Source organism: Rana temporaria, chromosome 10 (genome assembly GCF_905171775.1).
Source record: "Rana temporaria chromosome 10, aRanTem1.1, whole genome shotgun sequence".
Lineage (NCBI taxonomy): Eukaryota > Metazoa > Chordata > Amphibia > Anura > Ranidae > Rana > Rana temporaria.
The window spans coordinates 37,013,586-37,085,674 of NC_053498.1; the positions used below are offsets into that span (position 1 = coordinate 37,013,586).

The following is a 72,089-nucleotide window of genomic DNA, read 5'->3' on the forward strand; positions in this document are numbered from 1 at the left end:
GGTTATCAGGGAGACCCACCCTTATGTTTTCCTGCACGTCATTAATATATACTCACCCCCTTTTCTCTATATCATCCACCTTTTTTACTATTACCATTGTCTAGCCATCCTCTACATTTATGTGCACAATACGTGTGCCTTAATATTATCTGCCGTTAGTCTTTTTGTGCCTTTTTTCCACCAGGTATCATTATAAATATATATCACCTGTCCTGGAGCTATATGTAGTTGTCACTCCTGTGCACATAGGATTATATGAAGTTTGAGCAGCTGCGAGGTAATAAAAATATTAAAGCTTACTTTGAACTTTCCTGCAATACGTGCACTAGATATGTGCATGTTACCTCCCCTTTTTTAACCCCTTTTTTACCTCATTGCTAAACCACTTTTATATATACGTGTAGATATTGTCAGCACTTAGACCTGTGTGTCCCCTCTCCTATTACTATTTAGTACTATGAGGAATATCACCGGTTCTGTGCAGTTAGGACTATATACAGTCGGAGCAGGTGGGAGCTATTTACACTAGATGCTCAATCCACCTCCCCCGTAATAAGTTCGGTCGACTGCCCTTTGTATCCTCTATACTATGTATGTGCTCCCATGCACATCGTTTTATTGCCTTTTAGTTTGTTTTAATCTAATTTTAAATGTATTAATGCCCCGCCAGCTTGTATAGGCGTTTGCCCGTGGATTTCTATGTTTACTTTTATTTTCTGTCCCCCGGCTAGCAGTCCCGCATGTTCCGCAGCCTATTAGCAATGCCTAGTTATGTGTAGATTTGCAGGAGGCTCAGGCAAAATGGCGCATTGCATCGCGATATAGGTACTGTTTGTGACACTGCATGCTCCGAGAAAATGGCCGCCGGGCATCCAATTTTGCAGACTATTTAAACCCATGATAGGTACCTAGTGTTATCCCCTGATGAAGTCATGTAATGTGACGATACGCGTCGGGATTGGAGCACTGGACACTGCACTTTCTGAGTGCAGACGAGCCCGTAGCTTGTGGATGTATGTCACCGTTTTAGCTGCTAAATGTGAGTTTTTTATATATTGTTTTTACCAATAAACTTGTTCCTACAGGATTATGCAATGTGTCTCCCTTCTCTTCTCCATTTCCATTGCCACTTCTCTGAGCCATTCCTTGCCGCAAGTTTGAACACAGGAGATTAGGAGAGAAGACAAGCAGGACTTTTGCGAGCTCTTATTTATGTATATGGTATATATATATGTATGCAATTTTTTACTTGATTATCAGCGCAACACAATATTTTCTTATTTATTCACTTTGGTTTTGTGCACCTCACGTGTCTGCAGCTTATCTTTAGTATTTTATATGGTTTTAGTAATAGCGCTGTAGTACCTTTTTACATATTATTACTTTTGCGAGCTCGGCGCTCGTGGAGATAGGTTCATCGGGCCAGATCCTCAAAAGAGATACTCCGACTTAAGTGCTGTTCAGTCTGTGTGTAACTTTGGAAACGATCCTCAAAAGGCTTTTTCCAAAGTTACACAGAAGATCCGGCATGTGTAATTGATTTACACTGCCTAATTTTAGGATGCAGTACCGCATCCGCCGCTGGGGGCATTTCGAGTCGAAATGCCGTTGCTAGTATGCAAATTAGCACTTAAGGCGATCCACAAAGCTTTCTAGCTTCTTTTTTGCGCCGTAAGTGTTATTTTGCAAGTGTAAAATTAGGGCTCGTTTTACAAAGTGTAAAGTTAGTCACACCTTGTAAAGGCCCATTGCAGCGACGGCATTTGGTATGCTTTCCCGAGGGAGAACTCCACGTCAATTTGTAAAAAACAAAACCGGCATGGGTTCCCCCCCAGGAGCATACCAGGCCCTTAGGTCTGGTATGGGTTGTAAGGGGACCCCCCCTACGCCGAAAAATTGACGTAGGGGGTCCCCCTACAATCCATACCAGACCCGTATCCAAAGCACGCTACCCGGCCGGCCAGGAAGGGAGTGGGGACGAGCGAGCGCCCCCCCCCCTCCTGAGCCGTGCCAGGCCGCGTGCCCTCAACATGGGGGGGTTGGGTGCTCTGGGGCAGGGGGGCGCACTGCGGGCCCCCCCACCCCAGAGCACCCTGTCCCCATGTTGATGAGGACAGGACCTCTTCCCGACAACCCTTGCCATTGGTTGTCGGGGTCTGCGGGCGGAGGCTTATCGGAATCTGGGAGTCCCCTTTAATAAGGGGGCCCCCAGATACCGGCCCCCCACCCTAAGTGAATGGATATGGGGTACATCGTACCCCTATCCATTCACCTGGAGGCAAAAAGTAAAAGTTAATAAACACACAACACAAGGCTTTTTAAAATATTTTATTATTCTGCTCCGGACGCCCCCCCTGTCTTCGTTATTAGCTCAATTACCAGGGGGGGCTTCTTCTTCCGCTCTCCGGGGGTCTTCTTCCACTCTCCGGGGGTCTTCCGCTCTCCGGGGGGGCTTCTCCGGACTCCGGGGGGGCTTCTCCGGACTCCGGGGGGCTTCTTCCATCTTCTCCCCTCTTCCGCTCTTGACTCGGCGAACCCCGGTTCTTCTGCAGCTCTCCGGTGCCTTCTTCTTCAGCGCTGGCTGCCTGCTATGTTTGTGTGTTAGCTCGATTTCAAACAGGCAGCCGGCGCGGTCTTCTGTGACGTCAGGGTCTTCTGGTCTTCTGTTCTTCCGATGTTGTCTCGTCGCCTGTTGTCGCTGTAATGATGGAAGCGCGCCTTGCATCCCATTTATATAGGCATCACCGTCCCATCATGCTCCGGTAGGTACCCACGTGGTGGGTGCCTACCCACGTGCACCCACCACGTGGGTACCTACCGGAGCATGATGGGACGGTGATGCCTATATAAATGTGATGCAAGGCGCGCTTCCATCATTACAGCGACAAGAGGCGACGAGACAACATCGGAAGAACAGAAGACCAGAAGACCCTGACGTCACAGAAGACCGCGCCGGCTGCCTGTTTGAAATCGAGCTAACACACAAACATAGCAGGCAGCCAGCGCTGAAGAAGAAGGCACCGGAGAGCTGCAGAAGAACCGGGGTTCGCCGAGTCAAGAGCGGAAGAGGGGAGAAGATGGAAGAAGCCCCCCGGAGTCCGGAGAAGCCCCCTCGGAGTCCGGAGAAGCCCCCCCGGAGAGCGGAAGACCCCCGGAGAGTGGAAGAAGACCCCCGGAGAGCGGAAGAAGAAGCCCCCCCTGGTAATTGAGCTAATAACGAAGACAGGGGGGGCATCCGGAGCAGAATAATAAAATATTTTAAAAAGCCTTGTGTTGTGTGTTTATTAACTTTTACTTTTTGCCTCCAGGTGAATGGATAGGGGTACGATGTACCCCATATCCATTCACTTAGGGTGGGGGGCCGGTATCTGGGGGCCCCCTTATTAAAGGGGACTCCCAGATTCCGATAAGCCTCCGCCCGCAGACCCCGACAACCAATGGCAAGGGTTGTCGGGAAGAGGTCCTGTCCTCATCAACATGGGGACAGGGTGCTCTGGGGTGGGGGGGCCCGCAGTGCGCCCCCCTGCCCCAGAGCACCCAACCCCCCCATGTTGAGGGCACGCGGCCTGGCACGGCTCAGGAGGGGGGGGGGGCGCTCGCTCGTCCCCACTCCCTTCCTGGCCGGCCGGGTAGCGTGCTTTGGATACGGGTCTGGTATGGATTGTAGGGGGACCCCCTACGTCAATTTTTCGGCGTGGGGGGGTCTCCTTACAACCCATGCCAGACCTAAGGACCTGGTATGCTCCTGGGGGGGGAACCCATGCCGGTTTTTTCTTTGAAAATTGGCATGGAGTTCTCCCTCAGGAATGCATGCCGCTGTCATTTTTTTTTTCCCCGACGCAACTTTAAGCCGTCGCGATCCTCAAAACTCGGCGTAACGTAACTTCGCGCATGCGCAGTACGGCCGACGCGCATGCGCAGTACGGCCGGCGCGGGAGCGCGCCTCATTTAAATGGGACTCGCCCCATTTGAATAGGAACGCCTTGCGCCGGCGGAATTTTAGTTACACAGCCTGAAATTTCTAGATAAGTGCTTTGTGGATCAGGCACTTAGGTAGAAACTTTAAGCCAGTGTAACTTAAATTGGATTTTTTAAGTTACGTCAGGTTTTTGTGGATCTGGCCCATCATTCTTTTACTTTGAGTGAGTGCATTTGGTGCCTTATCCTGCTAGAGTCATCAGTAGGTTTACAGAGTTACTATATGTCCCCTTGTTGTTCCTCCACATGTGCATACCTGCTGTTGGGTCCTTCAAGTGAACTCCCAGATAGATTGTGTCATCTGACGCAAGTGTGGATTATCAGGCTATCAGAGGTATAGCCGTGAGGTGAGCTGCCAGGAGCCACAAGAGGTGTGTGTTGCACTCTGAAGTTTTTTGCATCTTTTAACACTTGGCTTTGGGATCACCACTTTGACCTATTCATTAGTGTATAGACTTCCATCAGGATTTAGATTCACTATATATGTGCATGTGCTGTTTTATTTATTTTGTTGTATATATATTTTCTATATTTTGCATATATAGACATTTATGTACCCTAACATTGGTTACGTTTTGTGGTTTATGATTCATATTATTTATGACACATACTCACTTTTATTTGAACCATTTAGTGGTCTTCTGAGGCTATTCTTTGTTTACGCATTCAGTGCATTCTGATCACATTATTTCCCTTCTTCTTTCTTCACATTCCCCGCCCCTTTGCTACACAGCACAGACACCATCACTTTTTTCATTTTTTCACACCTGCACTACTACCCCGCACAGCACACCTTCACTACTACCCTGCACGGCACAACACACGTCCACTACTAACCCGCACACAGGGCTGGACTGGGACAGAAATTTGGCCCTGGACTTCATCCAGACTGGCCCACTTTGACAGGTCTCTCCCATGGCGGCCAGACAACTCCCCCCCGCCACCCAAGCCCCCTCTCCCCCTTCACTAGCTGTTCTACTTTATTAGAGTAGAACGGCTGGTACTGGTACTCTTATAGGCAGTACCAGTGGGGAAGCTAAACATTATTTCACCCGGGGCAAAGAATCAGTTTGGTGCCCCCCCTTATGGGACAAGATTAGGTAGAAATGAGAAACTCCCAGGCCATAGCTGTTGAGTCAGCTGTCTGTCCCCTCCCCCATGCTCCTCTGTCATCCCCCCTGCCCCTCTGGTCCTCCCCCTGCTTCTTTGTTCCCCCCAGGTGAGTGCTGCGGGGAGGGAGAGGAGGTGAGCGCTGCGGGAAGGGAGAGACAGAGGAGCAGAGGGGGGCGGCGTTCCGCTGTCACTGAAGCCGGCCCACTGAGCCATCGGCCCACCGGGAAACTCCCTGTAGTCCCAATGGCCAGTCCATGCCTGCCCGCATAGCACACCTCCTCTACTACCCCGCACAGTACACCTTCACTACTACCCCGCACGGCACAGCACACCTCCATTACTAACCTGCACAGCACACCTCCGCTGCTAACCCACACAGCACACCTTCACTACTACCCTGCACAGCACACCTCCACTACAAGTTCAGGGGGGGTCATTGAAAGGCGCCACAAAAATCTCCACCCCCACCACCTACACCGTATAGTCAGGGGCAGAGCCAATGGGGGTATCAAAATTAGGTTTTGCCTAGGGTGGCAAAAATCCTTGCACCGGCCCTGGTCAGTGTAGTGTAGTGGTCAGTATAGTGTATTGGTTAGTGTAGTGTAGTGGTCAGTATAGTGTAGTGGTCAGTACAGTAGTCAGTATAGTGGTTAGTGTAGTGTAGTGGTCAGTGTAGTGTAGTGTAGTGTAGTGTAGTATAGTGGTCTATATAGGAATCAGGTAGGTCAGTATAGTGTATTGGTAAGTGTAGTATAGTGGTCTGTATAGTATAGTGGTTAGTGTAGTGGTCAGTATAGCAATTAGGTAGGTCACTACAGTAGTCAGTATAGTGGTTAGTGTAGTGGTCAGTGTAGTGTAGTATAGGAATCAGGTAGGTCAGTGTAGTGGTTAGTGTAGTGTAGTGGTCAGTATAGTGGTCAGTGTAGTGTAAGAATCAGGTAGATCAGTGTAGTGGTTAGTGTAGTGTAGTGGTCAGTACAGTAGTCAGTATAGTGGTCAGTGTAGTGTAGTGTAGTATAAGAATCAGGTAGATCAGTGTAGTGGTTAGTGTAGTGGTCAGTATAGGAATCAGGTAGGTCAGTGTAGTGGTCAGTATAGGAATCAGGTAGGTCAGTGTAGTGATCAGTATAGGAATCAGGTAGGTCATTGTAGTGTAGTGGTCAGTATAGGAATCAGGTATGTCAGTATAGTGGTCAGTATAAGAATCAGGTAGGTCAGTGTAGTGTAGTGGTCAGTACAGTAGTCAGTATAGTGGTTAGTGTAGTGGTCAGTGTAGTATAGGAATCAGGTAGGTCAGTGTAGTGGTTAGTGTAGTGTAGTGGTCAGTACAGTAGTCAGTGTAGTGGTCAGTGTAGTGTAGTATAGGAATCAGGTAGGTCAGTGTAGTGGTTAGTGTAGTGGTCAGTATAGGAATCAGGTAAGTCAGTGTAGTGGTCAGTATAGGAATCAGGTAGGTCAGTGTAGTGGTCAGTGTAGTGGTCAGTACAGTAGTCATTATAGTGGTTAGTGTAGTGGTCAGTGTTGTGTAGTGTAGTATAGGAATCAGGTAGGTCAGTGTAGTGGTTAGTGTAGTGGTCAGTATAGGAATCAGGTAGGTGAGTGTAGTGTAGTGGTCAGTATAGGAATCAGGTAGGTCAGTATAGTGGTCAGTATAGAAATGAGGTAGGTCAGTGTAGTGGTCAGTATAGGAATCAGGTAGGTCAGTATAGTGGTTAGTATAGGAATCAGGTAGGTCAGTGTAGTGTTTAGTGCAGTAGTCAGTATAGTGGTTAGTATAGTGGTCAGTGTAGTGTAGTATAGTGGTCAGTGTAGGAATCAGGTAGGTCAGTATAGTGGTCAGTATAGGAATTTAGGTAGGTCAGTGTAGTGTAGTGGTCAGTGTAGTATAGTGGTTAGTGTAGTGGTCAGTGTAGGAATCAGGTAGTTTAGTGTAGAGGTCAGTGTAGGAATCAGGCTGGTCAGTACTATTGTAGGATGGGACAAGACTCTGGGAGTGCTAAAAGTCTGCAGGTCAGGGGGGGGGTGCAAATTTCTTGCCTTGCCCCGGGCGCTGACAACCCACGCTATGCCACTGCACAGAGTCTCTCTCTTGGCGCCGCTAATCGGCTGGTGATGATACTGAGAGAGAGAAACTCGGGAGTGACATTTTTGGGGGGGCAATTTCCCTGTTGCCCCCCCTGGATCTGCCCATGCATGCAATCAAACAGCACAAAGCTGAGAAAGTAAGCTCCAGGAAGGAGTTTGACTAAGTAAGAGTGAGTAAGCCAGGAGGCTGAAGTTTTCTGTTATACAAAATTGGTGGCACCCCCCTGCAAGGGAAGATTTTCTGTGAAGTTTGTTTAGTTTAAATTAAATTGGGCTGCCATGCCCTTAAAAATACAGTCTGGACTGACCGGTGTTCCTAAAAACGCGTATACCACTAGAGCTTAATCACCCCGGGTTCGTTACACCCCCTACTCTTCTGCCCACCTCTGTTCTCCCTGCTCTTCGCCCCACCACTGTAACTCCCTGCTCATCTGTCCCACTGCTCTACCCCCCTGCTTTTCTATCCCACCATTAAACCCCTTCTCATCTGTCCCACCTCCTGAACCTCTCCTGCTCATCTGTTCCACCGCTGTACCCTCTTCTCATCTATGATATGCGTGATATGCAGAGTGGTGAAAGGAAGCAGAGATGAGACACATCTACCTGTCCTGGCACACTCATCCTGCTGATCCACCTCTCGCATCCAGCCCACGTGCTTGTATGTGATGTACGTGATGTCACATAAAGACCAGAAGCCTTCAATTCAATTGACTGCTGTATAACAGATGGAACTACTATCCCATTAACCCCTTATACTCCCACTCTTACTATTAACTATAGTAACCGAAACCACACCAGTGTTGGAGTTATAAAAGGTCGTAGCAGACCGATTTATTAAACAATTATATATAAATAACTCTGTATAAATAAAATAATAACATAAATAACATGAATACCATAAAATAACATAAACTCAATATGAACCATAATCTACCTAGTGTTGGTCTCAGCAGGGACTCAATACCCCTAGAGGGGAAAAACCATAATGCACTGACGGTACTTAACAGTGTATGATAGGCCTCCTGCCGCAAAACTGGCCCGGAGACAGCCACAGACCGCAGTGCCCCATTATCACTTCCCAGCTAACCTCCGTTAGCTGGAAACCATTATCGGTTAGCAACCATAGCAACGATGGGTCCCCAAAACTCCTCCTTCTGCCATATCTTCCCTTTCCTGCCAAGATCAACACCCGCCACTGCCACAACATCAAAAGGATCCCGATAACCTGTGAAAATGAAGCAGAAAAAACACACACAAAACAAGAACACAAGCAAAAAACATACCCCAAAAATTATGGGAGGGTGGGCGGTAAAATTTCCCCCGGGATGTGCTTGCTGGGATAGGGAGGGGCCAGCTTTTATATGCCTCTCAACCCCTCCCACCTGAATTCATTACAGAAACTCCTCTAACTTTCTACTTCCCCTGTTAACCCCGTCATGTCCGCCCTGCGCATATGCCATTGCATTCTATTGCTCCGGGCTTTTCTGACTATCTTACTGCTAACTTCCTCAGAGCAGCACTGAATAATTGCATTCTGAGACAGAAGGAGAAGTATAGGTAGCGTTTGCAGGTGGTGTATAATTTTTGAGGAAGGGGTTTAATTTAGAAAGCAAATTTAAACTTTCCTTAACATTTCCATTATTCTGACTATTTTCTGACTCATCATGGCTTCTAAATGAAATTCCTTGTTTACTAAGGAACGTTGCAACAGCCATAAAACATTTAAGAAAATCTCTAATTTCTTGACTTTGAACCTCACTACCTGTTTGGATCTTCTCCAGCACATTACCACAAAGTATACTATCTTTATAAGCAGACCATGCCAGCATTCTAGACTTATGAGCAGTGGCGGTGCGTCCATAATGCCGCGTACACACGATAATTTTTCGGCATCATTAAAACGACGTTGCACACACACCATCGTTTTTAAAAAATGCTCTAGCAAAGCGCGGTGACGTACAACACGTACGACGGCACTATAAAGGGGAAGTTCCATTCGCCTTTGGGCTGCTTTAGCTGATTCCGTGTTAGTAAAAGACAATTTACGCTTTTCTGTCTGTTACAGCGTGATGAATGTGCTTACTCCATTATGAATGGTAGTTTTACCAGAATGAGCGCTCCCGTCTCATAACTTGCTTCTGAGCATGCGCAGGTTTTTAACGTCGTTTTAGCCCACACACGATCATTTTTTACAACCTGAAAAACGACATCGTTTAAAACAATGTTAAAAAATGCAGCATGTTCGGAAAAAAAAATTGACGTTTTTCAGAACCTGAAAATTGATGTGAACCCTACACATGATCATTTTAAATTACATTTTTTAAAAACAACGTTTTTTTCATGCTGAAAAATGATCATGTGTACGTGGCATTAGGTTCTATAACCATAGATAGATTCATGCATTACATGAATCTATCTATGGTCGCCACTGACACCCCTTATTCAGGTGTCTGGTCCCTTTTCGGGCACCTGAATTACAACGACGGGGGTGTTTTTTGGAAGCACCTGATTAGAGCCAGGGCCAGACTTACCATTGGGCTTGACTGGGCTCAAGCCCATGGGCCCCTATTGGATGCACCACGGGAGGAGGAAGCAGGAAGAGGAGCTAAGAAGTCCATCTAGCGATACCCCCCTGAGCATCAAATATGATTGCCAACCATGATCAATCGGCAGAATCCCCCCTCCCGCTCAACAACTTTGGTTGTTCGGCCGCTCCGCTCAACAACCATGACCGATCGGCGGCACCCTACCCCCCCCCCTTCAAACAACTTTAGTCGGGTGGCAGAAACCCCCCCCCAGCTCAACAACTCAGGTTGGCGGATCCACTACCGCCCCCGCTCAAAAACCATGAATGATCGGCGGCACACCCCGCTCAACAACTTCGGTCGGGCCCTTCTCGGCTCCAGGGGGCCCCTTTGACACTCAAGCCCCGGGGCCCCCACCACCCTAAGTCCGGCCCTGATTAGAGCCATGGGTATCAAAATAAGGATCCATCGAAGTTAAACAATTACATAAATTTAACAGATTTCTGATGTTAAGCTTCACACCGGATTCCAAAAACTATGGCGACTGGGTCATTACTTTAACCACTTCAGCCCAAGAGGATTTGGTTGCCCAATGACTGGGCCATTTTTTGCAATTCGGCACTGCGTCATTTTAACTGACATTTGCGCGGTCGTGCAACGTGGCTCCCAAACAAAATTGACTTTTTTTTCCTACAAATAGGGTTTTCTTTTGGTGGTATTTGATCACCTCTGCTTGGGTTTTTTTGCGCTATAAACAATTTTATTTATTTTTTTTATTAATATTTTTTACTTTTTGCTATAATAAATACCGACCAAAAATCTATAAAAAAAATTAATTTCTTTCTCAGTTTAAGCCGATATGTATTCTTCTACATATTTTTGGTAAAAAACAATCACAATAAGCGTATATTGATTGGTTTGCGCAAAAGTTATAGCGTCTACAAAATAGGGTATAGATTTATGGCATGTTTATTAATATTTTTTTTACAAGTAATGGCGGCGATCTGCGATTTTTATCTTGACTGCGACATTATGGCAGACACATCGGACACTTTTGACCATTGTCATTTATACAGCGATCATTGCTATAAAAATGCACTGATTACTGTGTAAATGACACTGGCAGGGAAGGGGTTAAGTGTGTCCTAGGGAGTGATTCTAACTGTGTGGGGGCTGGGCTACCAGTGACAAGACATTGATCACTGCTTTCGATGGCAGGGGTGACCGCACGATGGCAAATTCAAAGCAAAGTACCTGTACGTTACTTTGCACAGCCGTGCCATTCTGCCGACGTATATCTGCAGGAGGCGGTCGGCAAGCGGCTAACACTTGAAGGAATAAATTAAAAAAATATATATATTCTCACCACTTCATTTAACTATGTGCAATCCAACACCAATTGATATTAGTGGATATCACTGAAAACCAGCACAGCTTTTTATGAGCACTGGTTATTTATGCCACTATCTATTTACACCACTAGATGTCAGTACAGGATAACACAGTTTGTCTTCATTAAAGTGGTTGTAAACCCTGTTAAACTTTAAAAAAAAAAACCTGCAAGACAAAGCCATAATGAGCTAGTATGAATAGCATACTAGCTCATTATGCATGTACTTACCTTAGAACGAAGCACCAGAAGCTGTCCTCGTGTCCCCCTCCGCCGCATCCATCTCTCCCAGAGGTTACTTCCGGGTATCGTCCCATGTTTAGGACGGCTATTGTTAGTGACGTAGACAGCGTTGCCTGTCATTGGCGAATATCTCTTAAACCGTGCAGGTGACGTAAACAGCGTTGCCTGTCATTGGCGAATATCTCTTAAACCTACAGGTAAGCCTTAATGTAGGCTTACCTGTAGGTGTAAATGACAAAAGTGGGTTGACAACCACTTTAATGCATACAACTAGATGTCACTATGGATAAGTAAAGTCCATTATTACCTATTTGTGGTGCTATTTGGCATTGGTAAATATTGGTATAATTAATAGATTCACATAGGATTGATATATTTTAACAATGGTTATTACAGTGAAACCTTGGTTTAAGAGCGTTTTGCAAGACAAGCATTATATTTGCCTTGATATACAAGCGATGTCTTGATATAGGAGTAGTGTCATGTCACAACTGAGTATAAAAAAAGAAGAGAGGAGCCTCTAAGGCCGCGTACACACGATCGGTCATAACCGATGAAAACGGACTGATGGTCTGATGTGCCTACACACCATCGGTTAAAAAAACGATCATGTCAGAACGCAGTGACGTAAAACACACGACGTGCTGAAAAAAATGAAGTTCAATGCTTCCAAGCGTCGACTTAATTCTGAGCATGCGCGGCCTTTTGACCGATGCTTTTGCATACTAACGATCGGTTTTGACCTATCGGTTAGGCGTCCATCGATTCAATTTTAAAGAAAGTTCTCTTTTTTTTTGACCGTAGGATAACTGACCGATGGGGGATGGGGCCCACACACGATTGGTTTGGACCGATGAAAAGGTCCTTCAGTCCGTTTTCATCGGTTTTGACCGATCGTGTGTACGCGGCCTAAGTGTAGCAATATGGTTACATTTAATGAAGGTACAACATTTAGCAACTTATTGCTACACTTAGTGGTGCCTCTCTTCTCTTTTATAACCTGTAAAAAAAATGCTTTGATATACAAGTGCTTTGGATTACAAGCATGTTTCTGGAACGAATTATGCTCGCAAACCAAGGTTTTACTGTATATTAATTACGCTAATCTCAATAAATTAGGAGATTTTGTTTGTATAATCTATCTTTTTGCTTTACAGGTAGTTTTATTTTAAATGCACATTGATGAAAATATACATATATTATATTATTACAGTTGTTGTTGTTATTATTATTAGTATCATTTACTGATATCATAAATCTATATTTTATACAAGCGCGGCATAAATCATGCTTGCTAAGGTTGATATAAATTTATTTTGAATAATAGCTTCATTCATATACCTGTGGTATACTGTATATGGAAGACTTGTGATATGTATGTTTCCTTGTGTGCTTTTATGGATATTTTATATCTGTGGGTAATCCTGTTTTGTTTTACATTCAAATTGGACTTACTGTATGTTGTAGTTTTATAGCACTGCATATTTATTTGTCCTCATTTTTTTTCCTGAAAGGTGTATAATATTGACTGCTAACTTGTCATAAACTTGTTACTTCATATATTATTATTAAAAAATACCTCTGCCTCTTTATTTGTCTGTTTTATTGATTGAGATTACAAGTGTACTCTTGCAGCAGGGAGGATAATTATTTCCGGGCCACAAAGCCATAGCACTACCTTTGCAGCTTAAGGGAGGGGTGATAAAAAATGCACCCATTTTTACTGCTGTAAAATGAAGAACTGTTTTCAGAAGTTCTGCCATTCTCCTCTCTACAACCCTGGTCATCCTCTCCTGCCTTTCCGATTTTTATCTGGCAGGACACTACACAGCTTACCTCTTCCAGCTGCCTGCACACCTAAGACCTCCTGTTTGCTGTAAACTGACAGCTTGTATTCTGACAGCCAGTGAGCAGCTCTGATTGGAACAAAGTTCCTGCTGACTGTATATTGTGAATTTTAGGCATATGATGCAAGTGTAAGACATCTATGATGTGTGATAAAATATTAGCAGTATTTAACTTATCTGAATTGGTTATATTTTTAGTAGTCTTTAGAGAGACAGGGGCTAAATCATAAGCAATGGGGGGGGGGGCATGCATGGAGCTAGGCCTAGCACATGGAGCTCTGACCCTGGCTTCCACTGGGTCAGATCTCCTCCATCGCCACCTGCACATTCTCCAAAATGCCCCAATGGGTAAAGGCAATGGTGCCTCCGTCCCCGACCCGCTCTGAACCAGCAGACACCACGCAGGTTTGCTCCAGGGGCCGCTCAGCCTCCTTTGCTGATCTCGAGCCTCTCTTACACATCCCCCACAGCCTCTCACAGGCATCCCTGTGCTCTGAGGATGGATGGGACATGGATTCGCAGATGCGATCCATGCACACATACCTATGATCCCTGCCCACAAAAAATTACTTTGAACACTATGTCTCCGGCATGGAGAAGACCTATGGGAAGGAAATTAATGAACTTAGAGGATGTATAAAACACCACTAACGGCATCTGCAATACACTACAGTCCCATGAAGAGAATCTTAAATCCCACACTGTCATGCTGCAGCAGCTCATGTACCACCAAGATGACATTGAGAACCGTAATAGAGGGAACAATATCAGGATCAGTGGTATCCCTGAAAAAGTAGAACACAAGGACCCAGCAGGAGCAGTCACTGCCATCTTTAACCAACTTCTCCAGCAGCCTAAGGATGCCCACATTGAGTTGGATCGAGTACACAGGACCTCGGGCCAGAGAAATCCTGACTCCTCCTTTACCCGCGACATGCTGTGCAGGGTACACTTTTATAAAGTCAAAGAAGAGATCATGAGAGCCATCAGTACACAGGATTCCATTCGGCTGAATTACACCCTTGTCATGCTGCTACCGGACCTCTCGTGCCAAACACTAGCCATGAGACGTGCTCTTAAACCAATCACATCTCTCCTCCAAGAGAAGCATATTAAATATCAATGGAGGTTCCCTTTCCAGCTACGGGTTCATCATGAAGGCAAGACAGCCCTCTTCCGCACCCTAGGGGATCTACCACGTTTCCTAAGTTGCCTGAGGTCTCCTTGCCAGATTAGCCCCTCTCGCCCACCAGCCCGGATCTCCCATTCCACCCGCAATGGCAGAAGTCCGGCAAGAACAAGCGCCCCAGAGGTCCCTCCCAGAGACCGCCAGATGACTGACTCTGCTATGGCTCCTACTAATTGCACACCTTTACCCTGATGCCGGGATTGTTCCCTTTTCTCCGACACAGGACATGCACCACCCACCCAAGGTGTGATGGGACAGACATTCAGGATCACTTGAGTGATACCCACACTGACAGTGCTTAAAAACAGGGGAACATTTTTTTTTTCTTTTCTCCTTTTTTTTTCTTTTTTTTTTTTATTATTATTGCTTTCCCCCTTTTTTTTTTGCACAGGTATCCGGACTCACAGGGGACCTTTTACAGGTGGTGATCAGTTGGTTTAATTCTGCCGTTTGTAGTTTATCCCCCCCGCCTGTCCCTAACCATGTTCTATATCTTATAGATCCCCCTCAGGTTACCCTGTGTATAACCAACAAATATGTGGGGAAGTGCTCGCTTTATGTATGCATCTGTGCCTAAAAGTTCTTATTTAGTTGTAGTATTTTACTGATAGTTCATTTTAGTTTAGCAGAAGTTACTGTACCCCCGTGGACCCCTTAGGACTGATAGCGCCTGAGTGAGCACTGTACTTTTATTAGTCTGTTCTACACTTTTGAAATGTTAAGCTATTTATGTATTGAATTAATGCTGGCACCTAGTGGCATATTGTTTATTTTCCTTTTTCTGTTTTCAGTGATGGTTTTCCTCTCCTACAGCGCTGACCCTTCACTCTCCCCTTTTTTGGAGTTGGTTCTCACCCACCCTTCCCACTAATTTCCTCCTCCCTCCTCATTCTGTTCTCTCCCCCCTCCCTCTGCCCTGCTTTTCTCCCCCTACTTTCTCCCGGACTGGTGCTAACACAGATTGGATTTGGTGTAATTTCCTCTCAATGCTACCATGATGCCGATTGATCACATAACCTTATCGTTCTTTAACTGCAGGGGCTTCAATACTCCTGAGAAAAAAAGCCAGATATTGTACCATTTTCACAAGGCCAGAACTAAAATTCTGCTCCTGCCGGAGACCCATTTTAGGGGCTTGGCCGTCCCGACCCTTAATAATTCTCATATGATCAACATGTACAAATATATAAGGGGTCCATATACTGAACTTGGTGTTGAGATTTCATCTCCAAATACGGAAAGGTTTCTTCACAGTATGAGCTGTGAAAATGTGGAATAGACTCTCTGCAGAGGTGGTTCTGGCCAGCTCAGTAGATTGCTTTAAGAAAGGCCTGGATTCTTTCCTAAATGTACATAATATAACTGGGTACTAACATTTCTAGGTAAAGTTGATCTGGGAAAAATCTGATTTGCCTCTCGGGATCAGGAATGAATTTTTTCCCCTGCTGTAGCAAATTGGATAATGCTCTGCTGGGGTTTTTCGTCTTACTCTGTATCAACTGTGGGTTTAGAATTGGGTATATGGGATTGTATTATATTATTATATATATTATTTTTTTATGGTTGAACTGGGTGGACTTTTTTCAACCTGACCATGTAACAATGTAACTACCAATAGTATCACAGCACAAACCCGCTGGCAATCTCCAAGGCAGTATCAATAGCCTTTCATTCCATCCTGAAGTCTTAGACTCCCTTTTTGACCCCCTGGGCCGTTACCTGTTTCATAAATTGAAAACGAACTCTTCTATCTTTACAGTGGCTAATGTATATGGACCGAACCAAGACCAAGGGAGCTTCCTGTCCGTGGTTCTGAACAAGTTACTCTCTTTTGGCGGTCCCTGTTTCATTCTAGATGGTGACCTCAATGTGACCCTTTCTCCAGCCGTGGACACTTCCTCAGGTAAGTCCTCCCATATCCCACACCGCTCTCACACACATAAAATCACTCCTGCATTCCGCCCAAATGGTGGATGTCTGGAGAGTGCAGCACCCATTTGAGATAGACTAGAGCTGTTATTCCGTGGCCCACATCTCCTATAGTCGCATTGACTATTTCTTAGTCTCCCAATCCCTGATTGTCATCCCGCTTAAGGCATCCCTCGGCAATATACTATGGTCTGACCATGCCCCTGCACACCTCAGTCTAGCCCACCACCCTGACATCCCGTAAAATGTTCTCGTGGCGCCTGAATGACAATCTGTTAAAAGACACACCATGCATTGCGACAGTTGAGAAGGCGATTCGTGACTTTATTCAGGACCATCAGTCCGACGACACCAACCCCCTCACTAAATGGAAATCCCTAAAATGCGTCCTCCGGGGGACTCTCATACAACATGGATCCCGCCTAAACAAGGCCAGATCTGCTGACATCACCCGACTATTGTCAACTATAAATACGCTCGAACTAGCACATAAACGAGACCTGGACCTAGGGACATATGTTGACCTTTCGAACGCACGCAGAGAATTGCTCCGCCTTTTAGATGCCAACTCCCTCATAGCCAGGGATCTGGGACGCAACCGGCATTACACTCTGGCCAACAAATGTGGGCAACACCTGGCGAGGGTCCTCCCCCCACGTCGAACCATCCAACACATCTGTACTGCAGACCAACAAATAATCATCAACACACGGGGTATTCCGGATGCCTTCCAACGATACTACTCTAACCTATATAACCTTCCCCCGCTGACCACACCAGCCCATGTGGGAGACTTATACCTCTCCGGAAGTCTCAATCCTCGCCTACCATAGCCTTTTGGCTTCATACCATTAATCATGTTATACCGCTATATAAGGTGACATATGAAGCCAGAGGGTGACCAACAAAAATTCTTAAAGGTTTGTTGCTCCTGGGTTAGCTCAGAGAATACTTTACCACCTGCTCCTTGAGATCTGAATGAAGCTCCTACCCCTTGAACGGTCGTGATTGGGCAAATTGACATGTGATTATTGGCTATGTATATATTCGATGTTTACCAGCTACCAGATATTTGTAATGGAATGAGGGATGTTCACTCCAGATATGTGTTTGTTGTCTGTTGTGTATTTTGTACTAAAATTCAATAACATTTTACCTTTAAAAAAAACTTACACCTCTCCAACATGAAGGATTACATTTCAGCGACGGCCCTGCCACAGATAGATCCCGAGCAGGCAACTGACATAGATAACCAGCTAACGGTAGTGGAATTCCTTAACCCCTTCCCTACCGGCGCATTGTAAAATGACGCCGGCAGGAACCCTCCCTCGATCCGGGTGGACGTCATATGACGTCCTGCGTTCCCGGCGATCTAGGGCGCACGCGTGCCCGGCACACCGCTCGTGACCTGGCGCGGGTGCCTGGCGGCCGCGATTGCCGCTGGGCACCCGCGATTGCCGGTGATCACGGCAGGAGTGTGGATCTGTGTGTGTAAAAACAAAGATCCACCTCCTGTCAGCGGTGAGAAGACCAATGTGTGTTCCCAGTACAGATGAACACACATCGGTCTCCTCCCCTTGTGAGTCCCCTCCCCTTACAGTTAGAACACACCTTAGGTAACATATTAACCCCTTCAGCGCCCCCTAGTGGTTAACCCCTTCCCTGCCAGTCACATTTACACAGTAATCAATGCATATTTATAGCACTAATCGCTGTATAAATGTGAATGGTCCCATAAACGTGTCAAAAGTGTCCGATGTGTTCGCCCCAATGTCACGGTCACAATAAAAAAATCGCAAATCGCCGCCAATACTAGTAAAAAAATTAATAAAATAAAAATGCCATAAAGACATCACCTATTTTGTAGACGCTATAACTTTTGCGCAAACCAATCAATATACGATTATTGTGATTTCTTTTACCAAAAATATGTAGAAGAATACGTATCGGCCTAAACTGAGGAAAATAAATTGTGATATTTATTAAATAAAAAAGTAAAAAATATTGTGTTTTTTTTTTTAAATTGTCGCTGTTCTTTTGTTTATAGCGCAAAAAATAAAAAACGCAGAGATGATCAAATACCACCAAACTAAAGCTCTATTTGTGGGGGGAAAAAAACATAAAGATTTAATTTGGGTACAGTGTTGCATGACCACGCAATTGTCATTCAAAGTGCAACAGCGCTGAAAACTAAAAATTGGTCTGGGCAGGAAGGGGGTGAAAATGCCCTGTATGGAAGGGGTTAATACTATTCAGTTTCAATTTGTTTTTATTAAGTTTTTATAAAAAAAACAGATATAAATTACATTACAATACATTATCAGTAAGCTTACAAAAAGATTACACAATTAAAATACACACTACATAACACACATAAATCACAATAATCAACAATTACACACAACACAACAGTATGTTTTTTTTTTTTTAAGTGCTCAAATTCTATTTCTAACTTATAGTGCCTATACCCTCCACATTCTAACGTTATGAGGGGGCCAAAGTGAACTCTTGTGCCCTATTACCTATATGCCTCTCTCAACTAAAGGAGGAAAAAAAAAAAGAAAAAATATATATATTTTAAACCCAACTCCCTATACTCGCACAAGCTATATTATTTAAGTACAACTTGTGCTTCTCACCCTTTAATTTATGTGAGTTCATAAATGTTTCGGGAATCAGTGTCTTTGCTACATTTAAGAGTATAGGGATGATTGTCTTTTTATATTTTTTCCTGGGGATAGTCGTAGCGTGGAACAAACATTGCCATGGGTCCAAACTAATTTCAATTCCGCTAATCTCTTTGACTAGTTTTAATGGGCCATATTCTTAAACAAGTTACGTAGGCGTATCAGCAGATACGCCTACGTAAGTCAGTTTCCTATGTTTAAGTGTATTCTCAAACTGAGATACACTTAAACATGCCTAAGATACGACGGCTTGCGCCGTTGTATCTTAGGCTGCAATATTTACGCTGACCGCTAGGTGGCGGTCAGCGTAGAATATGCAAATGACTAGTCACGCCGATTCTCTAACGTACGCTTGCCCGCCGTAGTGTTTTAACGTCGTTTCCGTAAGCGATACGCGGCGTAAAGATAAAGATGCCCCCTAGGTGGCGTACTCAATGTTAAGTATGGCCGTCGATCCCGCGTCGAAATTTCAAAATTTAACGTCGTTTGCGTAAGTCGTTCGTGAATGGCGCTGGACGCCATTTACGTTACAGTCAAAACAAATGACGTCCGTGAGACGTCATTTAGCGCAATGCACGTCGGGTAATTTACCCGACGGAGCATGCGCATTACGATCGGCGCGGGAGCGCGCCTAATTTAAATGATCCACGCCCCCTGCCAGGATCATTTGAATTAGGATGGCTTACGCGGGTGGACTTTACGCGACGCCGCCGCAAGTTTACAGGTAAGTGGTTTGTGAATCAGGCACTTGCCACTTAAACTTGCGGCGGAGTAACGTAAAGTACATACGTTCCGCCGCCTTAGATGTATAAGAATATGGCCCAATATTTGGATCCAATATAGCTGAATCTTTGGACACTGCCACCAAATGTGGGCATGCGTTCCCACCTCCCCACACTCCCTCCAACATAGAGGTGATTCCTGAGAATGTATCTTATTTAGTTTAGCTGGGACATAATACCATTTAAGTAGTAATTTAAAATTCATTTCTTTTATCTGTGTATATACAGAAGTAGAATGGACGTAGTCCAAGATTTTACTTTTCATATTGTCTGACAGTGGTTGGTTTAGTTCTAATTCCCAACTCTCCGTTGGGCACACGGCACCTCGCTCTAGATGTGTCATCAGCAGCCTGTAGATAGTAGAAATTCCATGCTTATCTATCCCCATTTGATCAACTAGTTTTTCCCATATATTCAACCTACCAATCCCTCTAAGAGGTTTTGGGAGGGTGTCTACAAAATGTTGCAGCTGTTTGTATGTCCAGGTTTCCCAAGGGGTGGACCCATATCTTTCCCTCAATTTGCTTAATGTACATAGGGCATTCCCCCTCATAACATCCCTTAATCTCAGATAGGGATCTGTGGTCCATTTTAAATATAATTTATTATCTTTCCCCGGTGGGAAATAATTGTTTCCTGTTAAGGGCATTAGGGGGCTGTTATATTGTCCTTGTATATTTTTAATTAGCTTGTCCCACATTCTTAAAGCTTCTAGCGTAATCGGGGCCGCTTCTTCCAGGGGGCCTCTAAAGTGTTTTGGGATCCAAATAGTCTGCCCTAATTCTGATTTACTTATTTTTACCTCCAGATCTACCCATTTTTTCTGCTGGGGGACGCGGGTCCAATCCATGACCCTCGGTATAATTGCTGCCTCGTGATATTTTTCCAGGTCCGGGAGGAATACTCCCCCCTTCTCTTTTGATCTAGTTAATGTCCGAAAGGAAATGCGATTACTTTTATTATTCCATACAAATTTCTGTATTACTGATCTCATAGTTGTAAAAAATGCTCTGCTAATATTTATCGGTAAGCTTTGAAATATGTACAGAGCCTTTGGGAGGATCATCATTTTGACCACACTTATCCTGCCGAACCATGATAGTCTATCGGCGGGATATCTTTTCAATTAATTTTTAATTTTATTTAACAATGGCATATAATTATCTAGGTATAGATCGACAGTTGATCTTGACAAAAATACTCCCAGATATTTTAAACCTTTTTTGTTTCCATCCGAACGGATATAATTTTCGGAGGTCTCTACTCTCACTTTTTGGGACCGAAATATTCAGTATTTCTGTTTTTTCCATATTTACCTTTAGATATGAAGCCTGCCCATATTTTCCCAATTCTTTCATGATTTTTTGGAGAGTTTGCATGGGGTTTGTTATATAGACCATAATGTCATCCGCAAAGGCAGATATTTTATATTCTTGGCCCCCTACTTCTATACCTTTAATTTCCTGGTTTGCTTTTATGGATTTCAAGAAAGGTTCCAATGACAGCACAAAGAGCAAAGGGGAAAGTGGGCAACCCTGGCGAGTTCCATTAAAAAGCCTGAAGCTTTCTGAGAGGGTCCCGTTGACCATAATTTGGGCCGTAGGTGTAGAGTATAATGCCTCTATCCATTTAATCATACGGGGTCCTATACCAAATTTATATAGTGTCTGTAACATAAAATCCCAGTCCAGCCTGTCGAAGGCCTTCTCGGCATCTATAGACAGGAACAGGGCTGGTCTCTTACTTTTTTTTTGCTTCGTGTATCAGGAGGACGGTTTTTAAGCTATTGTCTCTAGTTTCTCTTCCGGGAACAAAGCCTGCTTGATCTTCTCCTATAAGTTCTGGCATATAGTGCTTTAGTCTCTCGGCCAGTATCCTCGCATAAATTTTCATATCCTCATTGATTAGGCACACTGGCCTGAAGCTAGAGCACATTGTGGGGTCTTTTCCCTCTTTTGCTAAGAGTGATATATAAGCGCCTAAGGCTTCTCCACGTATCTTAAATCCTTCCCCTATTGAGTTCATATATAAATAATAATAGGGAGACAAAATTCCAATAATTTTTTTGAAGTATATAGAGGTATAACCATCTGGGCCGGGGCTTTTCCCAGCCTTGCTATCTTTAATAGCCTGCTCTATTTCTTCTCTAGAGATTTCCTTATCTAGTCCCCTTGAGTCATCTTTTGCAATTTCAGGTAGTTTTATTTGCTCTAAATATCCTTTTATCTTATCCTTTCTATTTTGTATATCTCCGGGGTCCTGTATATCATTTACTCTGTATAATAATTGATAATACTCAGTAAATATTTTTTTTATATCCCTAGTGGAATATTTCATCTCTCCTATTTTATTCTTTATTTTTGCTATATAATTTGGGTTCCTTTTCGGTTTTATTTGCTCTGCCAGCAGTCTCCCTGATTTATTACCAAATCTATACTGCTTTCTAGCCCTTCTTATGAAAACTCGTTTAGTTTCTTGTTCCAGCATGTCTCTTAAAGCTTCCCGTTTTCTCATCAACTCTACCATTACTTCCTTATCGTTTACTCTTTTGTGTATCTCTTCCAGCTCCTGGATTTCCTGAACAATGATTGTTTTTGTGCTGTCCGGATTTTTTTCCTCTTAGCCCCTTCTGCAATCAATCTCCCCCTCATGAATACCTTATGGCAGGGCTCAAAATTTCAAGTCCTGAGCTACTAGCCAGGCCTCAAGAGTTACTCGCCACCAGTTGCCACACCTAATTCATACACTGCCCTGCGCCTAATTGCACCCGTAAACACGCCCTTGTAGATTATCTCATGGAATGACAATGTTTTATGCAGAATCAAGTTACAAAATTAAATATTACCAACAACAACTTTAACAACATAGGACAGGGCACTGGGGGCAGACCAGAGGGACAGGGCACTGGAGACAGACCAGAGGGACAGGGCACTGGGGGCAGACCAGAGGGACAGGGCACTAGAACTGGGTCTCTTCCCCATTCTCTTGCTGTCTCCTCTGCAACTCCCATCCATCCTCTCTCTCTCTCTCCTATTCATCTCATCATCAGGAGCCTGTGTGTGCGGCTCCACGCTTGCATGTCCCCACTTCCCCCTTTTTATTCAGGCTGGCAGAGAGGAGAGGAGCTGCAGCACAGCGGGAGGGAGTACAATCCAGAGATGAGATCCACACAACTGCACAGCCATTGACACCATAGCACAGCGCACACTGACAGCGCACAGCACACATTGAGACCAGTCTGCTCATAGTGCTTAGGCTAAACTGTTGGACACTTACATAGAGCACAAGGAGAAGAAAACTGCACAAACTAGAAGGCTGCCGCTCTCATGTCAGGGCAACTTTCAGTGAGCGCTGCACCGGAGTGGTCATTTTTGCAATCCTCCACTTCACTCATTACTTTTTGCTCTCCAGCTACATTGGTCGGGGCCCAGGGGAGGGGGGCAGGCTCAGAGAGGTCATACTGTTAGGTCCCATGGCTTAATAAGAATTGTAAGGAGAGCACCTGTGTACTGCTCTGCCTGTGCACGGCTCACCAGACTACTTTTCCCGAGCATGCACCTTTCCTCCTTGGCCGCCAATCTCATCGGGACTCTAAGTGTAGGCACAGATTGGAGGGAGATTGGACATGCAGCCCTGTCATCACTCGCCCCCAGCTTAAATCCACTCGCAAAATGCTAGTAGGCGAGTGGAAATTTTGAGGGCTGCCTTATGGGCTTCCCATAGGACAGTTGGTGCGATGTTCTCTACATTATTCTCTATGAAGAAGAGAGACAATTCTCCCTCCAAATCTTTCAGTATGGCCTGATCATATAGAAGTGATTTGTCCAACCTCCAGGATCTTTGCCTATCCGGTATATCTTTAAGTTCCAAGCCAACAACGACCGGAGCATGATCCGAGAGGGTGATCGATTTCACCTCTGCCTTCACTAAGCCCTCCAAGAGCTGGTGGTCTAGGAACACATAATCAATCCTTGAACATGAGGAATGTACCTGGGAGTAATATGTAAAGTCCCTCCCCCTTGGGTGCAGGACTCTCCATACTTCCACAAGATGTGGCTGATGTAATTTTTGTTAAACAGACCTCAAATGTTTTCCCTCCGACCGGAGAGAGACAGGCTGTGTGTCTAAGCTCGGGTCAAAGACAAAATTCAAGTCTCCTCCCATTATCACATTTCCTTCTCTAAAATGTTCCAGTTTGTTCAATACATTTTTTTAAAACAGACTAGGGTGGACATTAGGACAGTAAATATTTACTAGTGTGTATTCTTTATTAAACAAATATCCCTTTACAAATAGGAACCTTCCCTCCGGATCTGATTCCATTCCTTTTAAAATGAATGGTGTATTCCTGTCAAAGCCCACCGCTACTCCCTTTGATCTCTTATTGGTAGAGTACCCGTGAAACCACACTGGAAAATCTGTAGAGTTTAGGCCCACCCTGGGTGAGTACTTAAAATGAGTCTCTTGCAAAAAAATGATATTTGCTGCCAGACTTTTAATTTCCCGCAGTATTTGATGGCGTTTCCCCGGGCTGTTTAGACCTCTAACATTGTAGGTAACTATCTTTAAAGGAAGCATTTCTTAATTAAATGCGGTTTAAATTGCTGACTCTTCATTGCCCTAGTTTCCGAGGTCAGTACTAGAATTTTTCCAGGATCCACCCATACATCCAATACAAAACAAAATAACAATACAAATCCACAAAACCTCCATCCCCCTTTTGATGTTGGTCTTGCTGTTGGGCACCTTCTGCTAAGTCCGTATTTTCTCCCAGTTCTTCTACTAAGTGATTTATTCCTTCTATATTTTCCACCACTTGTTCTGAAATTTGATCTACTTTATCTGCTTTATCTTGTACCATATATGTTTTTATAGAGTTGCAGCTTCCACTATCTACTTGGTTGGTTTTAGCCCCTCTTCTCCTCATTTTCCTACCTCTCTAAAAGTTCTTACTGTGCGTATATCTCCCCCTAGTTTTACTCGCTCTCCTTACTTTTTATCTAGTTTATCAGTGTCACCCAGTTATGTTTAACCTGTTGATACTCCTAAGGAGAAAAAAAACCCCTCACCACCATGCACTTAAAATTTAGGCAGGGGTGCAAGTAAAACAAGCATGTATGAATAAACAAAAAAAAATGTGCTCCAACATTCGTGACCCTTAAATTAGATTATATACTCAAACCTCTATATATAAATATATATAGGTACATTTAACTAAGATATAATTTTTTTTATGTAAATTTTGATTTGATTAGGTGCAATTGGTCAATCACTTAAATCTGTCATTTCAAACTCTATATGCCAGTGCTTCAAAATCCCTCAAATACCTTTCCCAAAAAAAAAACACAAGAGGGAGCACACTGAATCACTTAGTTCCTTTAAGTGAATGGGCAGGTCATTTCAGATAATTTATATATTATTTATGAGTGATTACCGGATCCACAAAAAAAGGGGGATTGGCTATACGATTGTCCTAAAAAAAAAACTCCAATCCTATCCAATCCAATCCAATCCAATCCAAAAAATCAGGGCTTCTTAATATGGTCCAGCAGCAGCAAGCAATGGAAAGAATGTTCTTATAGTTTACAGGTTATGTCTCCAGTGTCCTCTTTAACCTCTTCCTCTTATTCACTTCCTTATAACCAATGGTGAGCTTTTATCAAAGGAGTAAGTTCTTATTTAGCTGTATTTATTGCATTTATTCATTTTAACCCATGAGGTTTAAGGCAATAAGGCAATATAAGGAAATATGGCTTTATAAAACAAAATGTATCCTCCCGCAATTCTATTAATTAAGTGGTCTTGCATAGCAAGAGCACTTATTGTTATCTCACATATATATTATTCTTATTATTCTTATAGCCAAATTTACCACCCTAACTCCTCCCACACTTTTTACACTACATAGACGAGTAATGTATCGAAACGTGCGGATTGTTCCCGATCGCGTTGCTATTACTTTGTGGAACGTTTCGCCGAATCGTTCGCGAAATATCGTCATTTTTGCGGCAAAATTTTCCCATAGGAATGAATGGGGAGGGGTAGAGTGTGAAATGTTGAATACTGAAAAATCAGCACATGATTTGTAAACTGCGACCACTCCCTCATTTTCAAGCCGACCTACACAAATCTTATGTCAAAACGTTCAGCTATCCCTGCTGCCACTACACGTGTTCACGGCTAAGCGATTGATTAAACCGTTTTCACAATGCGACAATTTGTTTGCAACCTACACATACTCACCTCCATTGACTTCCATTGAAATAAACGACTGGAAACCTAAAATCTTAAAGGCAATATATAAACTGCGACTGTGCATTTAATTTTAATATTTCAGAGACATACTATACATCAAAATGTAGGTCTGGGTCTTGTGATTCACACAATATAAAGATATTCGCTGTACGATTTATAGTTTTTAAAATACAACCATTTGAATAGGACAAGTATTAAAAAAAAATCCAGGATCTGAGTCTCTGCTTAGAGGCTGCATGTATATGTTTACATTGGTTTCCTAGGAGACGCTGAGGTTAAAACCTTCACACACACAGCTGTGAGGACTTTCTATAGCTCCTCCCACACAGCTGTGAGGGCTTTCTATAGCTCCTCCCACACAAATGTGAGGTGATATGGCTGTTTTTTTGGCTCTGCGTAACTTCTGCATGCTCTGCATATAGCAACCATGCATAGCAACCAGTCCATATAAACCATCCATAGCAACCAGTCCATAGCAACCAGACCTTAGCAATCAGTCCATAGCAACCAGACCATAGCAACCTTCCATAGCAACCAGTCCATAGCAAACTTCCATAGCAACCAGTCCATAGCAACCCGTCCATAGCAACTGCTCCATAGCAACCGCTCCATAGCAACCCTCCATAGCAACCAGTCCAAAGCAACCAGTCCATAGCAACCAGTCCATAGCAAACGTACATAGCAACCTGTCCATAGCAACCCTCCATAGCAACCAGTCCATAGCAACCACTCCATAGCAACCAGTCCATAGAAACTAGTCCATAGCAACCGTCCATAGCAACCAGTTTTTGATGGGGCAAATAGGATGGTGCAGTTTTGATGGTGCAGTTTTGATGGTGCAGTTTTGATGGTGCAGTTTTGATGGGGTAGTTTTTGATGGAGCAGTTTTTGATGGGACAATGGATCGAACTGGATCGACACACTGTTGGATCACATTTACATCTCCAGGGGCACTGTCTCCAGTCAGGAGTATTGGTGGAGGCAAGACCACGTCGCACAATTTCCCCAGAAATTGTATCTTTTCTAGTTATTATATAGCTCTTGTCATAAAGCCTCCTTCATCTCCTTGTCCTTTTCCACACAAACCAGGAGAAAACAAAAGACCAAAACGATAAAAAAAACAGTTCATATGCCTATGTACAGCACCAGCGCTTTTCCCTTTTTCTAGGCTTGACCCGGGCTACCCTGTCTCCTTCCAGGGAGTAAGGGACCAGGAGGGAGTCTGTGTAATACCTTTCCCAGGCTTGACATAGAGTTCTGCTCTCCCTCCTACCTCCCGGCTGCTAGGTTCGATTCAACAGCGTGTGACGGCTAGCTTACAGCTTACACCTCGCATCTCCCAGCTCCTGGTTCCCAACAGATGGCAACAGATGGCGGCAATGGCGTCCGCTCCCAGCGGGTCTCGCCTCCTCTCCTCTCCCTCCTCTCACACAGCTCGCTCTGCAGTACCCGGCGTCCCCGCAAAGGGACGGTACGGTACGGCACAGGCTCACATGCTCACAGCTCACAAGGCGCAGCCCGGAGCGGGGGAGGCTAGCAGCAGACGGCAGACAGCTTAGCCGCAAGGAGTGCGGGGGAGACCCAAGGCTCCAGAAGACGATTAGCGCACCTCAGGGTCCCGGGACCGGCAGCAAGGCAGTGCAAGGGAAGGAAGGTAAGAGCCACGTTTTTTCCCAGCATCAAGATCAGCAGCTAACAGACATGAGCATGGGTGGATTCGGGCGGTTTTCAATTCGGTTTGTTAGACCATTTCAACATGCCGCTCGGGGAGGACCCGTCTGGAATTCACAGCATCAAGCTGCACAGCGCCATGTTGTTACTCCTCCCCCCCAGTAATGATCCAGACACAAAGGGGATAGTCGGGTTAATGCTATTAAAGTAAAGCTGTTACTGATCAAAATTTTTCTGTTTGATTAATCGTTTATTTTTTTTATCGATTAATCGACTAATTTCGATTAATTATAACGCACATACAGATCCAACTACTTTTAGCTGATCTCCTTGCAGGCTGATTCCCAGTGCAGCTACCAACAACTGCAAAAATGGATAGCAGGATACAAAAAACACACAAAGGCAGCGCTCGATGGGAATAGCATTAAAACTTTTATAGTCTTCAAGTAGGTAACCAAATAAATATTGCACTGCAGATAAAATCGATGTAGCTACATAAACTGTACAAATGGTGCGAGTAATACCAAACGGTACCAAAAGAAGTCATAAAAACATGTAGCTAAGTGTGATACTGGTATAAAAATGTGTACAACGATACCACTGCTGAATCCAGATGAGGAGAGGTTAACATCAGTCTGTCGGCATGTAGATGTCCCATGAAGGGAACTATCACAACTCCCAGTGGATGGTTGTAGAATCCCAGGGTGATAGAGGGAAGTGATAGAGGGAAGTGTAACAGCCCTTGCGTGTGGCAGATAGTAAGGTCCCGCCGGCATGCATATATGAAGGCACAGCAAAGGAGCCCTTCAGATGGACACGGCAAGCCCCGCCGGTGTCTGACGTCACCGGATCTCCAACGGAACTCCCTAAAGGCCCAGAAGCCGGCGGAGAGGTGAGTACCAATCAAAAGAATTTTAATCGATCAAAAAGATTTTGATCGATCAAAAAAATTTAAGATTAATCGATTAATTAAAAGTTAATTTGCACAGCCCTATATTAAAGGATTGAAATCTGGTAAATGCCCGGGCCCTGAAGGATTTTCCCCTAGGTTCTATAAATCATTTGCCCACCCCCTGGCCCGTTACTGTCCACAGTGTTCAACTCTATAGACAATGCCCACTTACCCTCCAGTAACCTTCTGTCCACTAATATCTCGGTCATACTCAAGCCTGGCAAGGATCCCTCTCAGTGCAGTAGCTATCGACCGATATCGCTCCTCAATCTCGATGTTAAACTCTTCTCAAAGGTCTTGGCAAACCGTCTTTCCCCCCCTTTTACCCTCAATCGCTCATAAAGACCAGGTGGGATTTGTCCCTGGTTGCGAGGCTAGGGACAATACCACAAAAAACATTCATCTCATATCCTACATCCAGCGACACAACCTGAAGGCATGCCTACTATCGTTTGATGCAGAGAAGGCTTTTGACTGGGTCAACTGGCAGTTCTTGCGCCTCTCCTTGGAGCAGATAGGCCTCAGCCCCACCTTTGTGTCCAAGGTTATGGCATTCTTTTCTCACCCCTCGGCATCGGTTCGGGTCAACGGTTCCTCCTCCGCAACATTTCAGATCTCCAATTGTACTCGACAGGGCTTGTGCCCTATCGTCTCTGCTGTCTAGGGTCCTGGAGTGATTCCCTCGCCCCTTCCCCCAAAGCATCCACCATGGTGGAACAAGACCTGTCCGCCCTCAACCTCCGAGCCCTATTCTGGGGCTATGGGCAACATTTACATTTACTCTCCACTACCTCCCCACTGACAATTGCTGCTCTGCATCTATGGTACAAAAAAGCAATGCTGTCATTATTGTCCTCAGATCCTTTGTGTCTTTGTTTGACCATCCAGCGCTGTCTCATGGCGTGGGCTCCAACACAGTCGGCCCCTACTCCTGCCCCACCTGGCCTGTAGCGAGCTAATTTTATAGACCCCACCTCCAGCTCTCCTGTAGTGCCAAGTGACCAGGGCAACTGGCTCACAGCCCTTCTCAACTCCTCCTTTTGTTCTGACCTTTACTCCTCTTCCCAAATTCACAGATCCCTGGTGGGATACGAACAGCTGTGCTCTCTCTCTCAGAAACGCCCAGACATTTACTCTCTACCATGTACATACTACAACATGCACTGATACATGATCGACCCCCCCTCTTACACTATGAAGTGGTCCACGGATCTGGGAAAGGAACTCCATTTAGTGAATTGGAAAAAGTCATACCACTTTGCACACAAATCCTCAATATCCTGTTATACCCAGGGGAAAAACTTTAGACTTGTCTTCCAGTACAGGGACCCTCATTCTCTCCATAAAATATTTCCGTCTGTACCTTCCTCGTGTTGGATATGCGGCTCGGCAGAGGGAAGCTATCTACACAAATGGTGGGACTGTCAACCCATTCAGCCCCTCTAGTCGCAGGTCTTTGCCATATACAGCAGTCTATATGATCGACCTTTGACGCCCTCCCAGAGATAGCTTTATTGTCCATGCTTCCTGGCTCCATGGCCTCCCAGAAACCTCAATTCTGGAAAACTACTACCACCCCTATTGACCACCCACCCACCCCTGGGTCTCTGTGGTCAATACATCATGCGCATGGAAGAGATGTTAGCCCTTGATAATGACACCTTCGACAAATTTAATATCCTATGGCTCATCTGGATCGATTACTCTGCCTTGGACTCCCTGAAAACATTGTTGACACCTTATGGTCTACCCAGACACATTCCCTAATTTCATCATGCAATTTTGTTGCTCCAGGGTCTGCTCTGTCCCCCTCTATCCCTTCTCTTTCCCTCCCTCCTCTTTCCTCTATTGTTCTTTTTCTTCCTTTCTCCTTATGTCTATATCTTTTCACCCCACAGTCAGATGTCGTACTCTCCAATTTTATTGGTCCTCACTACTACACGTATAGATTATCACTGTCTTCTCGTGGAAGGCAGCGGTGTCTTAGTGCTTCCGTTGGAAATGCTTCCTACAGTGTACTAAAAGCATCACTTGCATTGTATTGCCCTATGTTATTGACATCTGAACATTACTTATGTTACCTTATTCTGTTAAAAGCAATGCAAATGTATTTGACTCTAAATCATAAGCAATGCTGCAGACAAAAAGCACAGTTTTTCTATCCCTTGGAAATTTTTTATATCCTTGGCAGGTCAATCTATTTATCACCAAGTCCCTGATACAAATATTTCTACAAGGTTATCAAGCTTTTGTTTCAATTTCCGGCATAGTAATGACTTCCTAGAGAGCTATGAAGATGCTTAGTCCTTCTGTTGCTCCCAGCAGTGACCCACCCAAACTGGACTCAGCAGACAGAGAATCAGCAAAGTCAGCCTGAATAGCAGGCAGGGGATCAATGGAGCCAAAATGGGCAGAGGATCCGTTGCATCAGGCTTGTCGGGCTCTCCTGCTCTATACAATTTTTTGATATTTAAAAAAACTATGTCTAACATTGACAATCAATTCAATTTGCATTTAGTCGGGTAGGCACTTGCTCACGGATAACCATGGTAAGGGGTGCTCACTGATAAGCATGCTAAGACAGGCAAAAGATCATGCAATTTTCTTTCCTGCAACCATGCAGGGAGCTATCCCTGTCGGGAGAACACCGCTGGCACATGCTAGAAATCCGACATGCTGGTTGTACCCAAGTTGGTCGGTGAATCAGTTTGGGTACACTCAGCCTGCCTATAGCTGAATCGAAACTTGGCCTGTCCCTGCTGAACTGGCCAATATACGAACTGCCTTTTTATGGCATGTTTTTTTTTACCCAATTTTGGTATGTTTTTATGCTTTGCTGTTTTTTTATTAGCCAATAGAGAAAACTATAATCTGTTGCATCATTTGTTGCTACAGTATGCATTCTATTTTTTTTTTTTAGCTTTTATTTCTTTATTATTATTATTATTATTATTATTATTATTATTATTATTATTATTAATGTATTATTATAGTTTTTTCATTAGGGTAATAGTTAAAGTTTAGGCTAGGATTAGGATTAGGAGTTGTTGTTTTTTTTGTTAGGGTTAGGGAAATACTGCTACTACTACTATTACTAATAATAATAATAATAATAATAATAATAATAATAAATAAATGTAAAATACACAAATAAAAATAATCATAAATAAATAACCCTTAACCCTTAAAAAATAAAATAATAATAAATAACTAAACACCCTAACCCTAAATATATATATATATATATATATATATATATATATATATATATATATATATATATATATATATATATATATATATATATATATATATATATTATTGGTAGTATTTTTTTTGTTTGTGTTTGGGTGTTTATTTATTATTATTAATAATATTATTAATAGATTTAATATTTTAAGGTTAGGTAGAGGTTATTATTTGTGTATTTATTTTACATTTATTTATTCAGATAATATTACTATTTTTTTATGAAAACATGCAAATGGAGCGTTTCCATTAATTTCTATGAATATAAAAAAAGGCCAAAAACACTCAAATCTACTCAATTTGCACTACAAAAACAGCTCTAGAACTTTTTAGAGCTTCAGACGACTTGTATTGGAAATGTGAACCATCTCCATAGAGATTAAAAGTTTTTTCTTTCTCCTCCAAAGTTTTGGTGCTCCAAGCTTCAAGTTAAAAAAAACGCTGAGGTGTGAATGGGGCCTGAGGGATGCTCACTGATAAGCATGCAACTTCTCTTTGGACTATGATATTAAAGGGGTAATTAATCTAGGAGAGAGTAGGAGCCATTTCAGCAATAAGACAAGAAGAGAATTTCAGCAGTAACCTCCTTGCATTTGACTTCTTCCCACACATTGCAACATTATATAGGGGTCTACTTTGGCCTATTGCATGGGTGCTCAACCTGTGGCCCTCCAGCTGTTATGGAACTACAAGTCGCATGAGGCATTGCAAGGCAGACAGTTACAAGCATGACTCATAATGGCAGAGGCATACATAACAGCTGGAGGGCAGCAGGTTGAGCAACCAAGGACTATTAGATAATTCATGTCGTTTATATTATGGAGAATTCAGTGGTGTCAGGGCGCAGACCTTCCACGGTCTCTTTCCCCAGTTGGTCCTGGGTGGAATCGAACCCAGGATCTCTCCATTGAAGGTCCAGCTCTTTTGTCTCTGAGCCACTGCTCAGTGCTATTCTGTGTGCTGTCCGTTGGAACCTGGTCCTGAACCTGTACTCCTGTGGACCAATCAGTGGCCAGTGCGGCCTATTTAAGCCAGCCCCTTCCCCTTTGCTGGTTGCTGGTTTGTCATCAGTTCCTGTATGTGCTTTATACCTTGAACTAACCTCTTGACCTGGATTACCTGATTGCTTGACTACATACCTGACCTCGGCTCGTTTATCGGATTGCTGCCTTCTCTTACCCCTGACCCCGGCTCTGGACTTTGGACTCGCTTCTCTCTGTGAACCCTGATCCCGGCTTGAATCTCAGACTTGCTGCTGTCTCCATTCCCTGAACCTGGCTTGCTTCTTGGACTTCCTTATTCCTGCTCCTGATTGACTTTGCATTGGCTTCCGGCTTCTAACGTATCCTGTGGATTCCGGATCCCACACTTGTGATCTTCACCTCGGCTACTACCCAGCTACCCTCCGGTGCCGGTGCCTTCTGGTGCTTCCCTCTCGCTGTTTCCACCCTCAGAGGAAGGTTAGCGCCAGTCCGCAAAGGTGAGCCGTCCGCAGCATCTCGGTCTCGGTAAGTACGTGTCCTGATAAGTGGTAAGTGAGATTCCATGGTAATGGCAAGAAACTCTAGCTTTAAGATATTTTTGGTAGATTGTCCATGAAATATAAGAAGCCAAGGTGTAATCCAGACCCACCATTGAAATACCAATTGTGGGTGTGTGGACTACCACTTAAAATAAAGGTTCTGCTGTTCTTTGAACTTCTGTACAACTGATTTTGCTCAGGTGCCAACAGCCATAAAGTAGAACTAGGGCCTGTGATGTTTGGGGGACTGAGGACACTGATGTAAGGGATTAAATGGGATAAAGGGGATGAACGGGATTCTGATATAAAATGAAGGGGCTGGGGGCACATGGGCGACTTCTGTGGGATCGGCTGCATGTCTGAGTAGCTCCGTACTTCTCCATCCATTTAGCCTGCTTCCTGGGGCCAGATCGCGGCCAAACTAACCCTGCTCATCTCTAACACCCCCAGGACCAAGCTGTGCATGCTGCCAAAGAAGAGGAAAACGAAGGGGACTGCACAGAGGTCTTTAACTACCTGCTGCATTCACAGGAGAAATTCGGCATGTCTACATAAGAGCACTAACACTCTGACTCAGGAGATCGCAGCTTTGGGGGCACGCACAGATCGTTTGGAAACCAACTCAGCATTGCCCACAATGATCTCTCCAGAGAATATGACACTCTGGTTGCCACTGTCACACAGCTCCAATCACAAGTCGAGGACCTCGACAACCGTAATTGTAGGAACAACCTCAGGGTGAGGGGGATCCCTGAATCCAACACGGATCTGATTCCTGCCATCTGCAAGCTGTTCCAATCACTGCTGCCAGACCATGATGTGGATGCATTTACCTGTGACTGCATAAACTGTGCTTTGCGCCCGAAGCCCCTCCTGATAAACCGCCTAAAGACATTGTGCTCTGCCTGAAAAACTTCCTTATTAAAAAGGAGATCCTCAGGGCGGCTCACAAATCCCAATCGATCACGCTGGATGGCACCCCGGTGCAAAATATATCCGGACATTTCCCCTGCAACTCTGGATCGTCGAGGCAGAATGAAGGAGGTGACCACGGTGTTAGCAGCTGCATGTATACGCTACAGGTGGGGGTTCTCCTTTAAATTGTCCATCCCTCATAATGGAACCACATATACAACCACCACTCTTTTGGAAGGGCAAGAAATTCTGGTGAAATTGGGCCTGTTGTATGCTGAAGCTCTGCCCTGCCAGCCTGCCACCCCCAGATCAACACCAATCTGGCGCACGCCTTCTCCCAGGTGCAATAGAAGGAATGTCTGGCTGGACATTGGTCCTCAACTTAATTGAAGGTATGGATTGCAATTGACTTTATCTGGGAGCTGACTCTGCTCATACCATGTACCATGATCAGGACTTGCCTGCTGTTTTCTGTGGACAGATCGCCACCTAATGTCGTTCTTATGGAATCCCTCTGCACAGAATTTGCTCTCCTGTCCTTCAGGGCCATCCGGTTCCTTTTTTTCTATTTATTCTCTATTTATTTTTTTATTTTATTTTATTTATTTACCAGACCAACAGTTTGGACACACCTTCTCATTCAAAGAGTTTTCTTTATTTTCATGACTATGAAAATTGTAGATTCACACTGAAGGCATCAAAACTATGAATTAACACATGTGGAATTATACATAACAAAAAAGTGTGAAACAACTGAAACTATATTTCATATTCTAGGTTCTTCTTGCAGCAGACACATCTCTAGAACTGTTAAGAGGAGACTGTGTGAATCAGGCCTTCATGGTAGAATATCTGCTAGGAAACCACTGCTAAAGAAAGACAACAAGCAGAAGAGACTTGTCTGGGATAAAGAACACAAGGAATGGACATTAGACCAGTGGAAATCTGTGCTTTGGTCTGATGAGTCCAAACTTGAGATCTTTGGTTCCAACCCCCGTGTCTTTGTCCGACGCAGAAAAGGTGAACGGATGGACTCTACATGCCTGGTTCCCACCGTGAAGCATGGAGGAGGAGGTGTGATGGTGTGGGGGTGCTTTGCTGGTGACACTGTTGGGGATTTATTCAAAATTGAAGGCATACTGAACCAGCATGGCTACCACAGCATCTTGCAGCGGCATGCTATTCCATCCGGTTTGCGTTTAGTTGGACCATCATTTATTTTTCAACAGGACAATGACCCCAAACACACCTCCAGGCTGTGTAAGGGCTATTTGACCAAGAAGGAGAGTGATGGGGTGCTGCGCCAGGTGACTACCTCTTGAAGCTCATCAAGAGAATGCCAAGAGTGTGCAAAGCAGTAATCAAAGCAAAAGGTGGCTACTTTGAAGAACCTAGAATATGAAATATAGTTTCAGTTGTTTCACACTTTTTTGTTATGTATAATTCCACATGTGTTAATTCATAGTTTTGATGCCTTCAGTGTGAATCTACAATTTTCATAGTCATGAAAATAAAGAACACTCTTTGAATGAGAAGGTGTGTCCAAACTTTTGGTCTGTACTGTATATTTTTTTTTAAACCCCTCCCAGGCCGGATGATTTCTGGAACTTTGCAAGACGTCTTCTGGACTCCTGAATTTCCACTTGTGTTGCAGAGGTGCATGTAAGACACCAGATCGATTCCTCCTTTTTTTTTATTAGGTGTATATGACGCTATATGGGCTGGGAGGATCACAGAACCAGCTCCCAGATGTTTTTGAAGGCTCTACCCATGGATCTTTTACATGAACACTGATGGTGATTTATGACTTGCAGTCCCTTGATAAGTATGACTCTACCATGCACATGCTTTGTACTCTTTTTTTTTTTTTTTTACAGTTGTTGGCTATTACAACTGATGTCGCTACCATGCCACCCCACTCCACTCATATCTCGACTTCCTTCCGAGGTCCGGATATGACTTCTGGAGTTAGAGGCGTTTTCGCCTCTTACAATACTATGGTCTCTGTTTAAGGTTTGTTGCTGCCTGACCCAATGTTTATCCAGCGCATTATAGTTATGCTGGTATCGTTATTTACTGTTAATTTGGTTTTACTTTTTTTATTTATGTTATCTATTTTTCAGTTATCAAGGCATTTCAGTCAAAACAGGCCTTGTAATGGGCATGACAATGTGTGCTTTCAATGGTGTCTCCTGTTTGGCATTTCCCTTGTGTCGGAGAGTTTTGGTGCTGCACTGACATTTCGGCTATACTGCTCAGGTGAGCTTACTTGGGTCTCACGTCATAAATGATGATTACATTCATCACGCACAATGTGTGGGGCTTTAACTCTCCCCACAAGCGGAAAAAAGCCTTTACCACCTATAAAACTAGGGGCTAAAATAGTTATGCTACAGGAGACCCACTTTGCTTTGAATAAACAACCTACTTTTTTCATAGGTCATACAAGCAGGCTTTCTATACTCAGTACCAATCTAAATGTAGAGGTGTGGCTATATTTTTGCATAACACATTCCCCCTAGAAGTACAGCAGGTCTATAAGGACCCTGGTAGCAGATTCCTTATTATCAAGGGGTTGATATTAGGATGTGAATTAACGATCGCAAATGCATATGCACCTAATATGGTTCAGGCTTCCTTCTTTGCCAATTTCTTTACAATTCTTGAAAAATATTCATCGACGCACATGTATGTCGGAGGTGATTTTAATCTGGTTGCCCATCCCCATTTAGATAGAAGCACCGCTTCCCACAATTCCATAGCTTTTTCTAAATCCATGTCTAAAACACTTCGGTCCTTTCAACTAACGGATGCATGGCAATTGCGATTTGATATGCCGAGAAACCCCTAGAGCTAAGGGTCTCATTTCGACTCTTTATAAAACTTCTTTGGCTTCAGGTTTTTCGGATGATCCTCTTTTACAGACTAAAGTGGGAAACTGTAACCTACACTTCACACCGGATGATTGGGATGCCATGCTGGCAAACCTTCGGAGGTCCACCAAATCACTAGTGGTTAGAGAAACGGCGTATAAGGTAATGACCAGATGGTATTAAACTCCATCCAGACTCCAGGTGATGTTCCCGGGAGCATCTGGATTATGCTTTAGGGGCTGTCAGGTGCGGGGCACAATCAGACATATATTTTGGGATTGTGGGTTCCTCGCCCCTGTTTGGAAAAAGGTGACTGCTGTCACCTCTGCGATATCTGGGACCTCTTTGGAACTCACGATCACAATGTGTTTAATTGGATCGATGATCCCTGGGATCCTTCGCAGGTAAGAATGTCTTATACATACTATCTGTATAGCTACTCTCTGGGCCATTGCTCTTCACTGGAAGTCCCCAGTTATACCCCTAACCTCTATTTATGATAGAATTGATATGGTGATCATTATGGAGAGGATATTATATACTCTACCGGATAGGATACATCTATTTGATAGTAGATGGGAACCTTGGAAGACACATAAGCACATTTTGTTGGAATGAAGCTAAAGTCTATATGAGATTGTTATGCCATGACAAACAAGGCCGTATGTATTTCTTATTTGGGTCTTTTTCTGTATGCTTTGGAATTGTTTTTTTGTTTTTGTTTTGTCTCATTTATTTTTACATTATGCTTTGGATGTCTTTTCTCATGATGTACACTTTTACATGATTATCTGATGTCTTTCTATGTGATTTCTATTTTTTGTTTTGCCTTTTTAATACTACAATAAAAACGTTTGTAATCAAAAAAATAAAAAAATAAAATGAAGGGGCTGTGATGGGAAGGATCTGAGTCATCACACAAAGATGTGATTCTGATCTCTGCTGGAAGAACATTTTACTCCATGCATTTTAATTCAATACCCCTGATATACAGGTTGGTACAAATAGTTTTAAGTGTTACTAAACTTGGGACCATGCATTCACTACTGTACATCTGGTCTCCCACAGTACACTGAACATGGAAATGCAATTGTTTTGGTAAATATAAACTGCTAAATACCTTTTCTCATCAGCAGTTAGAGCAATCCAGTGACTTCTATCAGTGTCTGGCTGAGCACTGGTTAAAGCTTATAGAAGGAGTTTTCATTCTCCCCTAATTGTCCTATGAGGCTGCAGGGAGCCTGACCTTCTGTCTGGACAGTGCTGATTGGCCCTGTGCTGATCACATGCCTTCTCCCAAGAAAAAAAAACTCTCTAGCGATACACACCAAACTGGGCATGTGCAGCTTGCCCCAAGTCTCTGTTATGTTCAGATGGTTTGGGGATTGTGGAAGAAAGGGAGGATCAGAAAAGACAAGATCAAACAGCCTTAGGTTCCACAGTGAGTATAACAAGCATACTTTACTGCCTATACAGACTGATTTTTCTGTGTAGGAATTAGTAACACTTTAATGTCAATGTTTGCTGATGATACAGCCCATCTCCCGGAGGTGGGGAAGGGGACCAAATGTGACACCGGAGGAAGGAAATATATAAGCGGAAGTTCCACTTTTGGGTGGAACTCCGCTTTAACCACTTCCCGACCCCCGCATGTACATATACGTCCACAATATGGCACGTACAGGCACATGGGCGTACACGTACGTCCTCGCCTATTAGCGGGTGGGGGGTCCGATCGGGACCCCCCCCGCTACATGCGGAGGTCGGGTCCGCTCGGGGAGCGATCCGGGACCACGGCGCGGCTATTTGTTTATAGCCGCTCCGTCGCGATCGCTCCCCGGAGCTGAAGAACGAGGAGAGCCGTGTGTAAACACGGCTTCCCCGTCCTTCACTATGGCGGCGCATCGATCGCGTCATTCCCTTTATAGGGAAGACACGATCGATGACGTCATTCCTACAGCCACACCCCCAAACAGTTGTAAACACATACTAGGTGCACCCTAACTCCTACAGCGCCACCTGTGGTTAACTCCCAAACTGCAACTGTCATTTTCACAATAAAGAATGCAATTTAAATGCATTTTTTGCTGTGAAAATGACAATGGTCCCAAAAATGTGTCAAAATTGTCCGAAGTGTCCGCCATAATGTCGCAGTCACGAAAAAAATTGCTGATCGCCGCCATTAGTAGTAAAAAAAAAATAAAAAATAAAAATGCAATAAAACTATCCCCTATTTTGTAAACACTATAAATTTTGCGCAAACCAATCGATAAACGCTTATTGCGATTTTTTTTACTAAAAATAGGTAGAAGAATACGTATCGGCCTAAACTGAGGAAAAAAAATGTTTTTATATATGTTTTTGGGGGATATTTATTACAGCAAAAAGTAAAAAATATTGAAAAATTTTCAAAATTGTCGCTCTATTTTTGTTTATAGCGCAAAAACTAAAAACCGCAGATGTGATCAAATACCACCAAAAGAAAGCTCTATTTGTGGGGAAAAAAGGACGCCAATTTTGTTTGGGAGCCACGTCGCACGACCGCGCAATTGTCTGTTAAAGCGACGCAGTCCCGAACTGTAAAAACACCTTGGGTCTTTAGGCTGCATATTGGTCCGGGGCTTAAGTGGTTAATGAATTTAAAAAAAAAACAATATCTACACCACTTTTTTGGAAAATGTGAAAGATGATGTTATGCCGAGTAAAAAGATGCCTAGCATGTCACGCTTTAAAATTGCCTGCGCTGGTTGAATAGCGACTAACTACAGGACTTAAAAATCTTCATAGGCAACGCTTTAAATGCATTTACAGGTTACCAGTTTAGAGTTGCAGAGGAGGTCCAGTACTAGAATTATTGCTTTCGCTCTAAGGCCGCATACACACGATCGGTTAAACCGATGAGAATGGTCTGATGGACCATTTTCATTGGTCCAAACCGATCGTGTGTGGGCGCCATCGGTTATTTAACCATTGGTTAAAAAAAAGCCAACTTGTTTTAAATTTAACCAATGGATTCCTAACCGATGTGAAAGAAATGATCGTTAGTAGGCACAACCATCGGTTGCTCAGACTAAATTAGGGGATGGGAGCGCTTGTTCTGGTAAAACTAGCGTTCGTTATGGAGATGGCACATATTACATTTTTAAAATTAGTGCCTCGTTTATTGCAGCGCATTTTTTTCTTTGTTCTATAGCTAGAATAAAGACGTTGTTTTGCTGAAGGTATTTAGACAGAGTTATCCCATACTGACTGATTTTCTTTTTGGCTTGTGATCTCATGAATAATCCTTTTTTTTTTTTAAAAAAAGCCAGATCTCCAAAAAAAAATGTTGTACTCCACATCTTTTTTTTTTTTTTTTTATCAAGTTATCACCACATTCCCCCCCCCCCTCAAGGAGGTTGTGTCCTTTGTTAATTACACATTGTATTTCTGTAATGTTTGATAACTATTCACCAGAAAAACACAATAGACAAGTGTAACGGAACCCCAAATGGGACAGGGGTTAAATCCGTTCACGATATTCCATTCCACTCACGACAGCTTATCGACACTCCACAATCAGGCAAACGAACACGACCCATAAGAATTCCCCCCAGACACGAGACACACAGCTCTGTGCTTCTGGTTTCAAATGTAATGACTACTTTAATGGTACACTTAGCTTGCTTATATGCAGTACACAGGTTACAGAAATCACAGGAACAATCAAACTGTCCCCACCCACACATCACACCTTGGGGGGGGGGGGGGGCTTCAATCACATTCTTTGAGCTAATTACTAAACATTCTAGACATGTCTGCGCCGGCCTATAATTATCATGATCTAATCACTGCACATTCCTTCATTAACAGAACTCAAACAAAACACCATCACACAATGATCTCTTCTCAATCCACATCTTACATAGACTTTCTGTCTCCGACAAACAGGTAGTCGCACCTGATCATCAATGGGCTATTAACAGTGTTATCACACAATGGAAAGGTCTTAGGAGCAGACCTGAATTAACACCTCTACAGCCTTACACAATGGTTAATGATTTGTCTAGGAGTAGATGCAATTAACACCTTTCACCTTTCAAAAGAATGTGTCCCCACATTGAATAGCCAACAACTTGTGATATCTCAAGACATCCTGCAAACATGAATTATTATTAATGTCCCATCTCATGTAATACATGAATTATGATTAGCCACCCTATGCCCAAAAGGGGCACAGGGTGAACTTAGACCCAAGAGTTCTTAGGGCCGCTGGCACAGGAGTATCCCCCATCCCTCAAAAGTCTCTGGGTGTCACGGGTCATCCTGTTACATCTCTCCCCTTTCGGTGGGAGACTGACACAGGAGGAGACCCCAGACGGGTTTTCTCCGAAGTCAGTCAGTAGATCCAGTCCTCCAATGCTGGTATACATACAGTACCCCAAATGAATTGCTCCAAACAGAGCATTACTAACCCTGCCAACCTCTGTCTCTCTCAGAGAACCTGCCTGCCGCTGGGGAGAGGCCTGGACTGGCCCTTCTCCCTGGAGTCCTTTCAGCCGCTGGAGAGAAGACAGGGTGACTGGGCTCAGTCCCTCATGTTGTTGGGGATCTGGGCCAACTGGCCCCCATCCTTGGGGTATACCAGTGGAGACTGTAGTCACATCCACTGGTGGTAGAAAATCCCCTGATGCTTGCAAAGCAAAGCCGACATCCTCCTGTCTCGGTGACGCACCATTTTCTAGGGTTGTGTCAGTGGAGACCACAGTCCCATCCACTGCCCCAGGAACTCCCTCTTCTGTTAGTTGAGAGCAGAGGCTTGTGGCACTCTGCTCTGTTGCCAGCTCTTCCGCTGGGTTGCTTTGAGTGGAGACCACAGTCCCATCCCCCGATGTCAGCTCAAGCTGCAGTTGTGTGCAGCAGCCAGTAGCATCCTGCCCTGCTGCCAGTGATTCAGCTGGGGGTAAAAGCTTTACCACCACAGCTTGTTGCTTGAGAGAGGGGCCAACTGCCCCGGCTCCCTGGAACTCCACTTTCATGGTGACTGGTCTCTGTACCTCTCCCCTCTCTTCAGTTGGTGCTGCTGTGACTTCTGCTGCTGCAGCACATCTTTGCTGTAGCCAAGTGGCATCCACAGCCGCTATAACCCAGTCTATGATCTCCGGTGGAGGATTAGGTCCATACTGTGCCAGTCCACGTCTAACAGCCCAGTCAAAAAACTCAAAAAACTCAAACAAAACACCATCACACAATGATCTCTTCTCAATCCACATCTTACACAGACTTTCTGTCTCCGACAAACAGGTTACATAGTTAGTCAGGTTGAAAAAAGACACAAGTCCATCCAGTTCAACCACAAAAAATAAAAAAAACAAAATAAAAAACACAGTACAATCCTATACACCCAACTCCATACCCACAGTTGATCCAGAGGAAGGCAAAAAAAAACAGCAGAGCATGATCCAATTTGCTACAGCAGGGGAAAAAATTCCTTCCTGATCCCCCGAGAGGCAATCGGATTTACCCTGGATCAACTTTACCTACAAATCTTAGTACTCAGTTATATTCTGTACATTTAGGAAATAATCCAGGCCTTTCTTAAAGCAATCTACTGAGCTGGCCAGAACCACCTCTGGAGGGAGTCTGTTCCACATTTTCACAGCTCTTACTGTGAAAAAACCTTTCCGTATTTGGAGGTGAAATCTCTTTTCCTCCAGACGTAAAGAGTGCCCCCTTGTCCTCAGTGTTGACCGTAAAGTGAATAACTCAACACCAAGTTCACTGTATGGACCTCTTATATATTTGTACATGTTGATCATATCCCCCCTTATTCTCCTCTTCTCAAGAGTGAATAAATGTAGTTCTTCTAATCTTTCCTCATAGCTGAGCTCCTCCATTCCTCTTATCAGTTTGGTTGCCTTTCTCTGCACTTTCTCCAGTTCTCCAATATCCTTTTTGAGAACTGGTGTCCAAAACTGAACTGCATATTCCAGATGAGGTCTTACTAATGATTTGTACAGGTGGCAAAATTATATCTCTGTCTCTGAGAAAGAAAGGACTTTGCTCGCTTTGGAAACCGCAGCTTGGCATTGCATGCCATTATTGAGCTTATGATCAACTAAAACCCCCAGATCCTTCTCCACTACAGATCCCCCCAGTTGTACTCCCCCTAGTATGTATGATGCATGCATATTCTTAGCCCCCAAGTGCATAACTTTACATTTATCTACATTAAACCTCATCTGCCACTTAGTCGCCCAATTAGACAAAGCATTGAGGTCGGCTTGTAAATTGGAGACATCCTGCAAGGACGTTATTCCACTGCATAGCTTGGTGTCATCTGCAAAGACAGAAATGTTACTTTTGATCTCAGACCCAATATCATTTATAAATATATTGAAAAGTAAGGGTCCCAGCACTGAACCTTGGGGTACACCACTGATAACCTTGGACCATTCAGAGTAAGAATCATTAACCACGACTCTCTGAATTCTGTCTTTCAGCCAGTTTTCTATCCATTTACAAACTGATATATCCAATCCTGTAGACCTTACCTTACACATGAGCCGTGTGTGCGGAACTGTATCAAACACTTTTGCAAAATCCAAATATATCACGTCCACAGCCACGCCTCTGTCCAGGGTTTTACTTACCTCTTCATAAAAGGAAATCAGGTTTGTCTGACAACTTCTGTCTTTCATGAATCCATGCTGTCTGCTGCTTAAATAGTTTTTTCCAGCAAGAACTCATCCATGTGGTCTTTTATTAAACGTTCCAGTATCTTCTCAACTATAGAAGTTAAACTAACAGGTCTATAGTTACTTGGTAAAGACTTTGTTCCCTTTTTAAATATGGGCACCACATTGGCCCTGCGCCAATCCAGTGGTACTATTCCTGTCTTTAATGAGTCCCTAAATATTAGATACAGTGGCTTTGAAATGACAGAGCTCAACTCACCTAGGATCCGTGGATGGATGCCATCAGGTCCAGGTGCTTTATCCACCTTTATTCTGTCTAAATATTTCTGGACCATATCACTTTTGAGCCATTGTGGATTTGGGGCTGTGTCACTCCCACCCCCATTTTGGACATGAGCTCCCCCATGCTCCATTGTATACACAGAGCTGAAGAAAGCATTTAATAAATTTGCCTTCTCTTTGTCCCCAGTCACCCACTCTAGATTATTTTGTAAGGGGCCTACATGCTCAGACTTCACCTTTTTACTATTAATATATTTAAAGAATTTTTGGGGGTTTGTCCTACTATCTTTTGCAATCTGTCGTTCGTTTTGAATTTTTGCATCCTTGATTTCCTTTTTACATATCCTGTTATATTCTTTGTAACATTTAAACAACACTAGTGTTCCTTCATTTTTATATTTTTTAAAAGCTACTTTCTTATTGTTTATAGCTTTTATAACTTTGACCGTGAGCCACATAGGTTTTATTTTTAGCCTTTTAAACTTATTGCCCATGGGAACATACTTGCAGTGAGGTTCCACCCAGTCTTTTTGAAGAATTCCCATTTCTGTTCTGTGTTCATCTGTGCCAATAGTCCCTCCCAGTCCAAGTCCTGGAGAGCAGCCCTCATCCTTGGAAAATTTGCTCTCTTAAAATTTAGTGTTTTAATATTTCCTGTATGTATTTCTTGCTTATAGTTAACATTAAATGAAATCATGTTATGATCACTGCTACCCAGGTGTTCCTTTATCTGAACATTAGTAATAAGCTCTGCATGGTGTGAGATTATCAGGTCCAACAGAGCATCATTCCTAGTTGGGGCCTTAATAAACTGCACCATAAAATTGTCCTGCAATAGGTTTTTAAATGTTTGTCCTTTAACTGTCCCAGAAATGCCATTAATCCAGTCAATTTCTGGGTAGTTAAAATCCCCCATTATCACCGTCCCAGCCCTTGCAGCCCTTTCCATCTGTGCAAGGAGCTGAGTCTCCACCTCCTCATTAACATTGGGTGGTTGGGTGATAGTCGCACCTGATCATCAATGGGCTATTAACAGTGTTATCACACAATGGAAAGGTCTTAGGAGCAGAATATCTCATGTAATACATGAATTATGATTAGCCACCCTATGCCCAAAAGGGGCACAGGGTGAACTTAGACCCAAGAGTTCTTAGGGTCGCTGGCACAGGAGTATCCCCCATCCCTCAAAAGTCTCTGGGTGTCACGGGTCATCCTGTTACAACAAGTATTTAACTTAAATTAAAAATTCAACATGAAGGGCAACAATTGACCAATCAGCCAAATATATGCAGACTTTGGAGCCCAAAGCCACATTCCACCATGATAAACAACAAAATCAATAACATGAGGAGTCCCTCTAATTTGGGCCACAATGTGCTCCCCAAATCCCAGAAATCAGAAGCAGCAGCAGATGTCATACATGACCCCAAGCTGTGGTACTACAACAACCTAATTTTTCTGGCAGATCAGCTTGAAGCCAGGGAATCACTTTCTGGTCTTCCTTGCAGCCTTCCTTCCACGGCTCCCTTCCATCGGTGTATCCCTTTTGAGGATCAGGCCCAGTGTGTCAACATGTGCTATCTGCCATCACAGAATATCTAGGTCTGTGCTTTGTGGGTGTAACCCCTTCTTCCCTACTCAAGTAGGTGAGAGGAAGGGTTTGCTCCCCCAAAACACATCCATTGATCCCCCATGATGGCAGATAGCACATGTTGCCATTTGGCATGGGATCAGGATACAAGTCCTCATTTTGCCGCTCAAAATGTGTGCATCTCCAAATTTTGTCTTGTTCCGGGGTGACATCACCCCATTACATGTGTTTCTAATAAGGTTGAACTTTGTAAGTTCCATTGTTTGTAGATATTTGCTTGTTTGAAAAAAGCCTGGTTTTAGGCCGCAAAAAATAAAAAAAATATTTTTTTACCAGAAATTTTAAAAAACGCACAAGTTGTGCACAGAGTAAAACCCCAACCAAAATAACCATTTGTGTGGCTTCTTCTTTCTATGCTCCAAATCAGTTTGGACATTTAAAAAGCGAGTGATTACTGTGAAAATTGTGGTTATTTACTAAAACAGAGAAACACATTTGGCACTACAAGTGCACTAGTAGGAGAACCAGGGAGACAGATAAAATAAACCCAAGCAAGAATGACAAAACTGGAATTTCAAAGATCAATTTTTTTTTAAAGAAATATTCTCTGGCATAGCAATGGCCCCCCTACCCGTGAAGTAATCCACATAGCTGTCACGTGCATCTCGAGCAGTTTGGGGGGCCAAGCCAGTACGGCCAGTGTCCAGGCCAATAAGGTTACTCGATGAGTGTCTGGGCCTTAGGCCCAATGGTGGTTATGTATGTGTCCGAGTGCCTGCGCAAAAAATTGTGCAGAATGCAACAGGCAAAAATAATTGTGTTCAATTTATATTCTGCCATATGAATGGCTGTCTGGAACAGGCGGAACCGGCTGGCCATTATCCCGAAGGCATTCTCGACAACCCTCCGGGCTCTGGCCAGCCGGTAATTAAAAACCCTCCTCTCCGGGGTGAGGGTTTTCTGGGGAAACGGCCTCATCAGGTGTGGTCCCAGCCTGAAAGCTTCATCCACGACAAACCCGAAAGGGAGTCCCTCCTCATTGTCTTCATCCTGTGGCAGTGCAAGGCCACCAGTCTGGAGACATTGGGCAAACTCTGTCTGCGCGAACACTCCACCGTCGGACATCCGGCCGCTCTTCCCCACGTCCATGTAAAGAAAATCATACTGTGCCGACACCACCGCCATCAACACAATACTATTAAAACCTTTCTAATTGTAATAGTATGACCCCGAACGGGGTGGCGGCACTATGCAGACGTGTTTCCCGTCTATTGCCCCTCCACAGTTCGGGAAGTCCCATCGCTGGGAAAATTGTGAAGCCACAGTCTGCCATTCCTGTGGCGTGGAAGAAAAATGTGGAGTCAAACAAAAAAAATTTGTACTTTGGCACATAAACATTGCAATCACATTACAAAAGACATCATTGTCCAACATCAGTATAACATTTCTTATTGGAGTGAGTATTTCAGGCCAAAAATAAAAAGCCCACTTTATCAGACTCCTCACCCCTCTAATGGACCATTAAACATTTTAAGGGTGGGGGGGGTGTTCTAGCTGAGTTTGGGCCAAGAAAAAAAATCCCTCTAGCACTCAGCCTAAATTGAATGAGAAAAAAAAATTGGGACACATTAGGGGGGCAGAACTACAATGGAGCAGACAAAAAACAAGTTTGAAACAGACTAGGCTAGGTGTGCTTGGGCCTAGGATAGCATGCTGGACAGGTTAGTGAAGGGAAATATGCATGTAGGCCAAAAAAGGAGCAATGAAAGCTTACAACATGCATGGGGACAAAGGGGACATTCACAGCATATTCCAATCATGGAAATTAGGGAATGATGCAAGAAATACAAGACATTAGCATACATTAAAGACAGATTGTGATGTGAAAGGAGAAAACTTACCTTAATATACTCCTTCTGCTTCACTTGTATGATGGCAGAACACGTCTCCGGTATGATGAGCTCCAGCGCCTGGGGGGAGATGCCTGTCGAGAACTTGAGGTCCTGCAGGCTTCTCCCAGTCGCCAGGTACCTCAACGTGGCAATGAGCCTCTGCTCGGCCGTGATGGCTTGGAGCATCACAGTGTCCTGCCCAGGGCAGCCATCAGGAAATATGGGGCCCCTTACACAGCTTCAGGCATGGGCCCCCTGGAGCAGAGAACCGGGGGGGGGGTGCCGCCTGAAATTGAGAAGCGGAGGGGGGGGGGGGCTGGTGCGAATTGAGAAGCCCTGGGGACCTCAGATTTTTTTTTTTTTATAGAAATAAATTAGAAAAAAGGGGGGTTGCCATCCGGGACCTCTGGGCCCTTTAATAAAAAAAGAAATATATATAAAAAAATAAAATAAACATTTATAAAAAAAAAAAAGGGGGTTGCCATCCAGGGCCCTGGGGACCTCTGGGCCCTTTAATAATAAAAAAAATAAAATAAACATTTATTAAAAAAAAAAAAGGGTTTTTTCCACATGGGGCCCTGGGGACCTCTGAGCCCTTTAATATATATATATATATATATATATATATATATATATATATATATATATATATATATGTATATATATATAAAGAAAAAAAAGAAATAAAATATATATATTTTTTTCTTTATAAAAAAACAGGGGGGTTGCCATCCGGGGGCCCTGGGGACCTCTGGGCCCTATAATAATATATATAAATAAAATAAAAAGATATATAAAAAAAATACTTATTTTTTTATAAAACAAAGGGGGGTTGTCATCCTGGGCCCTGGGGATCTCTGGGCCCCCCGTACCCCTAAAAAAATGGCCCTTTAATAAAAAATAAAAGAAAAATATATATTAGAATTTTTTTTTTATATAAAAAAAAGGGGGGTTGCCATCCAGGTCCCTGGGGGCCTTCAGGCCCCTGGGGACCTCTGGACCTCTAAAAAAAAAATAAAAAAATTGGCCCTTTAATAAAAAATAAAATAAAAATATATTTAAAAAAATATATATATATTTTTTATAAAAAAATAATAAAAAAAGGGGGAGTTTCCATATGGGGCCCTGTGGGCCTCCGGGCCCCTGGGGACCTCCGGACCCCTAAAAAAAAAAATCTAAAAAAAAAAAAAAAAAAAAATTTTTTTTTTTTTTTTTAAAGGGGGTTGCCATCCGGGCCCCTGGGGACCTTCGGGCCCCTTACAGGTGTACTGCCTATACCCCCCTGATGGCGGCCCTGGTCCTCCTGCCTCGTTATATAGGGGGACAGAATATCCAAAAGACGGTGGAAAATGGGGTCCATCTTACGGAGAAAGTTCCTATAATCATCAGGGTTATTCTCCTGGATTTCCCTAAGCAGAGGCATATGAGAAAATTGGTCACGCTGGCGCAACCAATTCTTGGCCCATGAACTCCTCCTCGCTCTGTTCATGGCCAGAGATCTGGAAACAGTATGAACTGCAGAAGACAGCCCATACGCAGCACAAACTCGAGCATGAGAACGCACCTCCAACATGGCTTCAAACCGGTCGACTGGTCAGAACGCACTTAAAACAGAAAGCACCCAAGTACAGCAAGGCCTGTAAATAACGCACTGAAAAACAGAAAACGAGCGGACAGAAACACACTGCAAAACAGTTACGACCTGACTGCAAGCACTGACTGACAGATACGAACCTACAAGCACAAACTGAACCCGAGAAAACGATCTGCAAAGCACGGAGACTGAAAAGCGCGAATCGGCTCTAACCAAACTTTTACTAACACGCGATAACACGGAATCAGCAAAAGCAGACCCAATTGTATTTGACCTTCCCCTTCATAGTGCCGTCATACGTGATTTACGTGTCCGTGTTCTGAAACAATCGTTTTTTTAACCGATGGTGTGTAGGCGTGACGGACCATCAGTCAGCTTCATCGGTTAACCGATGAAAACGGTCCATCGGTCCGTACTCATCGGATGGACCGATCGTGTGTACAGAGCATAACGTTCGCAGTGATACCTCATATGTGTAGTGCGAATACATATGCATGTGCGATTTACGTATGTGTCCGTTTCTGCGCACAAGCACGGAGGGATAGGGGGGCTTTAAAAAAAATCTTATTTATTTTACCTTTTTGTTTTTTATATTTACACTATCCCTTTAAAAAAAAAATGGTATCACTTTTTTCCTATTACAAGTAATGTAAACATCCCTTTTTAACCACTTCCATACCAGGCACTTACGCACCTTCCCACCCAAGCCAATTTTCAGCTTTCAGCACTGTCGCACTTTGAATGGCAATTGCGCGGTCATGCTACACTGTACCCAAACAAAATTGGCGTCCTTTTTTTCCCACAAATAGAGCTTTCTTTTGGTGGTGTTTGATCACCTCTGCGATTTTTTTTTTGCGCAACAACTAAAAAAAGACTGAAAATTTGGGGAAAAAAAACAGTTTTTATTTTTTTCTGTAATTTTTTTGTAAATAAGTACGTTTTGTCTTTCAATTATGGGCACTGATATGGCGGCACTGATGGGCACAGATGAGATGGCACTGATGGACATCGATGAGGTAGTACTGACGGGCACAGATGAGGTGGCACTGATTGGCGGCACTGGTATGCGGCACTGATGGGCACTCATAGGTGGCACTGATGGGCACACATAGGCGGCCCTGATGGGCACACATAGGCGGCACTGATGGGCACTTATGGGCGGCACTGATGGGCACTGATGGGCGGCACTGATGGGCACTCATTGGCGGCACTGATGGGCACTCATGGGCGGCACTGGGCACTCATAGGCGGCACAGATGGGCACTCATGGGCGGCACTTATGGGTGGCACAGATGGGCACTGTGGGGTGGCACAGATGGGCACTGTGGGGTGGCACTGATGGACACTGTGGGGCGGCACTGATGGACACTGTGGGGCGGCACTGATGGACACTGTGGGGCGGCACTGATTTACTTATGTTGCCAGTCAGTGCCCATTTGTGGGCACTGATTGGCATCTTTTTTTTTCAGACTTTTTTTTTTTTTAAGACTTTTTTTGCCCCCTTTTTTTTTCTTCCCTGGTGGGCTTCCCTGGTGGTCCATGTGGCGAGAACCCCCCCTGTCAGGAGAGCCGCCGATCGGCTCTCCTCTACTCGCGTCTGTCAGACGCGAGTGAGGAAGAGCCATCAACGGCTCTTCCTGTTTACATCGTGATCAGCCGTGGTTGGACATGGCTGATCACGTGGTAAAGATTCTCCGTGAGAGACTCTTTACCGAGATCGGTGTTGCGGGGTGTCAGACTGACACCCTGCAACAACGATCGCCGCGATGCGCGCCCCCGGGGGCGCGCAGCGGCTCAGAATCCTGAGGACGTCATATGACGTCCAGTCAGGATTCTACAACCACTTTGCCGCCGTCAATATGTCATAAAACACTGAAGCAAACACGATAAACACGAAAAGTGCACAAGAACATAAAAGAAGGAACACCCTAAAGGGAGACATTTGTATGGGGGGAGGGAGAGGAGGAGGAGGGGGGAAGGAGAGGGGGGAAGGAGAGGGGGGAAGCACAGCTTCCCTCCCTCACCTTTGTCCCCCATCCCTTTTTTTTTTCCTCTCTTTGTACTTGTTTTGTTTGTATTTTTAAATGTTATGTATTTTGTCCCCGGTGGAGGTTGGGTATACATGTAAGTGATGTAAAGAAATATACAGAAAATTAAAAAAAAAATAAAGAATTATGAAAAAAAAAATTGATCCTAAATCTCTCCTTTACCTTTGTAGCGCCCTTCTCCTGATGACCAGGCGCTATGTTAAAATTTAGTGGGTGTCTGAGCAGACAATTAGCTCAGACTTTGTTAATTAAGGCTAAATCAGCCTCTGTTCCGGCTTTGGCTGTTCTTGGAGGGACTTCCCTTTGTTTGCCTATGTTTGGCATTGCCACTATAGGCCAATGTTGGAACTCAAGCAGGTCAAGGTGTATTGGGTGTCTTTCTCCGGGAGCAGCCCAGTGGGTGTGGTCTCCCTGCTGGGCATGCTGGGGAAGGATACTTAAGTGGCCTTTCCCGTCTCGTGGCCCTCCTGGCGCGAGGGATGTGCTGCATGATTTTTGGTCTCGGGCCATGTTGGCCCGAGGATGCGTTCCTACCAGGTAGGCCCAGTTGTCCTGACTGGGGCCTACACTTTGAAGGTGATCCTGTGCTGTCTGTCCTGCGGGAGGAAGCCGCTCAATGGAGGAAACCAGGGGTGGACCTGTCCTGAAAAGGACCGAGCGGAAGGCTGGTACTTTGGGAGAGGCCTGGTAACTTTATTGGAGGATGCACCGTAGTCTACGAAACCTTACAGTGTGCCGGGTTGGCTTAAAGGCTCTAAGACTGTAAGGCTGGATATCCGTGTACCAAATCCTGTGGCAGAGGATTCCGTACTGTTCATTTTTGCTTGCAACCAGTCTGTGGCAGAGACTGTTACTGATCATTGTTTGTGCTTCATTCCGGTTGCTAGGCCAGGTGAGAGGGGCCTATCCGGGTGAGCGATCTGAACTATGCACCTGAACCTTCCCCTGTTCCTCCATTCTTCTACTTTCTTGCAAGTTATGAGAAAAATAAAACCGCTTAAAACAGCTAAAGGTTTTACAACGTGTGTGGACATTGGAGTTCTTTACAGACTTTCTTCCCCTAGACAACGAATGTTGAGGTTACGTGCAAGGCCCAAATCTAATATTGCAGCTAAAATAAAAAATAATAACAATAAAAAAAATTATTGTTTGCTTACTTGGAGTGGAAGTGACTTCATGATGTCACTCCGGGCCTCCAAGGCCATAGAGGCGATCAAAGAGAATGTACTCTGATTGCCTCTGGGATTAGCGAACCACACTGTCAGATGTCAGATTGTTCCTCGGGCTAGCCGGTGGAAAAGCCAGAGAAACACCGTCAAGCTGCGTCACCCAACCCCCACTTCAGGATTTTGAAAGCCGCTCAGAATGTTTTCATGAGAAAGCCAGCCGCTGGCTGTAAAAAAAACAATACTGGGGTTATGGCTGATATCTTTACCCATAATCCCGGTAAACCCCTTCAAAGCCCCAACGTATATACACGTATTTCAGTCTTGAAGTTATATATTATTGTGCGCCTTACTATTGTTGGGCTCTGCATAGCCGATGTTAAAGCCATCTTCCTGGTTTTGCTTTGTATGTTACAAAAACAAAAAACTTAAACACCATTTAAATAATAAAAAAAAAGGTCCTCTATAGGAAATGTGAAAAGTATAGAAGAAAACAGCAAACATGTTATACTTACCTACCTTGTGCAGTGGTTTTACACAGAGCAGCCCGGATCCTCCTCTTCTTGGGTCCCTGGCTGGAGCTCCTGGACCCTCCCTCTTGTTGAGTGCCCCCACAGAAAGCAGCTTGCTATGGGGGCACCCGAGCGGAGCTGCAGCTCTGTGTATCCATTCAGACAGGGAGTTGTGGTTTGGCCCCACTTCTCTCTCCTGATTGGCTGAATTTAAATGACAGCAGTGGGAGCCAATGACGCCGCTGCTGTGTCTCAGCCAATCAGAAGGAAGAGTCCTGGAATGCCCGAGGCACGCGTGGACGTTGCTGGATCTAGATGGGGCTCTGGTAAGTATCAGGGGGGCTGGGTAGGGTCTGCTGAACACAGAAGGCTTTTTATCTTAAAGCGGGGGTTCACCCCAAAAAAAAAATTTTAACATGACAATCAGCCGAGTTGTCAGAATGACAATCGGCTGTTTTTTTTTTTTTCAGTGCAGCACATACCGTATTTTCACCGCCGCTTCCGGGTATGTAATCTGCGGGACTGGGCGTTCCTAAGTGATTAACATCCTTCCGACCGGCGCATACAGCGCATCACTAGTTGCCGAAAGAAGCCGAACGTCGGTGCGCAGGCGCCGTATAGAGCCGACTCGCAGTCCGGCTTCTTTCGGCAACTAGTGACGCGCTGTATGCGCTGGTCGGAAGGATGTCAATCACTTAGGAACGCCCAGTCCCACAGATTACATACCCGGAAGCGGCAGTGAAAATACAGTATGTGTTGCACTGAAAAAAAAAAAAAAAACAGCCGATTGTCATTCTGACAACTCGGCTGAATGTCATGTTAAAAAAAAATAATGTATTAAGATAAAAAAACATCTGACTTCACAACCCCTTTAAAAGAATAAAATACAATTAATGAAGCTGCAAGCTGCTGTCACCACTAGGATAGTCCAAATGATAAACAGTTCAAACAAAGCAATGTTATAGTAGGCAATGTCCTTGCAGAGATCTTACTGAGAGGCTGTGTGGTAGCAGTTCAGTAGTGTCCAAGGTGTAAAGAAGGCACTGCGTAAGATTAGCAGGACTAAGGTAGGTATGTGTTATTTTTGTGTAAGGTATGATATAGTTAGAGATTTGCACCAGTGACTACTGCAGACCGAGGTGTTTACTTAACTGCACGGTATAAAAAAAATCAAAAGTAAACTACATTCCAGACAGTGAATGCAGCATTTGCCGAACATTCTCCAGTATTTGGTGAATATCGCATTCGCCGCTTTCTTAAGCAGCCCCTGGTGCATTTTCTCTCACTTTATGTTTGCAACTTGAAAATAAGCATTATTATGTACCTAAATGCATAGAATAAATTAACCACTCCTGGAAACATGATCATTGTCATTTAAAACTAATGTACCTAGATAAATATCACATTCACTATTTTATAATTGCAATCCAATTTTTTAAACCAGTATAGGTGACTCACTTTTTATGCTTTTTTGTTTTTGTTTATCTCATAAACTTAATACACTCATTTACATTTTATTGAGGCTTTTACTGCTAGTCCTGTCAGATTTTTCAGCTTTGCTTTCTGCAGTTGTATACACCAGATCAATAAAACATAACCAACAGACAATTTATTTTCCATAAAAAAAATATACCTCCAATAAATGTATTTTCCATACCTCTATGCATAAATAGTAAAAACAACAAAACAAGGTTTAAAGGGTTAACTATGCTAGTTTATTCAATTTAAGTATATTTAAAAAGCAGTAAATGTGACCTTCAACAAACATTCATGGCAGAATCTCCTCCAGGTCAGCTTTAAAATTATGCATCTCGAGGCACCCCATTCTAAAATATAAAAAAAAATAAAAAAAATAGTTTAAAATAACGCAGTATAGTCTACGCACATAGGTCACCCCACTTTGGAGGTGATTTATTCTTCCAAAGCAAATACACCTTGGCACACTGGTACTGACTAGTATTTCCAATGTCCCCCTCAGTTTCTTTCCCTCACCCTGCTTATGTGACCTAAGTGCTGATGGAGAGGGGCAAACAAGGATGCTGTGCAGGCATCCAACATCCTCCTTATCAACCAATTACTTCAGCAGTTGTAAGGATATCGACAGCTGAAGGTTGTAACTGGTGCACAATGAAAACTAAAAGGCAGGCTTGATCCATTCACTGGCTTGTTACTATTTCTGGGCCATTTTTGGTCATTTTGCTAAGGTAGCCTTAAAGCGGAGGTTCACCCTAAAAACATGTATATACCATTCCATCCAGCATACTGCCGACATGTACAGTATGCTGTTTTTGTTTTTTTTTCGCTGTACATACCGCCGTATAGCTATTTCCCCCCCCCCCCCGGCTTCCGGGTAGTGGATCCCGCGGGACTGGGCGTTCCTATTCAGAGACTAAGTGATTGACATGATGATAAAAGCTTCCACCCGGCGCATAATGCACGTCACCAGTTTCCGAAAGAAGCCGAACGTCGGTGCGCCGTATAGCGCCGTATAGAGCCGACTCTGAGTTTGTCTTCTTTTGGAAAATGGTGACGTGCTTATGCGCCGGGGGGGGAAGCTTTTGTCATCACGTCAATCACTTAGTCTCTGAATAGGAACACCCACTCCCGCAGGATCCACTACCCGGAAGCCGGGGGGGAAATAGCTATATGGCGGTATGTACAGCGGAAAAAAAACCCAGCATACTGTACATGATGGAATGGTATATACATGTTTTTAGGGTGAACCTCAGCTTTAAATAAACATGAAGACACTCCAGGGTGCCTGGTCACCCTGTTTGAAAAAGGCTGCTGCAGGTGCATTATAAATAGTCTCAAGATATGTTGTAAGAGAAAATAATAATTGTAATAGAAACTTTAACTTTACTTCAATCTAAAGTACAGCAAAGTAATGGAAAAATGTATTAATAATATAGAGCAACAAAACTATAATGTACGACAGAGATGATGGGAAAAAAGGCAAAGAAGGATCAGGAAACAAAAAAAAAAACGCAAAGCAGGAAAGGGGGTGAGGAAGTAATAAATTAGGAATGGCCAGTTGTTTTTTTTTAGTCATACCCTCTAACATGCTAACATGCTAGAGAATATTAGACCAGCCTTTAGTAAAAACAGATATTTTTTTTTGTCTAAACAAGGAGATAAACTAGTTTGTGACACTTTTCTCTAGTTTATTGAAATTGGATTTTTATTCATTCAGTAGTTTTAGTGAACTTGATGTTAAGATTTTAGTGTTGGTCTCTGTAAAAATAGGTTGGTTCTAACAAGAGGTGAGGTATTTTAGCTGGTGTAAATGCATCACTTGAAATACTCTCTAAAGGGTTCTTGAGATTTTTGTCAACATTAGGTAAATCAAATGTAATTTCCCAAATTTTCCTTTTATTTACAGTACTGGAACTTAAAATAAGATGAAGCAACTGTCAGTTTGTGCAAAGATCGTGTTCTCTTTTATATTCATCATTATGTATATGTCTTATTGGTACTATTCTTTCAAGATCAGTAGTAGATCTTCAACATTGTTCTGTAATGTAAACCTTGTTAAAAATCAATTTTCAAAACTCTCCAGCAAGCCCTCAAATCGAATTTGGACTATAAAACCAGTGGGTCGACTTGGCAATCAGATTGGGCAATATGCAACTCTTTACTCCCTTGCCAAACTAAATGGACATCCAGCTTATGTCGTTCCAAGAATGCATGAAACCTTGTCCAAGTTATTTAAGATTAACTTGCCTATGATTGCCCAAGAAGTACATGATTGTATCAAATGGAGAGAGTATCCGATCAAGAACTGGATGTGTCCAGAGTACAAGAATATTTCGGGTCAGTATGTTAAACTGGTTGGAGTGCCTTGTTCATGGACCTTTCATCAACATATCTGGGAGGAGATACATCAGGAGTTTACTTTCCATGACTTTGTTAAAGAAGAAGCCAATGCCTATCTTTCTAATGTCAAAGGAGACAGGGAAAATGTCACATTTGTTGGGGTCCATGTCCGTAGAGGGGACTATGTTGGAATTATGCCCAAGAAATGGAAAGGAGTTGTAGCAGACAAGGATTATTTGCAAAAAGCCATGGATTACTTCAGAAATAAGTATGAAAACCCACTTTTTATTGTGACCAGTAATGGGATGGCTTGGTGTAAAGAGAATATTAATAACTCATTGGGAGATGTTCATTTAGCTGGAGATGGAAATGAAGCCTCTCCTACTCGAGATTTTGCACTATTAACACATTGTAACCACTCAATAATAACTATTGGGACTTTTGGGATTTGGGTTGCTTATCTTGTGGGAGGTGAAACAGTTCATCTTTCAAATTTTTTGTTACCAAATTCTCCTTACTTTAGATTTTTCAAGTATGAAACATCTTATCTCCCAGAATGGATTGGAATCCCTGCTAATCTGTCTTCACTTTTAAAGGAAAAGACATAACGTATTTACCAAAACAAAATACTGGTGTAGTCTTCATATGCACCACAGCACTATAATGTAAATATAAACCTTAATTCAGAAGAAGGGACACAACACCACCTATCGGTCCATCAATATGACTAACAAAGACCAGTAGTTGGTGGGGCCAAATGCAGACTTAATATTAGCATATTTGAATGCTACATATTTTGGATCTCCCGATATGTTCTAGTAGATAGAAAAAAGTAAATGAGCCACCTCTAATGAAAATGTACATCCTGTGATATTTATTTTTTCTTGAATTGATAGGACGATGGTACTATATCATTATTTTTGTTCAGTAGTGACAATTCGTTTTATCATACAGTATGATATGAGTATCCATCCATTTTACTGAACTTCAGTCTATTGGAAAACCAATACACTGCTTTAAATATGTTAGCCTTTGAAGTAGCTATCTAAAGCCATTGTATACTTATATACTTTTTTTGCAATGAAGATTAAATACAATCTAGGACCTTACTTCTTGATAAAATTTACAATTGTGCCGACTCTTCCATTGCATCATGTTGAATACAGGCTAAGATTTCAAAGATCAGACTAGAGCAAGCAGCTATGACATCATAGTAAAAAGGGGCCAGATCCACAAAAACCTGGCGTAACTTAAAAAATCCCATTTAAGTTACACTGCCTTAAAATTTCTACCTAAGTGCCCGATCCACAAAGCACTTATCTAGAAATTTCAGGCTGTGTAACTAAAATTCCGCCGGCGCAAGGTGTTCCTATTCAAATGGGGCGAGTCCCATTTAAATGAGGCGCGCTCCCGCGCCGGCCGTACTGCGCATGCGCGAAGTTACGTTACGCCGAGTTTTGAGGATCGCGACGGCTTAAAAAAGTTGCGTCGGGAAAAAAAAAAAAAAATGACAGCGTCGCTCGGCATGCATTCCTGAGGGAGAACTCCATGCCAATTTTCAAAGAAAAAACCGGCATGGGTTCACCCCCCAGGAGCATACCAGGCCCTTAGGTCTGGTATGGGTTGTAAGGAGACCCCCCTACGCCGAAAAATCGACGTAGGGGTCCCCCTACAATCCATACCAGACCCGTATCCAAAGCACGCTACCCGGCCGGTCAGGAAGGGAGTGGGGACGAGCGAGCGCCCCCCCCCTCCTGAGCCGTGCCAGGCCGCATGCCCTCAACATGGGGGGGTTGGGTGCTCTGGGGCAGGGGGGCGCACTGCGGGCCCCCCCACCCCAGAGCACCCTGTCCCCATGTTGATGAGGACAGGACCTCTTCCCGACAACCCTTGCCGTTGGTTGTCGGGGTCTTATCGGAATCTGGGAGTCCCCTCAAATAAGGGGGCCCCCAGATACCGGCCCCCCACCCTAAGTGAATGGATATGGGGTACATCGTACCCCTATCCATTCACCTGTAGGCAAAAAGTTAAAGTTAGTAAACACACAACACAAGGGTTTTTAAAATAATTTATTATTCTGCTCCGGATGCCCCCCCTGTCTTCTTTATTAGCTCTATTAGCAGGGGGGGCTTCTTCTTCCACTCTCCGGGGGTCTTCTCCGCTCTCCGGGGGGGGTTTCTTCTTCCGCTCTCCGGGGGGGGCTTCTCCGGACTCCAGGGGTCTTCTTCCATCTTCTCCCCTCTTCCGCTGTTGACTCGGCGAACCCCGGTTCTTCTGCAGATGTCCGGTGCCTTCTTCTTCAGCGCTGGCTGCCTGCTATCTTTGTGTGTTAGCTCAATTTCTAACAGGCAGCCGGCGCGGTCTTCTGTGATGTCAGGGTCTTCTCTTCTGTTCTTCTCCCCTCTTCCGATGTTGACTCGTCGCATCTTGTCGCTGTAATGATGGAAGCGCGCCTTGCATCCCATTTATATAGGCATCACCGTCCCATCATGCTCCGGCAGGTACCCACGTGGTGGGTGCCTACCCACGTGCACCCACCACGTGGGTACCTACCGGAGCATGATGGGACGGTGATGCCTATATAAATGGGATGCAAGGCGCGCTTCCATCATTACAGCGACAAGAGGCGACGAGGCAACATCAGAAGAGGGGAGAAGAAGACCCTGACGTCACAGAAGACCGCGCCGGCTGCCTGTTAGAAATTGAGCTAACACACAAAGATAGCAGGCAGCCAGCGCTGAAGAAGAAGGCACCGGACATCTGCAGAAGAACCGGGGTTCGCCGAGTCAACAGCGGAAGAGGGGAGAAGATGGAAGAAGACCCCCGGAGTCCGGAGAAGCCCCCCCCGGAGAGCGGAAGAAGAAACCCCCCCCCGGAGAGCGGAGAAGACCCCCGGAGAGTGGAAGAAGAAGCCCCCCCTGCTAATAGAGCTAATAAAGAAGACAGGGGGGGCATCCGGAGCAGAATAATAAATTATTTTAAAAACCCTTGTGTTGTGTGTTTACTAACTTTAACTTTTTGCCTACAGGTGAATGGATAGGGGTACGATGTACCCCATATCCATTCACTTAGGGTGGGGGGCCGGTATCTGGGGGCCCCCTTATTTGAGGGGACTCCCAGATTCCTATAAGCACCCCGCCCGCAGACCCCGACAACCAACGGCAAGGGTTGTCGGGAAGAGGTCCTGTCCTCATCAACATGGGGACAGGGTGCTCTGGGGTGGGGGGGCCCGCAGTGCGCCCCCCTGCCCCAGAGCACCCAACCCCCCCATGTTGAGGGCATGCGGCCTGGCACGGCTCAGGAGGGGGGGGACGCTCGCTCGTCCCCACTCCTTTCCTGACCGGCCGGGTAGCGTGCTTTGGATACGGGTCTGGTATGGATTGTAGGGGGACCCCCTACGTCGATTTTTCGGCGTAGGGGGGTCTCCTTACAACCCATACCAGACCTAAGGGCCTGGTATGCTCCTGGGGGGGAACCCATGCCGGTTTTGTTTTTACAAATTGCCGTGGAGTTCTCCCTCGGGAATGCATACCAAATGCCGTCGCTGGAATGGGCTTTTACATGGTGTGACTAGTTTACACTTTGTAACATCAGCCCTAGTTTTACACTTGCAAAATAAAACTTACGGCGAAAAAACGAAGCTGGAAAGCTTTGTGGATCGCCTTAAGTGCTAATTTGCATACTAGAAACGGCATTTCGACTCAAAATGCCCCCAGCGGCGGATGCGGTACTGCATCCTAAGATTCGGCAGTGTAATTCAATTACACATGCCGGATCTTCTGCCTAACTTTGGAAAAAGCCTTTTGAGGATCGTTTCCAAAGTTAGACACAGACTGAACAGCAGTTAAGTCTGCGTATCTCTTTTGAGGATCTGGCCCAGGGTTTTTTCCTTCTGGTTGAGGCCACCCAATCGCTCTGCTAATCCCCACTGAGCAGGCGGATGATAGGTCTGTTTCTGTTTACTGAGAGACAGAACAAGTCCCGCTCTCCTCTATAGGGAGATTGAAAATGGACTGCCTGTCCATTTTTATCCGATCATATCTGATCTGCTTCACCAAACGGATGGAAAATAGGGCCTCCATCCGTCTAGATTTTGTGGACGGGATTGAATCGGATCGGATAATGGTGGGTGTCTGCTGACATCCACCGCACCATAGTTTTTTGAGGCGGACCTGATCGGACCCTCCATTCAACCCTGACAGGTGGACCTGATTGGACAGCCGTGTAAAAGGGACCTCAACCTTTAAATATATAAAAAATAATAGGTATATAGCATCAAGCACATCGAATGTCATACCATTCATCTTGAAACGTTCTTTGAAAGGGGAGTTACTGCTCCAGGTGGGTATGCTGGACAATCAATAGCTTCTCAGGAGACCAGGAGTGCCGGCAATGCACAAGGCAAATTGAAAAGGCTAGAAGAATGGACAGCCGCACTTCCAAAAAACCCTTGGGTTGTCTTTATTTTAAAAAATGGCAAATGCACCACAAAATACAGCAAAACAGTGGAGATGGCAGCTATCTCCACTGTTTTGTTGTATTTTGTAGTGCATTTGCCATTTTTTTAAATAAAGACAACCCAAGGGTTTTTTGGAAGTGCGGCTGTCCATTCTTCTAGCCTTTTCAATTTGAAACGTTCTATATTTAATAAACAAAGGGAGATGTAATAAATATCCTACATGTATTATTCTGGAGACACCGATTAGTCTAGTCATTTAAATATCCTACGAAATTTATTATACTCCTGGAGACACTAAATAGCTTAGTCATAGAGCAAGGATAAGGTTGTCTAAACGACCTCACAAATCATAGAAAAACTACATACTTATTGTTTTCACCTGGCATGTTTTACTTTGATGTGAGCCTTGATCTCTCTATACAAATGGAAGAGAAATAATTGGAGAACAGTTAAAAGAACAATGCAATGAAAGCATACTTTTCTAAATATGGTAACTCACTTTTGATTGTGGCAAGTAATGGGATGGATTGGTGTAAGTATTGGTTAGAATATCGAAAACTCACTGGAAGGTGTTACTATAAAACCCAATTAAAATGGAACCTCTTCTAAATAAGAATTTGCACTTTTAACACCCTGCAACCAATCAATAACCACTGAGACTTTTGGGATTGGGTTGCCTATCTTGTGTGAGGTGAGATGGTTAATCTTTCAAATTATTTATTGCCAAACTCTTCTTGCTTCATATTTTTCAACATCTTATCTCCCAGAGTGATCTCTCTGATCTGTCTTGAATTTTGAAGAAAAGAGGAACTGTACAACCATTAAAGTACAACCAAAGGCAATACTTTTTTTTCTGAGTTTAGACTAGAGTGGAAATCAAGTAGAACACCTATCAAGTTTTTATTGCCATCTGGGCCCTCTCTAGTTGTACTTGTGATGAAACTGCCCTTCTCACCAACTTGTGACAAAAGACTGGTCAACCTCACACCGTGCTGTCATTTATGCAACAATGACACTGTCAGTCTTACCCTGCACATAGATTTTCCAGCTTGTGGGACCACAATCTAAGTGCCAACAAATACAGTGATTGTCACTGGGTTAAGTTAACTAAGCAATTAACCCATTTTAATTTGCTACCAGATAGCTTTTGGGCTTATCAACCCTTCACAACAACAGCAATGACAACTATGATTTTAGAATAACACACACTGTCACCACAGCCAAGTATGTTCAGAGAGTGATACTATAGTAGCACTCTTCAAGAGACAGGCATTCTTTTTGTTTGCCTTAGCGCATTTAAAGACAGTTTTAACACTTTTCAAAATATACCGTATTTATCGGGGTATTGCGCGCTCCGGCGTATAGCGCGCACCCCTAAAGTAGACCCGCATTCCTGTAAAAAAAAACATTTTAGTACTTACAGTTTTGGTGTCTTGCGGGGCGTCCATCGGTGGCCTCGTCGGGTCCGGGCGTCCGTCTGCGGCTTCGGGTGTCCTCTTTGTCGGGTCCGGCATCCTTCTGCGGTGTCCTCCCCGCTTTCCCGCGCCGAGTTTGAACACTGCGCCGGCATATACCGATCGCAGTACACTCGGGTATAGTCGGGCAGGCTCGGCTACTCTCGCGCTCATGTCCAGGACGTGAGCGCGAGAGGAGCCGAGCCTGCCCGACTATACACCAGTGTACTGCGCTCGGTATATGCCGGCGCAGTGTTCAAACTCGACGCGGGAAAGCGGGTATCGGCGTATATCACGCACCTACGATTTTGCCCTGATTTTCAGGGCAAAAAAGTACGTGGTATACCCCGATAAATACGGTAGTTGAAAGTTTAACTGTAGTCTGTTCACATAATTTGTAATAAAAACATCTTTGCCATTCTGAAGCTTCCCTCGCACCACTTTGTATATTATTTTATATATACTGTGATTCTGTACTTGCCAAATATGCTGCAGAAATCTCCCTTCACTGAGTCTGGCTCTCATTGGCCCTCTTATGACTCACCCCCTCCCTTCCTGGCAAACTCTCACGAGAGTGAGAGCGCTGTGCATGATATCATAAGCCTAGGCTTTTTACCAGACAAGAAACAAAAAGTGGGCTGTATAAGGTAATTACTGGCTGAAAAAAATGTTTTACTATCCAAAGTTCAAACAACAAGGGCAGAAGATTTAATAGATGGAAAGATGAAACAATTACTGAAGGTCCGCTTTAACCACTTGCCCACTGGGCACGTAAACACTAAGGCCCCGTACACACGGCCGAGGAACTCGACGTGCCAAACACATCGAGTTCCTCGGCCAGTTCAGCCCTGAAGCCGCCGAGGAGCTCGGCGGGCCGAGAGCTCCCATAGAACAACGAGGAAATAGAGAACATGTTCTCTATTTCCTCGTCGAGCTCCTCGTCGGCTTCCTCGGCCGAAAGTGTACACACGACCAGTTTCCTCGGCAGAATTCAGCCAGAAACTCGGTCGGAAGCTGAATTCTGCCGAGGAAACTGGTCGTGTGTACGGGGCCTAAAACCCCCTTTCTAACCAGACCAATTTTCAGCTTTTAGTGCTCTCACACTTTGAATGACAATTACTCAGTCATACAACATTCATGTACCCATATTAAAGGTTTGTCCTTTTTTTCACACAAATAGAGCTTTCTATTGGTGATATTCGATCACCACTGGGTTTTTTATTTTTTGCGCTATAAATTAAAAAAGAATGAAAATTTTGTTTGGTTATAACATTTTGCAAATTAGTAATTTTTCTTCATAAATTTTGGCCAAAATCTATACTACTACATATCTTTGGTAAAAATAACCAAAATAAGTTTATATAATTTGGTCTTTGTTAACGTTAGTCTACAAGCTATAGTGCCAATCTCTGAAAATGTACTGAAGACCTATCTCATTTCTTGAGACACTAACAAGCCAGGATAGTACAAATACCCCCCAAATGACCACTTTTTGGAAAGTAGACGTTCCAAGGTATATAGGCATGCTGAGGTTTTTTTTTTTTTTTTCGCACAATTCTTTGCAAAAATATTTTTTTGGTTTTGTTTATATAATTACAAGTTATCTCTCACACATAACATATGCATACCACAAATTACACCCTAAAATACATTCTACCACTCCTGCTGAGTATGGTGATACCACATGTGAGACTTTTTCACAGTCTGTCCACATACAGAGGCCCAACATGCAGGGAGCACCACCAGGCGTTCTAGAGACATAAATTACACATTTAACTTCTTGACTACCTCTTACCAGGGCTTTTTTTCTCAGACAATAGGTGCAGGAACTCCCCCTTTCCGAGTCATACCCCTTTTCTCCGCCCCCTACCCACCTCCCAGTACCGCCCTTTTAGACAATATATAACCAAGTAATTTATATGGAATTTGGTAATGATATCAAGAAAAGCAGTAAAATAGATAGACCCCTCCCCCAACAGTAGATCTCTTTCAGCAACAACTGACCCCCCCAGCAACATAAGACCCCCTAGAAATAATAGGTCCCCCACCAGCAACAATAGACCCCCCTGCAAAAATAGATCCACAGCAGTGAGCATCAATAACCTGCAGCACACCCCAGCATCCCTTGCTTTTACATACAGTCAGTTCAGAAGGTGTCGGAACTGCGTTCCCCTGCATTCCCGCTGAAAAAAAGCCCTGCCTCGTACACTTTTGAAGGCCCTGGAGCACCAGGACAATGGAAACGCTCCAAAAATTATCCCATTTTGTAAAGCAAACACCCCAACATATAATCTATGAGCCATAATGAGTCTTTTGAATGTCATTTTTTTCCACAACTTTTTGGAAAATGTGGAAAGAAAATAAAAACGCATTTTTTTTTACACAAAGTTGTCCATGTATAAGATACATCTAACACGTAGCATGTACATGGCAAAAATTAAACCCCAATATACATTCTGATACTCCGCCTGAGTATGGCGATACCACATTTGTGAGACTTTTATATAGCCTGGCCACATACAGAGGCAGGGAGCACCATCAGGTGTTCTAGGAGCATAAACATCTAATTTGACCACCTATTACATTTTTGTGAGATACTGATGGGCACTGTAGTGGCACTCATGGGCACTGTAGTGGCACACATGAGAACTGATGTGGCACAGATGAGAACTGATGAAGCATGGATGTGGCATGGATGAGTACTGATCATAGGCGTGCGCAGGAATGTGCCAGGTGTGCCTGGGCACACTCTAATCCTTTACTGCTATCCCGATTCCCCCTACTGCCAGGGCTTTCCCCGTGTTGGCCCCTCTGCCCTGCAGAGCTGATGGATTCCCTCCTCTATCCCCAGCTGATGTAGGGGATGTTTCAGGATAGAGAGTGGGGGAAGAGAGTAATAAAATTGTTATTTACCAGTACCTTCCTTTTTATTCCTAACTGAAGCATAGTAAACTGCGTTTACCATGCTTCAGTTTGTGAATAAACAGAAAGACGCTCAGCACAGGGCACTTTCCATTCATTTACTGTCGCGTGCAACTGAGGCTGTGGAGAAAGGCATGTGTGTGTTTGAGCTTTAGGGTGCACACCCTAAAGCAATAGGCTGTGCACACCTATGGTACTGATGTGGCATGAATGTGGCACGGATGAGCACTGATGTGGCATGGATGCGGCACGGATGAGCACTGATGTGACATTGATAAGCACTGATGTGGCATGGATGGCCACGGATGAGCCATGGATGAGCATGGATGGGAATGACTGAGCATGGTTAAGCATGGATGGGCAGAGTTCAGCACTGTGGGTACTTCAGATCCAGCCCACATCGCTGCTGCACCTGGCTCCTTCCTCTCCTCGCACACTGTACTGATTAGTGCGAGGAGAGGGGAGGAGCTGAGCCTGACATGCTCTGGTCTGTTGACAACTGATCGCTCCGTCATTGGACAAAGCGATCACGTGGTAAAGGGCCGCTCTCATTGGCCCTTTACCCTGTTCTGTGACTCAATGGGTCCGGAGGACCTGACGGTCACAGACATTCCCGGGTGCGCACCACTGGGGGTGTGCGTGGGAGCGTGATTCTGGGAGGATGTTATATGAAGACCTCCCAGAGTTATCCGACCGTGCTGTAGCCATCATTCGGCTATATCCCAGTCGGGAACTGGTTAATAATGAAAAGGGTTAAATGGTGAAAATAAAATATTTACAAAAAAACTAAGATATTACAAAGTAACAGAGACAGCAAGCAAATAAAGATAAAGGAGTGAAAAATTAGGAATTCTTGCAAGTCCTGTTTCAGCAGATTTCAGTCTGTGAACAAAGTGATCTATTGGCTCTCATGACATGACAGGTCTTCTACTGCTTGATGGTACACAAGTGTTTCCAAAATATTGCTCCATTCCATAGTTTTCTTCTGACCAATCATCCGTTCTAAGGGGTGGTTGATGAAATATTACCACATTTATGACCAAGTCCCAGATACAGTTCTCTATAAGTAGTCATATCTTTGAATACCTACCATTTTCAGACTGTTAACATGCATATTCTTGTCCAGCTTCAGAATGCATAAAAAAATATGATAAGTTTCATGTAGTCAAGTTTACCTAGGAGTGATAAGGGGTGCCAGTGGTTCCCTATATTCTCTAATATAGGGGTGTTTGGACTTAAAACGCTACAGATTACCTGAGGGAGATAACTATCCTTGTTATGGCTGTGTTAATATTTCATGAGTTGTTAAATATACCACGTTTTTGGAGTCTTGGCTGCTAACCCGCCTATCAGGAATGTGGATTGCTACAGAATTTACAATAGCGGGAAAAGCTGAAAATATCTGTTAAAATTGCAGTCATTCAAACGGCAAGTCAGACATTTTTATTAGAGTTTTCCAAGCTGAAGTGTGGATTTGTTAATGGAGAGGGCTGTATGTCTGATCTATGGACTGATAAGGTCCTGGCGCACAACTTAATGGATGTGGATTGTATGAACTGGAAGGAGGGGGGGGGGAGGTCACTGCAGCTATGCCTTCTTATGACAACATGGCATGGAAAATTTGTGACCTGAGCAAAATGGCTGCCACACACATTGCTTTTCACGTGCCCAGTACACATGATCATTATAGTCCCCTCAGTGTGAAAGCACTCAGGCTTTCACACTGGGAGGCATTTTTCAGGCGTTTTACAGGTGCCATTTTTAGCCATTTAGTGCCTGAAAAACACCTCCAGTGTGAAAGGGGTCTCAATGTCACGTGTGTGTGTGTGTGTGTGTGTGTGTGTGCCCATTCTAATTTCTTGCCCTCCTGAGTTCTGTACATAAGCTACTTACTATAGCAAAAATAAAGTAAGAAATATGTTATTTTGCCTAATAGCTACCTTAAATTACAGGGAGTGCAGAATTATTAGGCAAGTTGTATTTTTGAGGATTAATTTTATTATTGAACAACAACCATGTTCTCAATGAACCCAAAAAACTCATTAATATCAAAGCTGAATATTTTTGGAAGTAGTTTTTAGTTTGTTTTTAGTTTTAGCTATTTTAGGGGGATATCTGTGTGTGCAGGTGACTATTACTGTGCATAATTATTAGGCAACTTAACAAAAAACAAATATATACCCATTTCAATTATTTATTTTTACCAGTGAAACCAATATAACATCTCAACATTTACAAATATACATTTCTGACATTCAAAAACGAAACAAAAACAAATCAGTGACCAATTTAGCCACCTTTCTTTGCATGGACACTCAAAAGCCTGCCATCCATGGATTCTGTCAGTGTTTTGATCTGTTCACCATCAACATTGTGTGCAGCAGCAACCACAGCCTCCCAGACACTGTTCAGAGTGGTGTACTGTTTTCCCTCCTTGTAAATCTCACATTTGATGATGGACCACAGGTTCTCAATGGGGTTCAGATCAGGTGAACAAGGAGGCCATGTCATTAGTTTTTCTTCTTTTATACCCTTTCTTGCCAGCCACGCTGTGGAGTACTTGGACGCGTGTGATGGAGCATTGTCCTGCATGAAAATCATGTTTTTCTTGAAGGATGCAGACTTCTTCCTGTACCACTGCTTGAAGAAGGTGTCTTCCAGAAACTGGCAGTAGGACTGGGAGTTGAGCTTGACTCCATCCTCAACCCGAAAAGGCCCCACAAGCTCATCTTTGATGATACCAGCCCAAACCAGTACTCCACCTCCACCTTGCTGGCGTCTGAGTCGGACTGGAGCTCTCTGCCCTTTACCAATCCAGCCACGGGCCCATCCATCTGGCCCATCAAGACTCACTCTCATTTCATCAGTCCATAAAACCTTAGAAAAATCATTCTTGAGATATTTCTTGGACCAGTCTTGACGTTTCAGCTTGTGTGTCTTGTTCAGTGGTGGTCGTCTTTCAGCCTTTCTTACCTTGGCCATGTCTCTGAGTATTGCACACCTTGTGCTTTTGGGCACTCCAGTGATGTTGCAGCTCTGAAATATGGCCAAACTGGTGGCAAGTGGCATCTTGGCAGCTGCACGCTTGACTTTTCTCAGTTCATGGGCAGTTATTTTGCGCCTTGGTTTTTACACACGCTTCTTGCGACCCTGTTGACTATTTTGAATGAAACGCTTGATTGTTCGATGATCACGCTTCAGAAGCTTTGCAATTTTAAGAGTGCTGCATCCCTCTGCAAGATATCTCACTATTTTTGACTTGTCTGAGCCGGTCAAGTCCTTCTTTTGACCCATTTTGCCAAAGGAAAGGAAGTTGCCTAATAATTATGCACACCTGATATAGGGTGTTGATGTCATCAGACCACACCCCTTCTCATTACAGAGATGCACATCACCTAATATGCTTAATTGGTAGTAGGCTTTCGAGCCTATACAGCTTGGAGTAAGACAACATGCATAAAGAGGATGATGTGGTCAAAATACTCATTTGCCTAATAATTCTGCACTCCCTGTACATTGCCAATTGTATATTGTACAGGGGAAGCAATCAGCGCAAACAACCAAAAAAACACACAAATATTGCAGGCTGAAAAATAATAGGTAATCACAAGCCTAAAAATGAATATGAAAAACAATAGGTACTTGTTTGTAGCCTAAATACTGAAATTTGCACTTTACCCTGTAATTTTGTAACTTTTGAAAATGCCAGTAAAAACTTGGCTGTGCCAGTAAATCTCAATCTGGTAGGTTGGCAACACTGCTATAGCTATACTTTAACCCTTAAGGGTAAAACAAATGTTAATGCCTAAGCACATATATGCGGCCCCACAGAAAAAAGCCCAGTAAGGCTGCATATATGCATACTGTTGGTATGAAGGTGTTAAGGTGGACTTGTACCATAAGGGTGGAATCACGCGACAGCTTTATTTACAAAAAAAAGGAATATATAATCTTTACCTGCATATAGTGATATTTTATTGTTTAGCTCAAGATGCTCTTTTGGTGCAGTTAGTCCATATCAGACCGATGTTATAATTAACGGCCTGTTAGCCCACATTTATTAAGTGAAAAAACAAAAGCAAAGGTCCAATCAGGATTCCCACGCAGGGGTTTAACTTAATTTAGCACTCCAAAAATAAGGAAAACATACCAAGCCACCTGGCTCTCTTGTCAGCAGTTCCTCTGTCATAAAAAGTGTTTGGGGACCTGGGTCCTGCCCCAGGGGACATGTATCAATGCAAAAAAAAGTTTTAAAAAAACTGCAGTTTTTTTGGGAGCAATGATTTTAATAATGCTTAAAGTGAAAAAATAAAAGTGAAATATTACTTTAAATTTCGTACCTAGGGGGTGTGTATAGTATGCCTGTAAAGCAGTGCTTGTTTCCCGTGCTTAAAACTGTCCCTGCACAAAGTGTAATTTCTGAAGGATAAAAAGTCATTTAAAATCACTGCTCCCGAAAAAACTGCAGTTTTTAAAACTTTTTTTTGCATTGATACATGTCCCCAGGGGCAGGATCCGGGTCCCCAAACACTTTTTAGGACAATAACTTGCATATTAGGCTATAAAATTAGCACTTTAGATTTTGGTCTGTTCGCAGGTTCTGGTGCGAACCGAACGGAGGGGTGTTCGGCTTATCCCTAGTCACCACCATGCATTACTGTTGGTATGGTGTTCTTCTGGTGATGTACAGTGTTTTTGCACCAACCATATCTTTTGGAATTATAGCCAAAAAGTTCAACCTTGGTTTCAAACCAGAACACATTTTCCCACATGCTTTTGGGAGATGTGTTTTTGGAAAATGTAGCCAGACTTGGATGTCTTTACTGTGTTCCATGGTATATTTTATGCCTTAGAAATTATTTTGTACCCTTCTCCTGACTGACACCTTTTAACAATGAGTCTCCTCTGATGCTTTGGAAGCTCTCTGTGGACCATAGCTTTTGCTGTAGGATGCAACTAAGAAAATGTCAGGAAAGACCTACTAGAACAGCTGTACTTTATTTGGGGTTAATAAGAGGCACTTTAAATGATGGCAGGTGTGTACTGACTCTGATTTAACATGCGTTTGCATGTGATTGTTTAATTCTGAACAGAGCTACATCCCCAGTTATAAGAGGGTGTGCACACCTATGCAACCACATTATTTTAGTTTTTTCGTTTTACTCCCCCTCCCTTAACCTGCCTAGCGGTATTCCCGAGTCTGGCTCAGCGTCAATTTGACATACCAAAAGCGGTAACCCCCGAGCAAGACTCAAGATTGCATTGCAGGATACAGGGGAAGTTGCTTATCTTGTCCCTGGATCCTGCGATGTGTCCCCGCTGTGTGTGCGAGCTGTCATCTTGCTCGATTCACACAATGGTGACTGCTGAGTGCCGCCGAGCTCCATTCCCGAGCGGCACAACGCACAGGGGTGGAGTTCAGCGAAAATTTCAAAAAAGTAAAAACACAGTATAGATACAGTATACTGTAATCTTACAGATTACAGTACTGTATCAAATAATTACACATCCCCTTTGTCCCTAGTGGTCCGTCCACTGTCCTGCATGCAGTTTTATATTATAAAAACTGTTCTTTCTGCCTGGAAACTGGAGATTGTCCATAGCAATCAAAAAGTGTCCCTTTATGTCAAAACTGGTTTTAGACCTGCTAGAAAACAGCGATAAAAAAATAGAATCACTTGCAGAATTGAGCGATAGGGATTTGTGGGGAAATTCATCATCAAACACTGAAAGTAATGACAGCGACAATTCTGCAACTGAGCAAATTTCAGTGTTTTTGATTTGATTACATTATTGAATAATTTTTATTATAATTACATTATTATTTGTTATAATTATTTATAATTATTATATTATTTATGATTGTGTTTCAAACGTTATCATACCCGGGATGTCTACTAGACTCTTGTTTGGACAGATTTAAGTGAGTTATTCCTAAGAATTACAGGCCTACAATATAAAATGCCAAATTTCCATGCAAAATAATGGTACCGCTTTCAGCACTGAAAATCGGAAAGAATCATACCACCAGGGAGGTTAAAATATTTCAGTTTGTTTTTCAACTAAGTTGTACAGTTTATGGGTCACATTAAAAGGTGAACAAAGTTCTGAAATGATTTATCTTTGTCTCATTTTTTATTACATCACAGAAACCTGACATTTTAAGGCCTCTTTCACTTAGATGGCTAGAATGGTGCTTTTAGCTGCGGATTCTCAAGTTATCTAGCTAAAAGCACACAATGCTTTCCTATGGCCCCATTCGCACACTGCGTTTAGCTGCGGTTTTGTTACATGCGGTTTGGTGCAGATAGAAAAAATAAAATTGACTGCGTCCAGGAACGATTTGGCGCAGCTATCTGCACATAACCGCAGGTAATTGCAGTGCACTGTGTCAGCTGCGTTTGGTATGAATCATGAGGGGGAACTCCACGCCAAATTTTAAATAAAAAAAACAGCATGGGTTCCCCCTCC

General features: G+C 43.7%; 1 protein-coding gene across 1 annotated transcript; it reads left to right on the plus strand.

Moving 5' to 3' along the window:
* The first annotated feature begins 13,887 nt into the window (after positions 1-13,887).
* LOC120915828 (galactoside alpha-(1,2)-fucosyltransferase 2-like) lies at positions 13,888-58,005 on the plus strand. Its single transcript, XM_040326630.1, has 4 exons — positions 13,888-14,341; positions 16,130-16,273; positions 37,231-37,367; positions 56,456-58,005. Exons 1-4 carry the CDS (start codon positions 13,888-13,890, stop codon positions 57,389-57,391), a joined length of 1,671 nt encoding a protein of 556 aa, XP_040182564.1. The 3' UTR covers positions 57,392-58,005.
* Positions 58,006-72,089: the final 14,084 nt, after the last annotated feature.

Excerpts from the sequence above, each read along its gene's own strand:
- LOC120915828 (XM_040326630.1), top strand. The coding sequence starts at position 13,888 with ATGCTGCAGCAGCTCATGTACCACCAAGATGACATTGAGAACCGTAAT. Across the intron at positions 14,342-16,129 it reads GCTACGGGTTCATCATGAAG|TGGCTAATGTATATGGACCG; the intron begins GCAAGACAGCCC and ends CTATCTTTACAG. Across the intron at positions 16,274-37,230 it reads AGCCGTGGACACTTCCTCAG|GTTTTTCGGATGATCCTCTT; the intron begins GTAAGTCCTCCC and ends CTTTGGCTTCAG.